This window comes from Dendrobium catenatum, unplaced genomic scaffold (assembly GCF_001605985.2).
Source record: "Dendrobium catenatum unplaced genomic scaffold, ASM160598v2 fragScaff_scaffold_847, whole genome shotgun sequence".
NCBI lineage: Eukaryota > Viridiplantae > Streptophyta > Magnoliopsida > Asparagales > Orchidaceae > Dendrobium > Dendrobium catenatum.
This window is the reverse complement of record NW_021319309.1, coordinates 657,148-715,440: the sequence shown is the minus strand read 5'-3', so window position 1 is coordinate 715,440 and position 58,293 is coordinate 657,148. Positions and strand designations below refer to the sequence as shown.

Below are 58,293 nucleotides of genomic sequence, written 5' to 3'. Positions count from 1 at the left end.
CCTGCGGCCTATCCTCATAGAAAAACGTTAACTGCAAAAATATAAACAATTAAATAGATATAATTTGAAATCCATGAATTAGTTGAAAGCTTGAGTTATTAGTTCAGATTAACCCTCCAAATAATTCATCATTCAATGAAATGTGAGTCAACAATATAATTTTTTTTTGTTGCGGACTTGCGAATCTAGAAATTGCCATACAAGGCGGCATTTTGTATTTTATACTTAGTATCTGTTTGATTAACCCTTCAAATGCCACCTGGTTGCAATAACTTATTTCCCACAATTGACTTCACAATAAGTTTAGAAGTGTACTCATCATCGCTACTCAACTTTTAATCATTTCTTACAATTTTTGAGGTGGCGTCTAAGATTACCGGTTCCATTTTTGCTATCACATAGATAAGTAGTACCACATTTCTTGCATTTACATTTTTGTTTTCCATCTTTCGTAATAGGTAACATCTCATAATGGCCCCAAACAACTGAGGTCATTCTTCGTCGTTTCTTAGTAACTGTCGCATCATTACATTGATCGTTAGAGGGCTCTACAGGTATTTCACAAGTCTGGGGTTCTTCATTTTCAGCAAAAGAAGAATTCCCATGAATGGTATTGGAATCCTCCATCTAACAAAAATTAGAAAATATTACAACTTTACAATGTTATTTGTTAAATTTCTTAAAAAAAAAAAAATACACATAACACATTGAGTCTTTATAACGGCCAACTAACTGCCCAAGCCAACCATCCTAAACTAAAAAGAAGTATGACTTCAATACTTAGAAAAAACAGCAGTAATTGAACAGAAAAAACAGCAGTAACTGGACAGAAATAATAGCAGAAACTGCACAGAAATAACAGCAGAAACTGCACACAGAACATAGAGCACGACCTAGCTCTTTTGCATAGAAATAATAGCAGAAACTGCACAGAAATTACACAGAAATAACAGTAGAAAGTGCCTAGAAATAACAGTAGTAGCTTCACAAAATTAACAGCAGAAACTGCACAGAAATAATAGTAGAACTGCACAGAAATAACAGTAGAAACAGGCTCAATAGCACATAAATACATGAGCATAGAGCTCGACCTGACTCATTTGCACAGAAATAACAGCAGAAACATGCTCAACAGCAGAGAAATACATGAACATAGAGCTCGGTCTGGCTCATTTGCACAGAAATAACAGCAGAAATAGCACAGAATGAGAGAAATACATGAACACAGAGCTCGACCTGCCTCATTTGCACAGAAATACCAGAACATAGAGCTCAACATGGCTCGATTGAACAGAAATATAGAAGTAAGTGAACAGAAGAAAAACTAGTCGGAACTGACAAAAAAAAAACCCAGAAAATCGAGCTCGACTTGGCTCGTTTGCACCAGAATATCAGAAAAACCCTAACCCCAAAAAACCAGAAAATCGAGCCGGAACTTCACAACACAGCAAGTCAAATCTCTCCCATGCTCATAATCTCATATATCATGCTTCTAAAAGGAGAAGAAAGGGAAAAAGATGAGAGATACAAACAGCGAGAGATGTAAGTATTCCTGTTGAGCCAAAGCAGATGTGCACGATGAACACCACGAAAGGACGAAACCACGGACCAAGAATATGCCAGAGAAGGAGAAAAGAGGAAACCAGAGACAGATTGAGGAGATCTGTAGAGACAGATCGAGGAGATCTGTAGAGAAGAGAACTCCGGAAACCCTAGACGAAGCAGCGAAGAAGAGGAGAGGCTGGAGAGCTACGACGCGTGAAATGAAAATGGTTCGCGTAAAACCCTAACACGCGACTTAAGTTATCTCCGCGTGAAATAATTTCCCGTGTCAAACGGGTCGGTAACGGGTTACCGGGTCAACCCGGACCCGACCCGAAATTCAATTCGTGTCATTTTTATGAACCCGAACCCGACCCGTTTTTCAAACGGGTCGGGTCCAACCCGAAAATTTCGGGTCGTGTTCGAGTCGGGTTTTTGGATCGTGTCAATTATTGACAGCCCTAATATCAAATGTTAAACGGGCTTTATCTGAATTTGCAATTCAACTAAAAATTCCTAACAATGTCTTAGGTTTCGTTTGGGATATCTTTATTCCTGTTTTCTAAATAACTTTTCAGAACAAAAATTTCTTGAATTTGAAAATTTTATACTAGAAAGTCATTTTAAGAAGCAATACAAAAACTGTCCCAAATGAAGCCTTAACCTCTTATGATCCATTTGGAACCACTGCAATTTTTTATAAAGATGATTGCATAGTTACTATAGAGAAAATAACATTTTTGAAAGATATTGTAGAAAACAGATTCCTAGTATAAATTTCTTTGAAATCAGTAAAAAAATAATGACCAAATAAAAATTATGATTTTGATCTAAAATGTAAACTAATAAGAAAGCTATTACAAATGAAACCAACTTAGTCGAATATTATTACAATCATATTTAAATCTTAATTGAAAAATCTTTTGAATAACAAAGATAAATGTTTGAAGATCATGAATCAAAATTTTATAGCATAAATAATCATTTTAAAATAATTATCATTATTTAAGTTTTTATATAATTTTTTTTTCATATAATTTAGATTTCACAACTCAATTATACACAAAGACTAAGCACGAATCCTTGGAATGTACACAAATATTCTTTGAGGCACTCATTCTCTCACCAAAATAATGGGGAGGTTGATATATCTTTATGTAACTTATATTAACTTCAAAATTGGGTGATCAACAACTTATGAAACTTATCAAAGAAAGTGCATCTCTTTCATTTGATGAATTGTTTTTCATCACACATTTTACATTAAAATTTAGGGTATTCTAAGGATCATTAATTTTCAATTATAAAGGTTAAGATTTTATTTGGGACAACTTTTTTATTGTTTTTTGAAACAATTTCTTAGTATAAAAATTAAAATTTTGGTACTAGAAAGCCGCATCAAGAAGCAGTAAAAGAGCCGATGATGCATTAGGCTTCATTTGGGACGACTTTCTTACTGTTTTCTAAAGTAGTTTTTTAGTGCAAAATATTTTTGAACTAGTAATTTACGTACTATAAAATTGATTTAAGAAGCAGTAAGAAAGTTGTTCAATGAGACGCTTTCTTACTACTTCTTAAAATAGCTCTCTAGTATAAAAAAAAATTAATTTTTTAAGAAATAATAAGAAAGCCGTCCCAAATAAAACTTTAATGGTCTTTTGTGATGATTGTAGTAAAGTTGATTGTAAATATTTTGGGGGAAAATAAAATTTTGAAAGTTGTTATAAAAAATGATTCATAGTACATAAATTTCTTGAAAAAATAGAAAAAATAGCAGTCTAATAGAAATTATTATTGTGGTCCTAAAAACAAAATAATAAGAAAATTGTTTTAATGGCAATAAGACATTATTTATAGATGTTATTAAAAGAAATGAAAGAGCAGAAAATTCTAAAAGACATTTTTCACAAAACCCACAAAGAGTTAGGCAGGTTTGGAATGGCTTTCTTATTGCTTTATGAAGTAATTTTTTAGTACAAAAATTTTTAGTTTAAAAATTTTTTATTAAAAAATTATTTTAGAACACAGTAAAAAAGTCATCCCAAACAAAATTTAAGTGATCAACTTTATTTTGTTATAGAATTTGAGGTAGAAATCTCATCACGAGAATAATAGAAATTTTTAAGTACTGCTGCGTTCCTCAAATAAATTTATATAATAATCATTCAGATTAATTTAAATTTTTGGTGAATCAATTAAAGTGATAAATATATTATATTATTCAGAAAAGTAATTTGTTTTAAGTGCCATTTGGCTTAATGCAAAGGAAAATAAAGTGTAATGTAAAATAAATACAATATTTTTAAAATATTTGAAATTATTTAAATAAGAGTAAAATAAATATAGATGATTTCTTTTTATTTGGCTTGAATTAAAAAGAATGCAACGTAAATCTCAAAAAATGATGATGCTGACAGCCTCTGGAAGTCCGAGGGCGATAGATTGATAATAATGATGATGGTAGTGAGTCAAGTGACAACAATGGTGTCCGCATGGTTTTTGGAAGCAAGTGGCAGTGGTTGGTTATGACTTATGACAACGATGATCGGTGGGTGACAACTGGTCCATGGAGGCGATTGGTGGCCAACAACAGCGGAGGTGGTGTCTAACATTGTCAGCAGTAGAGAATTTGCAATATTCTTCGATATCGACTAAATCTGACGATTTTCAAGTACATCAAAATTTAACAAGATAATGCATTCAAAATACTTCAAATTTTTACTCTACATTCATCTTACTTAAAGACTAAATATCAATATTTTAAAAACCCTAATATTTATAATACTTCACACCCTTTACTTCAAATGAAATAGCCCTTAATTAATCTAAAATATGGGTCAAACTAGCTGGCTTCCAAAATCTGCCGGCGTCCTGTTGTGTCTTCTGGCAACCAATCATGCGTGCAAAACGAAGCAAATGGAAGAGAGGCGAGCTAAGGCCCTCGTTATTTTAAATTGTCTAGCAGCAGCTCTACTTCGTATATATGAAAGTAGTTTCATTGAAATAGAAAATATTTGCAGGAAAATTGGCGTAATTTGATTGTTGTTTGCAAACTAAAACGTTTATAACAAACTAAACAATGATAAGTATATATAGTAATTATAAAACCTTCTAGCTGTTCGACTTATTGGTTCTTCTGCTAGGACCGGAGGGAGGAACAGTTTGTCCTCTGGGGAGAAGATTGAGGAGCAGGGGGCGATACCTGTCAGCAGCTTCAGGCTTCAGAGGCTCGTCGGAAACCGGAGTGCCGCTCGCCGGCGGGTCTTCTAAACTTCTTGGTGAAAGTATTATGTTAACAAAAGATTGGACTTTCTCGCCCCGGCCGTTCATTTGCCTGGCAGAGGATAGATGACTGCTCAAGCTGAATAGGAGGAAGAGGAAGACGAGGAAAAAGGCCCGAGCTTGGTGAAGAGAATGCATTGAAGAAGTTGAGAGAGAGAGAGAGAGAGAGAGTAGGGTTAAAAGAAGAATGTTTGCAGAGAGGGGAGGTAGAGGATGAAGGGCATGTGGAAGGTTATATTGCTTGGGAGTGCAAATATTAATATTTAAAAACAAGCTAGTCGTGGCGGAGGGAAAAGGGGGAGCTGGGGTGATTTGTAAGAAAAATGAGAGGGAAAAAATAAAAAAATGCATGAAGTGTTGTGAAAATTTTGAAGGAAGCTAGAGAGATCTTTTTTTGAAATCTACCTTGTCTAGCAACAGCAACTACCCTTCTCCTCCCACCAAACGTCACCTTGCAGCTGCACCTCACGGTAGCTTCCCTGCTTTCTTCCTGGACCGAAAGCCACACACTCTTGGCTGTTTCCACCGAGAGAGAGAGAGAGAGAGAGAGAGGGAGAAATAGCTCACACAGAACACAAATTTTTATTGATTTGGTCTCGAGAATACAAACCCCGGGGCCAGCCTACCTATGAACTATATAGAGACATAAGCAAGAGCAACTTAACCTATTTGTTAACAAATAACAGATAAGCCTAATCCTATTACAATGAAGAAAACTATTTAACTATTACAATGAAGAAAACTATTTAACTAAAATTGGATCAAATATTAACAATCTTCAACTTGGTCCAATTTTATAATGTATTAACAGAAAAATGCTGACCATCACAGGAGCATTGAATCTAGATTTATTAATCTCATGAATATGTTGTCGATGCAACCAACACATATGCTGAATCATATCCATCTGAATTTGGTGCCACTGCTAAGTTTGCATCTTCTTTGAGCCCAAACCCTTGCTATTTTTCTCTATCCGGATAGCTCCTTTTGACATGCCCATCTTTATGACAATGATAATACTTCTTGGATGTCTCCGACTTCAACTTAAATCATCTATGATGGCTTTTATTGGATCTTTGAGCTTCACTTCCTCTTACTAACAACAATAGCTTCCTCTTTCTTCTCTTTTTAATTTCTAATTTTCTTTAATTTCTTTTGACATTATAATTGATTTAACTTCAGTCATAGTAAGTATTTATTTGATCTTGAGAAAGAGTTCACTGAACACAAATTTTTATTGATTTGATCTTGAGAATAGAGACCACGAGGCCAACCTATCTACCTATGAACAATATGGAGATATAAGCAACTTGACACTGATATGGTGTCTTGCATAGCAACTTAGCCTATTTATTGACAAAAAATAGATAAACCTGATCCTATAATAATGAAGAAAGCTATTTAACTAAAATTGGATCAAATATTAATAATCTTAACATTGGCCCAATTTTATAATGTATTAATAGAAAAATGGCCAGATTTATTCATCTCCTGAATGTGTTGTTGATGCAACCAACACACCTGCTTAATCATATTTATATGAATTTGTTGCCACTGCTAAGTTTGCGTCTTCTTTGAGCCCAACTCCTTGACATTTTTCTCTATTCGGATCGGCAGTTCCTCTTGAAATGCCCCTCTTTATGACAATGATAATACTTCTTGGATGTCTCCGACTTAGACTTAAATCATCTATGATGGCTTTTATTGGATCTTTGATCTTCACTTCCTCTTGCTAACAACACTAGCTTCCTCTTTCTTCTCTTTTTAATTTCTAATTTTCTTTAATTTCTTTTGACATTATCATTGATTTAACTTCAGTCATATTAAGTGTTTATTTGATCTTTTAGAAAGAGCTCATAGAACACAAATTTTTATTGATTTGTTATTGAGAATATAGACCCTAGGGCCAGCCTATTTACCTATGAACTATATATAGACATAAGCAGCTTGACACTGATATGGTGTCTTGCAGAGTAACTAATATCTATCTGTTGACAAATAACAAACATACCTAATCCTATAACACTGAAGAAAACTATTTAACTAAAATTTGACCAAATACTAACAAAGAGCTTTAGGTTTGAAATCTTAATTTGACTATTTTTTTATTTAGGTCGACCTAAAAATTTAAAATTGACTTGATTTTCATTTGCGTTATGATTAAATAGGTCATATTTGGATTAGACAATATGTGAGTTAAATGGGTCATGTTGATATAAAAAATATATATATGATCCACATAATAAACTTGTTAAACTGATATCATTTAGTTATGCGGGTTTGGGTCGAATGGGTTTTGATTGAACATATTAGCCCATTTAAACAAAGGGTTGTTTTTGGGCTAAACGTATTCGTATTTGGCTACATCTAACGTATCAACCCAAATTGACACCCCTATTTAATAGTCTTAAAATTTGCAATGAGGATAGGGCTACACATGATATCCAAGGGTTGCACAAATCTCAACACAAATCTAAAAATTATTGAGCTCATCCTGAAGTAAATAACGTCAAGACATTCTTACATGAATTTTTTTTCCAGATAGATATCTGAGTGTAAAATAATATTTAAATAATAAAATAGATCATTAAAAAATTATATTATATTTACCTTAAAAATAATAATTTCTACTTATTATTTTGAAGTATAAATAATATCACATTCTTTTTTATTAATATTTTATATTCCATTTAATATCTTATCATTTAAATTAAATATTTCACCCTCCTTAAGTCCTCCACATAATTTCTAAAATTTCCATTGTCCTATGCATTATAAATGACAAAACAGCTCATCATCAAGTAGAATAATAGGACACAAATGGGAAATAGATTGGGGATAAAAATTCAATAAGAAATCTTCAATGTGGAAAGTCTCTTAAGAAAAATATCATATCTTATTGTTTTATATAAAGTTTTATTTTATATGTAAGAACTTATCTCTATTAAAGATTTTTAACTTATTAAATAAAAGTAAATCTTGTAAATTTGTTCATATTGATTTGTATAATCATCAGTATATTTATTTATTTATGATAAGAAATTATTCACATATTAGTTTTATATTTATTTTTGCGTTTTCTTTCTTAGAATCTCTTCTTAGAATACATGATGCTTTTTTTTTTACATGATGCTTTGTTATAGTAATATTTCAAACTATAAATTAGGGTAAAAGAGTTTAATTATAATTCATCAAATCATATAAAAATAAAAGAGCCGATTAGAGCGTCAAAAAGTGGAGTTTAGAAATGATCAAAATTAACCATAATCAAATTGGAGATGATAAAAAATTGGTTGCATAAATCAAGAAAGATCAAATTTATCTTTACTCATATTTAATAAATCCAAAGAAATTTTCCTAAATTAAGCAAAAATAGATATTATAGATTTATTTTATTGATACTAATGACTATTAATAAGGCTCTATTTATAAATTTCATTTATTAATTCATCCTTTATTTAATAAAACCATAATTAGTTCATGTAGATAAATCAGGGGATGTTTATGATGTAAAATTTGGTGGGAGATTGCATGCTCTTTAATTTTTTTTCTTTTATTTCTTGTTTTTTTTTGTATTTATTCTTTTCTTTTCTTTTAGCTCCTCTCCTCTTGAAATCAATATTGGATACAAGATCTTTTGGTTATCTTGATAAAATTATCAAAGAGAGAAAACAATAATCATTAACATAAAATCACTTTAAGGGAAGGAAGGAGAGAAAAAAATGTGAATAAACAACTTTAATTTGGAGTTGAAGTTTATAGTTTTTGGTGAGAGGGGTAAGACATGATCAAGAATGAATCAAATCACAGAAAAACACCAATAATTTGTACAACACTTTGCATGAATTAAAACATAAACCTAGATAGTAAATTCCTACTTGTTATTCTTCTTCTTGCAACCATCGATCTCTTCAATATCTTTATGCAACAAATTGTTCCTTTGGCCACATTCATCAACAATGTTCTCGAAGGCTACATAATTGGATAGCTTGTTATTATTATTATTGTTATTATTTCTAATAAGAAACTAATAAGGAAGGGCTTCAACCACTCAATGAAGGGCACATCATGAATGTAATTATTAAAATCCCAATTAAGCTTTTGGTTGCTATACTATACTTTTTTAAACCCTTCTCATATCTTATTGGGATTATCCTATGTTAGTTTGTTCTCCCTCTAATGCAGTCTTTCCTTTTACTATTTTTCCTCTTATATATCTTTTTTTTTTCTCTTAGACTAGCCACATTAAGGCATTTAACTTGCATATGTTGGCTGCAAAGGCCTTCCCTAACTAAAACACTTAGTCTCACAACCTCTCACACTAAAACACCATTTTTTCTTTTAAGCTCTCTTTATGTATAATTGATGTCAAGAGGGGAAGGTTTTAGTGTCATTTGAGGATAGAGGAAAGGGAGAATATCCAATTAGATTTTTAAGGTGAAGATATCATATATTAAGGAAACATAAAAAAAAGGGAAATACAAACAAGATTGAGTAAAAAATCATATTTAAGAGAAGTTAACTCTATCTTGGTAAATATTCTTTAATATGCTTGTATGATTTAGTTCCCCTCCCAAATCTTGGTATTAGAGCATAAGTCCTAATTAAATTATTGGCAATAAAGGGATAAATACTAAGTATGTGTTTGATCCCTTAGTCCATTTGAGACGGTTTGTTGAAAAGATGAGTTGACAAAAGTAATTTATTATTCAAGAATTTATGAATATAACTTTTAATAATCTTGAGGAGGGAAAATCCCCTTGATGTTGAAAGGCGATAATAAGAGTAATTAGTAGGACCCTAAAGAGCTAGCATAAGACTTAATAAGTATAACTTGGATAACTAGAAGAATATACATACTATAAGAGGAATGGAGGTTAAAAAGATTGAATTACAAGAAGAAGATCAACAAGAAGAAGAGATTTAGAAGCAATGAGATATCATAACAATTATAATCATGTTTGAAGTGAAAAAGACAAAATCAAGCACCATTCAAGAGCATAAAGATATAGTTTTTAATCCACTAATGAAAATATAATATTCCTTGGAAGACTTGGCTATATGGTCCAAGACGATCAATTCATAGAATCATTTTCAGCACCAAGGATTATTTATTATTTCTAAAATAAAACACTATCAATCGCAATATAAGACCCTTTTTATAGATTATAATTGAACTCTATCTTTTTTATCCTATTTGAGTTATTTTGTCTTCTTCAAATTCTAAAAGATGGGCGGCCATTTTTCTTTAAAATATGACTATTCTGACATATATCTATAAGTATTCTAGATAAGTTTTGCACTTATTTGAATAATAGTAGGGATTTCAAACAAAAAAAAGAGGATTTAAATTCACTAAGATTTGATTTCATTGACTTGGGTAAATTATATACCTTACAAAATTTTATAGCTCTTTCTCCAAATGTGCATTTATTAGGCTTCAAATGCATGTTATATTTTAGAATGTGTTGAAAATTTCTTATTACTTTACAAGAGGCTCATATTGAGAGTATTTTTGACTAAGAGCATGCCCGTATAAGCTCCATTGCCTCAAATCTCATTTTTTGAAAAAAATAAAACTGTTATCCATTTGCTTGATATGTATCAGTAGCATTCTTAAGCAAAATGCATTAGTGTGTGTGGCCGAGAAAAAGAATCAGGGCATGGTTTATTTTAGTTAAGGAATTGTATGCACATGAATCACTTTTATTTGACTTCTTTCTCATTATCTTATTAAATATCCATTCAAGACATTGTACCTTCTAAATGGATATGTAGTATCCATATTAGCTCTTTGCATCATTTAAATTCTTTTTATTCTTTCTTTTTTAGTAGTACCTCTTATTCTTACAAAATCATTTTGTTTTGGAGTTTATGTAGAGTTGAGCAATTATAATTTTAAGTATCATTAGCATTTCTCACTATAGGAAAGTCAACCTTTTGCGGCGGATTTCACGACAGAATGTTGTTTGTCAAAAATGTCGACGAATTTGAGATGAAAATTTCACTGAAAATTTTAGATAAAATTTGCGGCAGAAAGTCCACCACAAATTAAATTTATAGCGGTAATTTTTGCCGCAACGCCGCCACTAATCCGACACAAACTATTCTATCTAATCATGTGCATCTATATCATTTGCCCATTCATTTGACTTTGCTCCTCTGCCCTTTCATCCTTCTCTTTGCTCTTCAATTTCACCTCCGTCAGTACTGCTTGTCCTCATATATTCTCTGGCTATTCATTCTATTTAGGGTGTTTTTAAAGAGTCGCTAAATTACTTCCTCGCCTTCTTTGACGATGTTTCTTTTTATTGCATACAAAGTCACACCTCCTCGCCGTTCTTCTGGTTCGCATTCGAGGTCACATTTGAAGTCACACCTCCTCAACATTCTTTTGTCGCATTCAAAGTCACACCTCCTTGCCATTTTTTTGTTGCATCCGAAGTCTCAACACCTTCGCCCTCCGACGGAAGCTTAGTCGTTGCGAAGGTTTCCATCTTTCTTCCATTTGCGGTCTTCTTCATCCAAATCCATAAATCCATCTGTATGCTTTTTGTTGATGATATTCTTCTTGTTGATAAGACTAGAGATGGAGTTGAAGGTAAAATTGTATTATGGAGGTCAACCTAATAGAGTCTAAAGGTTTTCATTTGAGTAGATCTAAAACTTAATATATCAAATATAATTTTAATATTATTAGATCAAGTTGAGGGATTACTGACTTTGGGCAATCCAGCCATTAATAAGAGTACATGTTTTAGATATCTTGAATCTACTGTTCATAGTGATGGTGAAATAGATATGTATATTATTAGCAAAATTCAAGTTGGATGGTTAAAGTGGAGGAATGCATCGGGCATGTTGTATGATATAAAAGTTCTCCTCAAACTTAAGGGAAAATTCTATAACATGGTGGTGAGACCTGCAATGTTTATGGTGCATAATGTTGGCCATTAAAAGAGAAATATAATATTAAGTTTAGTGTTGTAGAGATGAGGATGCTTAGCTGGATGAGTGACTTTACTCTTAGAGACAATATACAAAATGAGCATATACGTGAAAAGGTTGGAGAAGCTCTAGTGGATGATAAGATTAGAGAGAGTTGCCTTAGATAGTTTGGTCACATATCATTATTGTATGGTTCAAGTGGAGGAATACATCAGGCTTATTGTGTGTTAGAAAAGTCCCCCTCAAACTTAAGGGAAAATTCTATAAGATTGTGGTGATACATGCAATGTTTTATTGTGCAAAATGTTAGCTATTAAAAGAGAAGCATAATATTAACTTAAGTATTGTAGAGATGAGGATGTTTAGATGGATGAGTGACTTTACTCATAGAAACAATACAAAATGAGTATATACATAAAAAGGTTGAAGTAGCTCCAGTGGAAGATAAGATTTCACTACAGGAAAAACGTCATTTTCCAGCAGCCATTTTCGCCTGTTAAATGGTCAAAACCCGTCGGGAATTAGCATTTCCGGCGGAAATATATTCGCCAGCAACACGCGCATCCGAAAAGGCCTTCCGACTCAAAATAATTTGCCGAAAACATCTCCGACGTCTTTCCGGCAAAACTTTCGCTGGAAAAATATTTTCAGTGGATTTTTTTTTGTGCCGGAAGATCAAGAAAAAAAAAATTAAACACAAATCCAAAAAGGCCACCCACCTGGCCCACCTAGCAAGCTCGCCTGCTACTCCCATTTTTGCCTCCGTGGATAGCCCAGCCCGCCCCAACCCGTGTGGACTACCTTCGATGGGGTTCAAACCCTGCTCCTATGCTGGCGCAAAGCATTCCGCGCCATCTACCATCTAGCCATTATACCAAAACTGATAAGTTTGATACTTTATTTTATTTAAGTTATAATTTCTAAATATTAAAAGTAATAATTATTTTAAAAGTATTTTTTTTAAAGATAAAAAATATATAATTATAATAATAATAATAATAATAATAATAATAATAATAATAATAATAAATGTTGAGAAACATGAAGCAACTTGCTTGCAATACATATTTACATACATTAGGATGACAGATGAGCGACCGCTCTAGTTTAGAGAGAGTGTATAGGCTAAGCTCAACAGTGCCTGCGGCAGTCTAAATTATACAAAAAGATAGTCCTCTTCTACATCCAGCTACTATGTAAATAGTCAGGAGAGTTGTATAGCCAATAGGTTGTTAACTTGATAGTAGAGTTATAACATGTCCGAAAATTACAAGTGGACATGTACATGCCGATATTGAATGAGTTTCAGAGATTAAGAGAGCATATTAATAAAAATGAGCCTATGCATGTATTGGCCGAGCAGGAGAGTGGGGATATGGATTCTACTTAGATTGTCTTTCTAGGTTTTTGATGCATTTACTTTTTTAATGTATAAAAACTATATTGACTTTAGCAGTATTGTATTAATTATAGAACATTTGAATTGTGATTATTTATTTTAGCAGTTGAATTGTGATTATAGTACATGTTGTTTCTTATGTTTATTTTAGCAGTGTTTACTAAAATATTAGCATTACTAACTACTATATTTAACATTAATAACTACTGCTTTTAAATTACTTGTATTGTGATTGTTGAAAAGCTGAATAACTGATATTAGGTACTATTTTTTTGTATTAATGTTACGTGTTTCCGACAAATATGTGGTTAAATTTTTGCCGTGAATAACAAAATGATGAAGTTATATCTTACATTACGGCGAAAAATTCCATTGCAAATTGTGGCAAAAATTTCACAGCAATTTGCGATGGAAATATCCATCATTAATTTTGTCGCAAATGGTGACGGACAAGCCGCGATAAGATCGCCACAAATTACGGTGATATTTTGCTACAAATCTTTCATAATTTGTCGTGGAATTAGCAATTGCTGGCTAAAATGACCCCATCATTTTTTACTTTAACTCCATTATAAATCTACCGTAAATTCATCCCAAAATATTTGCCATGAATAATTTTTGACGCAAATACTTTTCTGACACAACTTTTAGTTTCAGAATGTGTTCTACTACAAAGCTTAATATGTGATGGATTTTGCTAGTTTTGTGGTTGATTTTCCCGCTAGAAATGGCTTACTTTCTTATAGTTTTTAATGGTTCCCTTGTAAGAATATCTCAATTATTATGATATAATTAAATTACATTAATTTATAAATCACTTTTGCACTTTCACCTAATCTTAAAGGTTGTTGCTAAGTTGTCCTCTTCCTTGAGAGCTTCCTTCACATGCTAGTTGGTTCAATTATGGACTGCCTTTTAGCATCCTCAACATGGAGAGATAAGCTAATAATATATTTTCTTTTCACAGTGGTAATTCTTCATTAATAAAAGGTTTTGCCACATCCTAAATTCAAAGAGGCTAGTTTAAACATGGTAAGAAGTGACTATCAAAGAAGAAGCTAGCTTGCATAAGGAGCAACTTTTGGTATTCTTTTTAGATGGCATATATCTAAGAGGAAAAGGGTCTTGAAACAAATCTCATATTAAAAAAGAGTAAATATCATTATAGGTGTACTTCAAAAGAACCTAATAATTTCTTGGATGAGAGAAAAGTGGATAACAAAGGGCAACAAAGTCTAACATAGTTATGTGGCAATCAATTAGAGATATATTAAAATATATATCAAAGGGTAATTAAAGATGGTAATAAGTGATCATCAAGAAGGAATCTTGCATGACACTACAAGAAATCACTCATTACTGGCGGGTTTTTCTGGCGGTTAGTATAAGCTTTTCGACGATTTTGCAAAAAATCGGCGGCTTTGCGACGGTTAAAAAATTGCGGGTAAAAACCGCGTAGGAAACGATTTCCAACGGTTTTTTTCCGGCGGCTCTACGCACCGGCGGCGTTCTGGCAGTTTATACCGCCGATTTTTACTGTTTTTTCCAGCAGTCATAACGCCGGTGACTGCGGGTTATTTACCAGCGGCATAGCGGTTGTTCGACCGTCGGTTTGGCCGAATCATTCCGGCGACCAAACAGTCGGATTATCGTCGATTGACCATCGAGGATCGCCGGTAAACCGCCGGTAAATAACCGGCGGTTATAACCAAAGGAATTACCGACGGCTAAACTGCCAGCTTATCGTCGGAAAACCGCCGGCGATCACCAGCAAACCGCCGGTATGTTCCGGCGGCTTCAGTGAACTTCTGACAGCTATAATTAGGAGAAAGGGGGAGTTGAAACAAATCATATTAAAAATGAGTAAATATTTTTATATGTGTAGTTCAAAAGCGCCTAATAATTTCTTGGATTATAGTGGAGGCAGGTGGATAAAAAAAGTGCGACAAATTCTAACATAGTATTGCGTGAATAAATTAAAGATAGGTTAAAATATATATCATAGAGATTTTTTTTTTTGTGAAAAAATAAAGAAAATCAAAAACAATTTTTTTTTAAGCTCTAGTGAATTGAAGACTCCTATGGACAGAAGCCCCTTAGTTAATTATATCTTAAATGTGATTTCTAAAAATACCCTAAAATTAAGAATGTTAAACATAAGAATAAAATCATTCAACAAAATAAAGTAATAAAATAATAAATTAAATTTTCATTTAACTAAGCAATATTAAAATATTCTTGAGACTACAAACTAAAAGATTTTTTTAATATTGATGATTTTCAACATAGAGCATCAATGTTTAATAAGAAAATTACATCTTTGAATCATAGGATTTTAAAATTGACATCTAAATTTTTTTTACAGATATTAAATCATGTTAGATCAAATAAAAGTGGATGATTGATAGATTGTTCAAGGGGATATGAAAATTTTTAAATTTTGTATGACACAAGCATCCAAACTTTAGGATGTTAAATAGAAAATAAAATATATGCATTGATGACAACTATTAGAAGCATTAAATATTAATAATTATATGTTAGTTTAAGGCAATCAGAAGGAGATGATGAATTGGATATGCACTTTTTGTGCATTAAAATATATACAAAATAAATTTTATTCGATTTGACCCAATACCACCAACATCCATGACATTTGAACTGAAATTGAACAAGATGAAATCATCTTGTAAGAGTTGCGTTGTAGGTAGACCTGTCAATTTCGGGTCACGGGTCGGGTTCGGGTCGAATCCGGAACTGACCCGGCACTATTTGGGTTTGGGTCAACCCGACCCATTTTTGCAAACGGGTTGATTTTTCGGACCTGAACCCGATCCGCTTCGGGTATTCCGGGTCATTCCCGGGTTCCCGGGTCAACCTGAACCCGACCCGATTTTGAAAACGTGTCTATTTTCAGGACCCGAACCTGATCCGCTTTGGGTTCAGGTCAACCCAAACCCGAAATTTTCTGGTCGGGTTTTCGGGTTGGGTCCAATATTGACAGGTCTAGTTGTAGTCTGGAGAAGCTAATTGGCAAAAAGACATGCTAGTAAGCAAATGTAACTTGACAGGTAGAAGAAGACTAGTTAGAAGGTTGGTGTCATGAAGATGAATATAAAAAATAGGCTAACATTGGGTAGACAAGAAGGTTATTCAACAATCTAATACGAGACAAATGAATAGTGATTTGAAGTTGTTGATACTTAGACAAATATCAATCATGACATGTCATACATGGTCTTGATATTAAGACTAATTCGACAAGAAACTTCTTAAAGTTTTCTTGTACACCTAAATTGAAAATCAAGACTAATTTCATCAAGTCTTGATATTAACAACTAAACTTTCGAATAACATAGTTGGTATTATAGCTTTATTAATTGAGATATTTTACTTCATTTTATATCTAGAATTGGGTAGAGAAAGTTGTCATACTTATTCTTCTCAGTTACAATGAAGTCTATCTCATATCATCATTCATAGCTAATTATATAATTTTATATTATTTTATTTCACGCAAAAAAAATTTGAGAATCACTAGAAATGAACATTATTGATTGTTATAAATTAGCAGATGTTATGATTCTAATTGGTGCATCCCCGAACATTCTTGGCAGTAGAGAAATATAAAGTTTAACATCTTAGCTTTGTACAAAAATCCAACACACAATCAGATGAAAGAGAGGGGTGCAATGTTCATAGGAGACATTAGAGTTTTTACGTGGAAACTCCTAAGAAGGGGGCAAAAATCATGGGGCCTTGCCTTGTTTAAATGAATATACTAATGGTTTTAGTTAATTACAAATGAGGCCCTTACTTGGGGGAAGACCTTGGCTCGAAGTAGAAAAAACACATCATATAGAGTGAATTACATAGTGGGAGTGTGAGGAATTAGTGTTGACATGCTCCTTTCTCGGTAGGATCATAATTGATGAGCGATAAAGGTTGGAAGGATGGTAGTCAGGCGACAGTGGTCGGAAGGGCCATAGTTAGGTGACGAAGGTCGAAAGGATTGTATCCAGGAGATAGTGATTGAAAGGATCATAGTCGGATGACGGTGATCAGAAAGACAATAGTCAATAGGCGATGAAGGTCGTAAAAATTGTAGTTAGTAGGCAAAGGAGGTCAAGACTGTAGTCGATGACGGTGGTTGGAAGGACTCTAGTCAACGAGCGACAGAGATTAGAAAGATTGTAGTTAAGCAATAATGGTCAGAATGACCGTAGTCAAATAACGGTGGTCATAAGGACCATTTTTAACGTGTGATGGATGTTGAAAAAACTATAGTTATAATAGTAACGGTGGTCAAAAAGATTGTTGTCGCCACATAAGGAAGGTTGAAAAGAACATAGTGGGGCGATAGTGGTTGAAATGACCATAATCAATGGGTGATGGAAGTCTGAAAGATTATAGCCAGGTGATGATGGTTGAAATTAAAGGACCATAGTTAGTGGGTGACGGAGGCTGTAAAGATTGTAGTTGGGCAGTGGTGGTCGGAAGGACTGTTGTCAGGCAACGAACATTGGAAGGATCCTTGTAAGCAGGCGATGCCGGTGTCCAGGTAGAAGTTTAGTGACAGCCGGTGGTCGGGCGAAAGTATAATGATGGTCGGTAGCTGAGAAAAAGTTCATTGACAGTTGGTGGCCGGGCAGAAGTCCGACAATAATCGACAGTTGGGTGGTGGTCGAGGGAGCTTAGTGGTAGCAGAGATCTTGGAATTCTCTTCCTTTCATCTCTTGTTTCCACCTTGATTCATCCCACCCCCCTCCCAAGTGAAGAATAAGGGATCAATCTATTTACAATTTTATGGTAGTGACATGGCCAGTAAGTAGAGAGAAGATCAAAGACATGTTAGGAGTGTTCCGAATGGACGACCGATATCGACTCCTTTGATCATGGGTTATTTATAAAAATTTAAGTGCCTTAATGATGCTAGAATTTGGATATCTTAGACTTGTTGAATTTGTCTCGTTGAGCCGCTTAATTTTGAAAGTAAGCATGTTACATTTGGATATCATTTGGTCATCAAAGTTATGCTTTGAACCTTCTAAATGTCGTTCAGATCCTTGATTTAGACTCATTTGGGGTTTGATTGGGCTGAATTTTGTGTCCTTGGGTTCGTCTTTTATGACATTCAATTTGACTATAAGTTTATTGAAATTAGAGTTTTGATGGTTTAAGATTTAACTTTAGAAGTTTCTAATTCAAATTTGCCACGAGATTTATACCCAAACATAAACTTTATTAGATGATATATCAGTTGACATATATTTTTAGATGTTAAAGTATGCAAAGTCTAAAGTATTTGGGTCGGAGTTCTTCAAATTGATCCAATATACAATTGCAATTTATGGGTAATTTTGAGGCGCAATTTCTCCCTAAATGTCAATGTTGACATCCTCCCAAAGCCGTGAATAAAGTAAAATGCCCTTAATTATAGTTTTTTATTATTCTGAGGTCAGCATATTGATCGGGATGAAAATTATTAAAAAATTATGCTGCAAAATATTTGAAATTTCATAAAATTGATTTTAAAAGCTCCATTGAGCTTTTAAAGTGCCAAAGTTTAGTTTGAAAGGTCAAAAACTATCTAGGAGAACAAAAAAATGTTAGAATCAGACTATATGAGCTGAAAATCGGGCCCAGACAAGCATTTGTTGCACCGGTTGCCACCTGCCAGAGCTGGGCCCACGCTGTCATACGAGTGAACAGTTGCGCTCCTTTGCGGGTAAGGTTTGAGTAGTCGATTATAACATGCTTCAGTTGTAAATTTTTTGTTTTTTTTTTCAGGAGACTATAACGTCGCTCGCCTATTATTTATTTATATATAAATTTTTTTCTTTAAGAATAGATTTTTTAATAACATAAATTTTATTTAATAACAAAAATTTATTTTTAAAAATATTTTTAGGAATATTTAAGAATATTATCAAAATATTCTTATTTTATGAGAATATTCTTATTCTTTTGAAATATTCCCTAGGGTAGTGGAAGGTTGCTCCTTTATAACCAAGGCCCTCCACTATTTTGAATAGGCAACATCCCCTGGCAAGTCTAGTCCCCATCTTTGTATAAAAGAAAATGTCCTCTCTTTCCATTTTCTTTCCCATCATATTTCTTCTCATATTAGAGGCATTCCACTATTTTCATAGGCAATATCCCCTATCAAGCGTCAGTGCCCTCTTTTTATAGAATAAGTCATTTACCTTCTTTTCCCTTATACGCCTTTCTATATTAGAGACATTTTACTGTCTTAGATAGGCCGCATCCTTTATCAAGCTTTTATACCCCTCTTTTATGTAGAATAAGTAGCCCTTGCCTTTCTTCTTCTTGTTCTTCTCTTCTGAATTTCTTCCAACATTAAAGATATTCCACTGTTTGAGATAAGTGGCATCTCCTATCAAGCTTTAGTGTATTTATTTTATGCATAAGGAGTATCCCTTGCCTTTCTTCTTTTTTTCTTCTGAATTTCTTTCAGTTTTAGTGGCGCTCACTATTTGAGATAGGTGACATCTCATATCAAGCTTCAGTGCCACTCTTTCTATAAAAGGGGTTTGAAGAAAGATAATTTTTTTCCTTTATATTATACATGACAGAAGAAGATCACCCAACTCATGCATGAGAGGATGATCCAAAAAGATCTAGCGGTGATAGTGCTCAGGAGGATAATGAATGATTGTTAGCAGTGGAACAAATTTTTGATGATGATTGAGTAAAAGTCTGACGGCGATCGAGCGAAAGTCTGACGACGATCGGTGACCGAGCAATGAACTGAAGGCGATAATTGGAGTTTATGTTGCTATTAGTTGTTGAGCGATGTGCTTATGATGGTTGATATAAGGTGAAGCACCAACGATAGCTATCAGGCAAATGGCTAATGATAGTGATGATCGAGTTGCATTTTGTTGGACATAGTAAGCACTATGTTGATGGGAGGTTAATAATGGATAATTTAATGGAGGGAATGAACACTATATCTATCTCAACATTTTTGCAACATATTCATAGTGCCAATTAAGTGGATGCATGATGGAATGATGATAGTTTGCAAGAAGCTTTATTATGTGTTGATTTTTTTTTTTCATAAAGATCCAACAGGGATGTGTGTACTCCTCAATTGTATGAGAGAAAAATATCTTTCAGGATAGAGACCATATCATTGAAGGCTATAGAAGAGTTTAAGGGGTCTTCAACTTATCGTCAAGAATCCACAATCATATCCAAGTAGTTCATTACAAATTATATGATACTCCAAAGTCTTGAGGAAGGCTTTTCTTGTTGCTTCTTGAAAAGAGATCGATCGACACAACTTGGACTAAGGTTATAAATGACTTGCTAACTCCCAACCAGTCATCCAAAGATTGTCCTCCAAATTCGGGTGTTAGTAGTAATGAAAGGGAGTTGAAAAAGTATTTTCAAATGATAATGAGTATGTTATAATTTTTGTAGTATTATGAACTATCTAATTATATCTCTTTATTTATCTTAGAGAGTTGTATGATATTGATGTTTGCTTGAATTAATGAATAACTTTGAATTATGAACTCCCCCACCCCCTCTATTAGAGCAATTAAATTAGAAGAATTGTAATTATTTTACAACTTTTAAGTCTTTTGAGATTTTTAAATAATCAAATACATATATCTTCTAAGGCTTTTAATCTTTTGAGATTTTGATGTACCTGTGCCTTTTGAGGCTTTTAGTCTTTGAAAGTCTTTTGTATACCTGTATCTTTTGAGGCTTTTAATTTTCTAAGGTCATTTGTATATATGATAAGTGTGCCTTTTGAGGTTTTTAACCTTATAAGGTTTATAGATGTTCCTATGCTGTTTGAGGCTTTTAGCATTCTAAGGTCTTTTGCATTCTGATGCCTTTTGAGGCTTTTAGTCTTCTAAGGTTTTTGGTGTACCTATGCCTTTTGAAGCTTTTAACATTCAAAGTTCTTTAAGTGTACCTATGCCTTTTAAGAATTTTAACCTTTTAAGGTCTTCGAATAAGTGGTGACCCTAGAGCCTACTTAGCGAGGCCTTTATCTACTACCGACTTCCCTTCAAGGCTACCTCACAGGAAGAACTTCCTTAGATTATAAGTGGAGACCATGTCGGCCACATACCCTAATGGGGTCTTTCTAGCTAGTGAGGACATTATCCGCTACTAGCTTTAATTTGAAACTACCTTATAGACAAGTCTTCTTGGGGTTATTTGTTAGTGTATTACTCGATGAATTTAAGAGTTTGAGATAAATACAAAAAGGATGTTGACCTATCTGAGGTTGTTTGTCAGAGCATTGCTTAATGACATTAAGATGACTGGAAGAGGCTGGGTGAATCCACCAAGAATGTTTGACTTATCCAAGGTTATTTTTCATATCATTGTTTGTTGATGTTTAATTTTCCTATAAGAGGTTGGGGAAATTTGATAAGTAATGATGTTGACCTATCCGATGTTGTTTGTCAGATCATTGTTAGCTAACGTCAACCTATGTGAAAGAGGTCAAGAGAATCCACTAAGGATGTTTGACTTATCCAAGGTTATTTGTTAGAATGTTTTTTAATGACGTTAACTTATGTGGAAGAGGTCGAGAGAATCTACCAATGATGTTTGACCTATTTGAGATTATTTATTAGAGCATTACTCGATTGTGTTAACCTATGTGAAAGAGGTTGAGAGAATTCACTAGGGATGTTTGATCTATTTGATGTTGTTTGTTAGAGCATTGTTCGATGATATTAACCTATATGGAAGAGGTCAAGAGAATCCACCAAAAATGTTTGACCTATAAGAGATGTTTGTTAGAGCATAGCTTAATAATATTAACTTGTATAAAAAAAGTTGAATCGAATCCCCCTGGAATTATTTATGCCTTGAATGGGAGGGGGTGAATTCTGCATGTATCATGAATCAAAGGTGAAGAATGATATGAATTTATACAATTACAACTTTTTTAAGGTTGGTACTTTGACATTATTTAAGGGGCTTGCTAATCAAATCATATTTAAGATTACAGCCAAGGTTTCCCCCCAATCTAGATTTACTTCCCATGTAATTGATGCAGCAATAACTGATGTTGAGAGATAAAAAATAATTTATGTTTACTATTGCAATGAAGTTATCCTCAATATTAAAGGACTTCTTTCAAACCTGGTAATAGGTCATGGTAAAAAAGACTATATCACTTTAAGCATACCCAGAATGTTGAAGTGAAATGACCTCTTAAGATTGAAAGAAAAAATCTCCCCAAACTAGGAATCATATTCTCACAAATGTTGCCAAACTGTTGTATCCTGAATTTTTCGTGGCTGTAGAAAAATATAAAATTTTAACGTCTTAGCCTTGTACGAAGATCCTTCATACAATTAGATGAAAGAGAAGGGTGATGTATATGGAATCCCCTGGAAAGGGGGAAAAACAACGAGGCCTGACCTAGTTTAAATAAATCAATTAATTTTTGTAGTTGATTACAAATGAGGCCCTCTCTTGGGGGGAAGGCCTTGGCTTGATGTAATATATACACGTCATATAAGCTGCATTACATTGTGGGAGTTTGAAGAATTAGTGTTGACATGTTCATTTAGTCGGTAGGACCATAGTCGACGAGTGATGTTTGTTGGAAGACTGCAGTCGGTGACTGTGGTTGGAAAGATCATAGTTAGGCGGCAGAGGTTAGAAAGACCATAGTTTGCAGGCGACGTTGATGTCCATGAAGAAGTCCGACACCAGATGGTGGTTGGGAGAAAGTTCAATGATAGTCAGTGGCAGGGTAGAAGTCTGACAATAATTAGTGGTTGGGTGGTGGTCGAGGATGAGCTTAGTGGCAAGAGAGATCTCATATTTCTCTTTCTTTCTTCTCTTCGTTCCCCCTTGTGTTATCCTCCCTCTTCCTCAGTGATGAATGTGGGGCTATTTATAGTTTTCTAGGAGTGACATGTCTAGTAAATATAGAAAAAAACAAGGGCATGTTAAGAGTGTTTAGAATGGACGACCGATATTGTTTCCTTTTATTATGAACTATTTATCGAGTATTTAAGTGCCCTAATGATGCCAAAATTTGGTAATCTTGGGCTCGTTGGATTTGTTTCGCCGAGCCGCTCGATTCGACTATAAGCATGTCACATTTGGATTTCATTTAGTCATCTAATTTATGAGTTGATTCTTTTAAATGTGCTTCCGGCCCTTGATTTAGACTCATTTGGGCTCGAATTGGGTCGAATTTGGTGTCGTTGAGTTCATCTTTTAGAGACATTTAGTTTGACTCTAAGTTTACTGAAGTCGGAGTTCTCACAGTCCCATATTTAATGTAAAAATTTTCAATTCAAATTTTCTTTGAGATTCGTGCCTCATCATAAAAATTATTTGATGACACATCACTAGCATATGATAAAAGATAGACAAAATGATGAAAAAAACAAGCCACACATCAATCACCTAGAGTAAATTACACACTTATTAACATTATTTTTTTTAAATCAAATATTTTTATAAATGATTTTGTTGACAATATGTAGAAGGGTTTTTGGTATTGGGTGTGGAGACAAAATATCTGGAAAGATAATAAAACTTTTAGTTATCTTTGAATGCATACTTAAGATTTTGGAAGACCACTTCAGCTAAATTTTATATTTTTTTCCTATACAGTTAAGAAGATAATCTTCAAGCTACCAAATGGAGCTGATCTTTTTTTTTTTTTTTTTAACAGTTTTTTGAGGATGTCTGTACTAGAATTATGTGTTTTTTATGGTGATTTTTCCGTCACTAATTATTTATGTAATCGATTTGTTTAAACTAGAATGTTTAAAATAAAAAAATTGGGGGAATTAAATTGTAAAATTCATAAGAAAAAAAAATGGTAAAATTCATTACAATGAATAAGTAATACCAAATTCAAGACATTTTGATTAGCAGACTAAGCTTCCAACCAACAGACCAAGAAAGACTACATGGTCTATACTCTATAGTGTATGAATAAAACTTCATTTGAGATTGCTTTCTTATTGCTTTATAAAACAGCTTTTATAACAAAAATATCTAAAAATATAAAAAAAAATAATGCCTAAAGCTGTCACAAATGAAGCCTAAGTCAAATTTGAGTAAGTTCAAATATTGTTTGGCTTGACTCATTAAGCAAACAAGCTTTTCTTTTTTGTTCAGCTCATTAACTTATATGTTCTAAAATTAGTTGCTAATGAATGAATATATATATATATATATTTACATGGAAAACCCTGGAAAAGGGAAAAACTATAGGCTTAGCCGAGTTGAAACGATTATACTAGTGTTTGATTAGATTACATGTGGCCGATTCGTCCCTGAAATTAAGGACGAAATGATTACAATAATTAACTATCGTGTTGAAATCCAATTACGAGCAGAGATCGGAAATCCAATGACATTTAGTAGTCGAGCGGGAATCCAACTTTAATTGACGGTTTGGCAGAAGTCCAGCGTCAGTTGGTGGTCGGGTAGTAGTTCGATGATGGTTGGCTACCGTGTGGAAGTTCGACGTCAGTCGGTGGTCGAGCAGAAGTCTGGGGTCGGTTGGTTGTTAGGTGGAAGTCTGGCGGTGGTCGAGGAGTTTGGTGGTAAGAGAACTCAAGTTTCTCTTCTTCATTCTCTTTCTTTTCTTCATTCTCTTCCTTGCTTGGCCCCCTCTTATTAGAAATGAGGGGTATATTTATAGTTGTCTAAGAGTGGCATGACCAGTAAATAAGAGGAAGATTAAGGGTAAATTGGGAGTGGTTTGAAGGGACGAGCGATGTTGATTTCTTTGATCATTCAATGTTTACCGGACATTATAATGTTTTAATGATATTAGAGTTTGGCGATCTTGGGCTCGTTGGATTTGTTTCATCAAGCTGCTCGATTCGACTATAACCATGTCATGTTTGAAAACTGTTTGGTAATCTAAATTATGGTTTGAACATTCCAAATGTGCTTCAGGTCTTTGATTTGTACTCATTTAGGCTCGGATTGAGTTGAATTTGGTGACTTTGGGCTTGTATTTCCCAGACATTCAGTTCGACAATAAGTTTGCTAAAATCTAAGTTCAGGTGATCCTGAATTTAAATTTTGAAGTTTCTAACTTGATTCTGCTTTGAGATTAGTGCCCGATCAAGATAAATTTTTATGATAATAATTTGAATTTTTAAAATTAATTTTTTTTACTAAAAATTAATTTAAAAAGCTGTGCCAAACAGAGCCTAACTCGTTAAAGGTTAATCCAGACCTGTAAACCCGTACTTCCATCCTTCACTTCCAGATTCCGAACAATTAGCAGTCTTCTTCGATCGTAGTCGGCGTCTTCCTTCGACGACTCCCAGAGATAAGTCTTCCTTTCTTCCTTCTCTTTCAATCTCCAAGTCATCCGAAACAATTAGCAGAAACCTAGTTGTGCCGATTCTTCGTCTGCGCGAAGCCGATCTCGGGGGATTTGATTGGTGCCGGCGGGAAGCTGGTCCCGGGGGAATCCAGTTGCCCGATAATACTTTGGTCTAACGTTTGAAGATGTGGTTGTTGCTGAGCCATGTCGTCTTCAATTAACAAGCTGTTGAAGCCTTGATTCTCCAGTTTGTTCTGTAAGATCTGAAGAACATATATCATGGAAAATAATAGTAAGGTGTTTGCCATGGCTATGTTCTGCGTTTTGGCCATTGCGGTGGCGTCGAATGCTTCGTCTGAGATGAAGCACCGGGCTTTGGCGGGGGAAGATAAGGGAGATGGGAAACCTAATGAGGCTGAGAAGGTATGGAATCAAACTTGATATCTGGAGTAAGGTCTTAGACTTCATCATGGAAGTCATTATCATTGGGTTTGTTTACAGGTTGCTTCTTCTCCCCCTCCCACCTCGCCTCCGATCCAAAACGTTGGGCCGACGGACCGGGTTCATACCTCGCCGCCTCAACCTAGCCAATCGTTGCCAAATTCTAGCAATTCTGATTCCTCTAGCTCTGACAGTTCACCTTTGATGAATAGTTCCATCAAATCAGTGCCTCCTCCCGGACCAGAGAACTTGAACCCAGGGGCATCCGGAAAGGTTAATACGTCCACGAATCCTCCAACGAAGGAAGAGCATACGGATTCTGAAACTCCTAAAAAGGAAGGTGACAAGCCCGTGCAATCTCCAATAAAGGACGACCATAAGGCGCCGCAGGATCCAGAGAAGAGAGGAGACATGACTTCTCAAGGTCCAACAAATGATAATGAGCCCAAAGGTAGTCAAGGAATCGTAGAATCTGGGAGCTGTGACACGGCTAATGTTAGATGCCAAACTGGAGTATTGGCTGCTTGTCTTTGGCAACCTGGGATTGGTGAGTTGAGACTCATGACCTCTATATTTTATTATAGCTGATAAAACATAAGCTTTCTAGTATTATTAGGGGCTATGAAGAGTAGTTAATTTAATTGAAGCTAATATATGAATATTTGGTATTTGGTAATTACCTTTGCTTCTTTCAATAACAATCTGGGCAGTAAACAAGCCATAAAGTGCATATTTAGTCATAAGAAAGTTAGATTTTGAAGATGGGGGTATGGTAATAGTATATCTTAGTGAAATCTTATGGATAATAGGATCGAGGGAAAGATAGTGTAAGATACATAAAAAGAGTAAGCAAGGGGTGTAAGTTGTTGTAAAGATTTTGATGAGGATCAAAACCTGCAAGGAAGAAATTACAAGACAAATAATACCAAGAACTGTAGTTCTATATTGCAAGATGAAAAACTACCTCCTTCCTCTCTACAATTTGCTCATATACCTATCTCCTTCTTCTTTCGGTATTCCCAAAACAGGGGTTGCAAGCAAAAAGTGTAAAGTGTACTATATAACTAACTAAAGTATTAAAACTAGTGGCCACATGCTTTACTAGTGCTAACAGCAACTAAAGAGAAACAAGCTGGTAGATAAAATACTCCTCAGGTGCACCGTAGTATAGATGCACCGCATCAGATTTGACTTAGTTTTATTTATAATATAGCTCTCCACCTAAATATGAAAAAATGATTTGAGTAGGATTTGAACCATAATAGTTTAGATAAGAATGAGATGATGCTAATAAAGGTACTGATGATGAGTGGTTGTAAGGTCTGTTTATGGAGTCTTCATAAATACTTGAGTGCCATTGTTCTGTTAATGATCTTTAACTGCTTTTATTCTTTAATTCTATGTTTGTTTTAACAAATACGTTGGAGTAGGAATTTAAATTCAACTGAAACATAAGCCTGCACTATACATGAATCACAAATTACTATAGAAATGAAAGAAACAGGATTAGAAAGTGCAATGACGGAGAGGGTAATACCCAATGCATATATTAAAATATTTTTTTTCTTGTGAAAGAATAATGCAATTATCATAGTAATTGGTTGTTTTTGTGTGTATGGTGAAATTTATAAAACTGGTAGCTTGCTATCTTTTATAGACTTCTCAGAACTATTAATCAAGTGTACAAAAGAAGCATTGTGCAAGATGCAAAAAGATTTAATTTTTCAACAATATAACAAGCTTTTGGTATATCATTCCTGATTTTGCGAAAGAAATGATGTGTTAATTAAAGTTTCATTGGAAATGTTACCATTTGTTTTTACTTATATTTGTCCATTAGTTCAAGCATATCCCCAGTAACATTTTGAATTTGTAACTTTTGACTTTTAAACTGTAATTCAAATGCTAATTATCATTTAGTTGTCTTTACTTCTTGGCTTTTGCTTGTAGATGCAAGTATATTGTTTTGAAAAGCAGTTAAAGGCTAATTTATTGTTGGAATGATGCATTCGGTGATGATGTAAATGGGGAAGAAATTCAAGTCAATGTGGCAGCACATCTATGTTAGAGTATCTTCAAGTCAATGTGGCAGTCTAGGATGCACGGACACGGACACGGCGACACGGACACGACACGACACGGACACGGGACACGGCATTTTTTAAAAATATAGGACACGGGTGCGGCGTGGACACGGCATAATAATTTTAAATATAATATATATAAATTAAGGTAATATTATATTAAAAATTCTTATGTTTTTTTTTTTTTTTTAATTTAAAATGTGAAATAGCCGGACACGCGTGTCGGACACGCGTGTCCGGCTTAATTTTTTTCAAAACAGTTCTGGACACGGTCAAAACGTGTCGGACACGTGTCCCCGCTGTGTCGGGCACGTGTCCGTGTCCGACACGTGTCCAACACTGCACTGCCTCTTAAAACGGAGTGTCGGTGCATCATAGGTGGCAGTACATCTATATTAGAGTATATTGACAAATCAGATTATTTGCAAGGTTTGCTAACTCGAGCTTGACTCGTCAGCCAAATCAAGAGCTTGAACTCGAGTTAAGCTCGAGCTTGGCTCATGGGAAAAAAAAAGAACTCCCGAGTAGCTCCTGAGATCACGTGGGTCTTCATTGCCGGAGACGAAGAATGCTTGCGTTAGAGAGGAGAGTGTCTGTTGCGTGCAAAGGAAAAGTCGCGTGCAAAGGAAAAGTCTAATTTTTTTGGAAAGTAGAGAAAGTTATTTGCTTTTTATTTTTTTTAAGAGAAAAAATATAGCATGTTTAAAAAACTAATATCTGACATATTATTACAAGCCGGGATCGCGAGTTCACGAGCTGTGCCTCATCAAGCTCGAACTCAAGCTCGCGGTTTGAGAAGCTTGGCTCATAAGCTCGTTATCGAGTCAAGCTCGAGCCGGCTTGGCTCACATACACCCTTAGTTCAAGTGTATCCTCAGTAACATTTTGAATTTGCAACTTTTTGCTTGTAAATTGTAATTCAAATGCTAATTATCATCTAATTTGTTTCTGATAAGAAATACTTGAATATTTCAAGTAAATCCTAACAAGATTGATAAAACCAGTGGAAAAAAATTCAACAATTCCAATGAAACAATAAAAAATAGTAGATTTTATTGTAGGAATCAAATCAAGTGAAGAAAACAAAGCAAAGATACAATTGATCTTCAATTCGAGAGGAAGATCATTCTCTCCCAATCTCTAGATGAATCTAAAGCCAAAGACACCAAGAAGAAACTTCAAGAGAGCACAATAATCCAGCATAACCCTAACCCTAAACATCTATTCTTTTTTAATACTCGAATTCAAAACTCCTCAATCAAAAATTCCCTCCAACTCTATCTGCCCCTCAGTTTTCTTCATAGTGGACCCCACTAGGATTTACGACAATAAGGGGGCGGACAAACCGCCTCTTGTATACAAGAGCCGGTCCTCTTTGGGCCGGCTGAGCCAGTTCAGTGAGAACTGGCCTATCAATACCACATTCCCAAAGAATCGCATTGTCCTCAAGGTGAAAGCAAAGAAACTCATGCATGTCACCCTCTCATATGGCTCCCATGTGGCATCCGGGAGGCTCTTCCACTTGATCAGTACTTCTTTAGCTCCATCTTCTCTTTGATGAACCCCCGTCAACTCCAAGGGTTCTAAAATCACCTCTAAATCCTCAGTTAGTGTCACCGGTAACTCAGAGCTTGCTGCATAATCTCCAATTGCCCTACTCAGCTGAGATACATGGAACAACAGGTGTATAGTCGCCATTGGTGGTTGTTTCAGCCGATAAGCCACAGCTCCAATCCTCTCCAATACCTTATATGACCCAAAGTATCTTGGTGCAAGTTTCTCTTTCCTCCTGTTGGCGACTGACATTTACCTGTTAGGTTGGAGCTTCAAGAACACCCTTTCCCCTACCTTAAATTTGATGTCCTTCTTATGCTCATCTATTTGTTTCTTTCTATTGAGCTCTCAGTAGATGCCTCTTCAACTCTTTCAATATCCTGTCCCTCTCCTCAAACTACTCATCCACTGAAGAAATTGGAGTGTTTTGTGTCAAAGTGCACCAAGTGAGGTGGATCCCTTCCGTTCAACATCTTGAATGTGGTCATCTAAGAAGTAAAATGATAAGAGATGTTGTACCAATACTCGGCCCATGCTAGCCATTTGGCCCATGACTTGGGTGTCTCCTGTGAGACCTCGTTCCCTTACTGTTCCTCTCTGAATTGGATTTTCCTCCCAGGATCGTCCAGGACGATGTTGAGATCGTCCAGGCCGATCAGTGCATTGAAAACAGCTGATTTCTGGAGTGTTTATGGAATGATTTATGGACTGGATCGTCCAGGACGATTTTGGATCGTCCTGGGACGATCAGTGTATGGCAAAATCCCGAGAGCAAGGGGTTTTGGCAAATTAATTATCGTCCTGTATCGTCCTGCAAAATCGTCAAGTACGATTGGAAATTGGTCACATCGCCCTGGACGATGTCGCGATCGGCCAGGACGATCAGACTAAGGTTATAAGGAAATCAGCTCGTTTTGAGGAGAGAGAAATCATTTTTATAAATTCAGAAATATCTGAGGAGAGAGAAAGAGAAGAAAAGTAAAGGAAATCTTGGGTTTCGGAGGCCGCGGAGCGCTTTTCGTCTGACGCCGCTGTTGGAGAAAGTGTAGATCTCGTGGTAAGGACTCCGAATCCTATTTCTGTTTTCAGAGATATTGTGTTTTGATCGTGTTGTGATCTGTTTTGTGTTTTCGTAGTCGAATTTTGGACCTGATTTGGTATTGACACAACTTTCACCGCACAACTTTTAGAATGTTATAGATATGAATATTGTACACGATTTGAGTATTTTCTACGATAATTTTACCGGTCGGAATTGATTCTACTCGATTTTAATTGAATAGAAAAATATCAGGATGTTATTTGATATGGATTCAGTAGAAGAATAGTCTTATATTGTTGTCGTGAACATTCTGTTGTAATTTGGTGAATTATGATTTTGTAGGATTTTTGTGTAAATTTGATAGACTGCCGTTACTCTGCCCGATTTTCGTACGATTTCTGATTTGTCTGAAATTGATAGATTGCATTGCTATGTATATAAATATTGATATGATTGCTTTAATATTGATTATTGAATTGATTATTGAATTGAATATTGATTGACTATTGAATACTGGAACACAAGTGGAACCTAGTTGAACGTTGGTTGGAGATTGATTGACCTGTACAGGATGGTGGGCCGACGGGCTTTCCTTTAAACATCGATTATGGATGTATGGATGTGAGTCATAAGGAGTTCTTATAGAAATGCCGACGGGCGGCTGACGGGCAATAGAGTGACGACTCTTTTTATTGAAACCAACGTATGGATATCTACAACAGCAATATGTATTCTACAACAGCAACATAGCCAGTTGATTGTACTTGTTCAGTATTATTGTATTGAAGGCATGTTTACTGTATTGATATACGGATTTATAGATTTATTGCTTTACCGATTTTTGCTTTATTGATTGGATTGGATTGACATATTTTCTTTTACTGTACGGATTTCATTGATAGATTCAGAGCATTGATTAATCATTGAGCATAGATATTGATATGGATGGATATAAATATCGTATTGATTCATTGATGATATGGATATGAATATTATAGATTTATTGATATTGCTTATAGACTCATTGATACTATTGTTTCTGTACCGTATTACCTGCTGCATTTGATTCATTGCTAGTATAGATTGAGATTTATCGTATTGCTTTTCTGATAGATTTTATTGACTAGATAGTATTGATTTGATCGATTGATTCGATACGATTGATTTGACTGATCGACGGATTCTCCTGAGATTTGATATACTGATTGATTGAGTTTGATTTATATGTTCTTTTATCGCTGTATCGATGATTAATAGTGATTGATTTGACGGATTGATTGATTTTCAACTCTGTACGGATTTCTTCGAGATTGACGTGTATTGATTGAGTTTGGTTTATTGATTTGCCCGCTGCTGCATTGATAGACTTGATTTCATTGACTATGGATTTCCGTATTGCATAGACTCATTGACCATTGACTGATATGGATTAGATTGACTGACATGCATATTGATAGCATGGCCGTGCTTTGATTTCAGTTATAGGTATTAGGTGACCTGCTGGGCTTTGTAAAGCTCAATATATGTGATTGATACTTTTCAGGTCAGGGCTCGGGAGCAGGGGGATAGAAGTTGATCAGGATCTACAGGTTTTTAGTTCTTTTGATGATTTTGATTCTTTTGTACTCAGGACAGGATATATTTCAGTATCTGTGGTTTTAGCATAGTTCCTGAGTATTGTATATGATGTTTTGAGATATGAATCGACTTGTATATGGATGTTTTTAATATTATAGATTTTTGTTAGACTGTGTGATTGAAGGCTATAGATGACTCTGGTAAATGGCTGGGTTGATCGACATTCTTTCCAAGTTAGATCTTGGGGCGTGACATCTCCAACCCAAAGCATCTTAAGTTTCAAAGCTCCTGTTGATCACTTATGTTTGACCATTCATCTGTGAGTGGTAGGCGGTACTCCTTTTCAATACTGTCCCATGTAGTCTGAACAACTATCTCTAGAGGAACACCTTATCCCTATCGGATATTATAGCTTCCGATACTCCATGCAGTCTGGCCATCTCTCTGATGAAAGTTGATGTCACTGTCACTGCGGTGTTTGAATGTCATAGGGAATGAAATGGGCATACTTGCTCAATTAATCTACCACCGCCAGGATCACTATGAACCCTTCTGATTGGGATAGCCCATCTATGAAATCCATGGATATCTCCTCCCATACACGGCCCATAAAAGTTAACGACTGTAGTAATCTTCATGGAGATATGGCCATGTACTTGTTCCTCTGATAGATCTCACACCTGATGACTATCTCCTCGACATCTGTATGCATTCCCTTTCAGTACAGCTCTGAATTTAGTCTCATGTAAGTCTTTTGCACTCCTGAGTGACCCCCAACAGTAGTCCTATGAAACTCTTAGAGCAAGTGTAGAATGTGGACTGATTTCCTAGGCATCACAAACCTTCCTTGGTACAGAAGTCTCTCCCCTCCAAGGAATACCCGAGATGGCTACTCCCTACCCTCAGTAAATCAACCCTAATCTTTCCCGACTCCTCATCCCCAGCACTCTCCTCCTTGATGGCCTCCTAATCTAACATCAATGGGATCAACACTATTGTTTCTTGCAACTCTCTCATACATCTGGACAAGACATGTACCGCCTTGATCTCCACTTCTGGCCTATATTTGATTTCAAAATCACATCCCAGCAACTTGGACAACCACCTTTGTTGCTCATCTATCACCATCCACTGCTCCAACAAGTACTTCAAGCTCCGCGGGTTCGTTTTGACAATGAAATGCCTACCTAATAGGTAGGGTTTCCACTTCTGGATGGCTAATACAATGGCTATCAACTATCGCTTATAAACTGATTTCAGTCTGGCCCTAACTGTCAACATCTGGCTGAATTAGGCAATGGGTTGATGATTCTGCATGAGTTATGCACCCAATTCATATCCTGAAGCATCTGTCTCTACTATAAACCCTTGAGTGAAGTCCGGTAGTGCTAAGATTGGTACAGTCATCATAACCTTCTTCAAGCTCTCAAAAGCTACTGTTGCTGTCTCCCCCTATAGGAAACCATTCTTCTTCAACTATTCTGTTAGTGTCCATGCTATGGTGCAATATCCCTTCACGAACCTCTTATAGTATCCTGTCAGTCATAGGAATCCCCTCAGCTCCTTTAGGTTCTTAGGTATTGGCCATCTCAACATAGCCTCAATCTTTGATTGGTCTGCGACCACCCCCTCTTTAGACATAATATGAACCAAATATTCCACACTAGTTTCAGGTTGGTCCTCAGCTGATGCTCCTGCAACACCTCTAGCACCCTCCTCAAGTGCCCAATGCTCCTCCTTTGTCCTGATGTAAACTAGGATATCGTCAAAAAACACCAAAACAGATTGCCTGAGATGGGGTCTGAAGACCTTGTTCATCAGTGATTAAAACGTGGCTGGAGCATTAGTGAGGCCAAAAGGGATCACTAGGAACTTGTAATGCCCCTCATGAGTTCTGTAAGCAGTCTTGGGCACATCTTCCTTCTTCATTTTGATCTGGTGAATCCTGATTTCAGATCTATTTTGGTGAAGATCACTGCCCCACTCAACTTATCTAACTGCTCATCTATCACTGGTATAGAAAATGTTTCTGGCACAGTCTTCTTATTTATTGCCCTATGGTCCACACAAAACCTCCAGCTACCATCTTTTTCTTAACCAGTAAAATTGGGCTAGAAAAAGGACTAACACTAAGCCTGATAATTCCTGCCTCCAGCATTTCTTTAATCAATTTCTCAATCTCATCCTTCTGAAATTGAGGATAGCGGTAGGGCCTTACATTAATGGGTGATACACCTCTCAAGGTGATAACATGCTCTTGCTCCCTGGGTGGTGGCAATCACTGAGGTGGCTGAAAAATTTCATCGAATTGTTGAATCAACGGCTGTACTGAGAGAGATATATCCCCTCCCTCCTCCAAACTAACCCCCTCCAGTCTGTGCAGCTCCACCAGAAAGCCATCTCCCATCTCATGTATACTTCTCACCATGTTTTTGGGAGATACCATGGCTTTGGATAGCGTTGCATCCCCTCTGATCACTACCTTTCTTCCATCCACTATTAACTCCATCATGAGTGCTCCTCAATTAACCTTGGTCTCTCCTAAGGTCTGCAGTCACTTCATCCCTAGGATGATATCAGTATTTCCTTACTCCAGTGGGAGAAAATCCTCCCTCACCTGAATCCCCTAAATGGTCAACACCACTCTACAAAACTCCTGGCCTTTATCCACCTTCCATGTACTCATTATCAACCCATAATAACCTGTTTACCAATTTCACTCCGTGTTGGTCGATGACCTGAGTGGAGACGAAATTGTGGGTAACCCCATTGTCAATCAATATCACCACCTCCCTGTCGTCTATCTCTCCCTTAACCTTTATGGTATGATTCGTAGTGAATCCTACCCCCGAGTTTAGGGAAACCCTGCCAGATCTAGATGCATATTCTACTCCATCTCTCCCTCTACCTCTCTCTAACCTCCCTCAATTTTCTCGTCATCACAGATGGTGAGATCCTAAAGAGTTCGGTCCCAATACCTACGCCTTGGAGTATACTTCTCATCACACCGGAAGCATAATCCCTTCACTCTCTTCTCCTGCATCTCCCTCTCCATCAACCTCTTGAACTTTCCTCCATTCCCTCGTACAAATGGCTTCTCTCGGGTAGTCTCCCGAAAACCACCTGCTGTAGGACCCTTGGGTGCTAGAAGAGTGGTAGTCATCCTGTAAGAGCCACCTGAACTGCTCTCCTCTTGGTAGTCATCACACCGGAAGCATAATCTATATCCCTTCACCCTCTTCTCCTGCATCTCCCTCTCCATCAATCTCTTGAAATTTCCTCCATTCCCTCGTACTAATGGCTTCTCCCGGGTAGTCTCCCGAAAACCACATGTTGTAGGACCCTTGGGTGCTAGAAGGGTGGTAGTCATCCTGGAAGAGCCACCTGAACCGCTCCTCTTGGCTCTCCTCTTTAGATACCTCTGATCTTCTACCAATTGTCCCAACTCCATGACCTCTCCCAAGTCACAAGGTCTCTCACCGTAGCTCTAATCTCGTATTTTTGCCCCTTCATGAAGTTGTCCTCCAACATCGTCTTTGATAGTCGCTCCACCTGACTAGCTAGATGCTCAAGCCTCTCATAGTAGTCTGCTTCTGATTCGTCTTGTATTTATGTGAAAAACTGCTCATAGAAGTCTCCTCCCTTGCCGGTTTGAAAACGTTCTTGTAAGCACTCCTTGAACTCTCTCTAGTCCTATATGAGCCTCCTCTGGTCCCTCCACTAATACCACGATAGTGCCTTCCCCTCCAAACATAGACCTGTTGCTGTCAATTTCTCCTCCGTCAGACCATTGACAGCGAAATACCTCTCCACTGTTTAGATCCACCTATGTGTATCATACCCTTCAAAAAATGGGCATCTTTAGCTTCATGACCTTCTGATATCTCCTGTTTCCCCTTATTCTTCCATAGTTTTTCCTTTCCCAAGTGCTTGGCCCTCCCCAAGTCTCCCGATCTACCTTCCTATGTTCATACATAAACCTGTCTTCGCTTTTTCCCCTCTTTTCTTCAAAATCAGCACTCTTTCTTCCATATTCCCTTTCTTTTCTTCCCCAACCAGCACTCTTTGATTCACATTCCTCATACCCATGCATCCCGCCATACCTTCCACCTCTTTCCTCCATGATTTCTACCTCATCATCCCTTTGCCTCCGATGCCGTCGTTTGAATTTGATTTTTCCATAACTTCTTCACCATCACATGAAGATCGAAAATTTTGTCTTCTATGGATGAAACCTTGTCTTCTACGGAGGAGATTCGATCTTTCACCGTGGCTTTTATTTGCTCATCTCCCTTTCAAAGCGTTCCTCCAAAGCATCTACGTTTTTGGCCACCATAAAAAAATTCTGGATATTGACTCAAAATTCAGCAAGAAACCATCCACTGAACACAAAAACAGCCGCTGAAATTTCAGAAAATCAGCCCACAATGGTCCTAAAATCTGCTCTGATACCAATTTGATAGAAAATACTTGAATATTTCAAGTAAACCCTAACAAGATTGATAAAATCAGCGGAAAAAACTCAACAATTCCAATGAAACAATAAAAAACAGTAGATTTTATTGTAGGAATCAAATTAACTGAAGAAAAGAAAGCAAAGATACTATTGATCATCAATTCGATAGGAGGATCGTTCTCTCCCATTCTCTAGATGAATCTAGAGCCCAAGACACCAAGAAGAAACTCCAAGAGAACACAATAATCAAGCATAACCCTAACCCTAAACATCTATTCTTTTTTAATACTTGAATTTAGAACTCATTCAAAAATTCCCTCCAACTCTAGCACTTGATATCTGGAGTAAGCTCTTAGACTTCATCATGGAAGTCATGATCATTGGGTTTGTTTACAGGTTGCTTCTTCTCCCCCTCCCACCTCGCCTCCGATCCAAAACGCTGGGCCGACGGACCGGGTTCATACCTCGCCGCCTCAACCTAGCCAATCGTTGCCAAATTCTAGCAATTCTGATTCCTCTAGCTCTGACAGTTCACCTTTGATGAATAGTTCCATCAAATCAGTGCCTCCTCCCGGACCAGAGAACTTGAACCCAGGGGCATCCGGAAAGGTTAATACGTCCACGAATCCTCCTACGAAGGAAGAGCATAAGGATTCTGAAACTGCTAAAAAGGAAGGTGACAAGCCCGTGCAATCTCCAATAAAGGACGACCATAAGGCGCCGCAGGATCCAGAGAAGAGAGGAGACATGACTTCTCAAGGTCCAACAAAGGATAATGTGCCCAAAGGGAGTCAAGGAATCGTAGAATCTGGGAGTTCGGGTGATGTAAGTGAAAAAGGGAGCTGTGACACGGCTAATGTTAGATGCCAAACTGGAGTGTTGGCTGCTTGTCTTTGGCAACCTGGGATTGGTGAGCCCATGAACTCTATATTTTATTGTAGCTGATAAAACATAAGCTTTCTAGTATTTTTACGAGTTGAGATCTATTTTCTTGGATCAGGGGCTATGAAAAGTAGTTAGTTTAATTGAAGCTAATATATGGATATTTGGTATTTGGTAATTACTTTTTCTTCTTTCAATAACAACCTGGGTAGTAAACAAGCCATAAAGTGCAATTTTAGTCATAAGAAAGTTAGATTTTCAAGATGGAGGGCAATAGTATATCTTAGTTAAATATGGATACTAGGATCGAGGGAAAGATAATGCAAGATACAAGGAAAGAAAAAGACCAAGCAAGGGGTGTAAGTTGTTGTAAAGATTTGACTTAGTTTTAGTTATAATATAGCTCTCCTCCTAAATATGAAAAAATGATTTGAAGTAGGATTTGAACCATAATAGTTTAGATAAGACTGAGATGATGCTAATAAAGGTACTGATGATGAGTGGTTGTAGTGTCTGTTTAGGGAGTCTTCATAAATACTTGAGTGCTTTTGTTCTGTTAATGTTTTAACTGCTTTTATTCCTTAATTCTATGTTTGTTTTAACAACTACGTTGGAGTAGGAATTTAAATTCAACTGAAATATAAGCCTGCACTTTACATGAATCACAAATTACTATAGAAATGAAAGAAACAGGATTAGAAAGTGCAATGACGGAGAGGGTAATAACCCAATGTATATATTAAAATATTTTTTCCTTGTGAAAGAATAATGCAATTTGCATAGTAATTGTATGTTTTTGTGTGTATGGTGAAATTTGTAAAACTGGTAGCTTGCTATCTTTTATAGACTTTCTTAGAACTATTAATCAAGTGTACAAAAGCAGCATTGTGCAAGATGCAAAAAGATTCATTTTTTCAATAATATAACAAGCTTTTGGTATATCATTCCTGATTTTGCGAAAGAAATGATATGTGTTAATTAAAGTTTCATTGGAAATGTTACCATTTGTTTTTAATTATATTTGTCCATTAGTTCAAGCATATCCCCAGTAACATTTTGAATTTGCAACTTTTGACTTGTAAACTGTAATTCAAATGCTAATTATCATTTAGTTGTCTTTACTTCTTGGCTCTTGCTTGTAGATGCAAGTATATTGTTTTGAAAAGCAGTTAAAGGCTAATTTATTGTTGGAATGATGCATCCGGTGATGATGTAAATGGGTTAGAAATTCAAGTTAATGTGGCAGCACATCTATGTTAGAGTATCTTCAAGTCAATGTGGTAGCACATCTATATTAGATTATATTGACAAATCAGATTATTTGCAAGGTTTGCTAACTCGAGCTTGACTCGTCAGCTAAATCATGAGCTTGAACTCGAGTTGAGCTCGAGCTTGGCTCGTGGGGAAAAAAAGAACTCCCGAGTAGCTCCTGAGGTCATGTGGGTCTTCACTGCCGGAGACGAAGAACACTTGCGCCAGAGAGGAGAGTGTCTATTGCGTGCAAATGGAAAGTCTTTTTTTGGAAAATAGAGAAAGTTATTTGCTCTTTACTTTTTTTGGGTAACCGGTGACACCGGAGTGTATTTTGTTTTTGATTAGTTGAGCTGTCATTGTTGCTCAATTAACTCATTGTATTGCCGCAACAGGAAACATTTTCCCCTGTAACGAGACAGAGGCTATATAAGCCGTAATAAAACTAAAGGCGGGATGGAGAATTTTGAATTGAACCATTTTTGACTCTTTTATTTGAGTTTTTCTGTATCCTGTATTGTTTGTAGGTGGTGACGAGAACTCCGACGAGAAGACGATCGTCTTCCGGTGGAGATCTTCCGAGAAGGTGATTTAATCCACCTTCTGCTATGTTTTGAGAACACCAGGTTTTACCTCTCGGCCGGCGTCAAATTGGTATCAGAGCCGACGAAGATGCCGCCTCGAAGGAACCCACAGAGATTGACGAGAGACGTGATCGTTGAAGATTTGCAGAGAGAAATTCAACAGCTCCAGCAAAGGTTAGCAAGGTTCGAGCAGAGAGAACCTGATTAAGAAGTTCAAGAAGAGGAAGAAGAGGTGAATCCATTTCATCAAGATTCTCACAGTGAAGAGGAGGAAAGAAGAACTGTGCCTAGTCGTGTGAGGCATCACAGAGATGATGCCAGGGTAAAGATAGATCTGCCTGACTTTGACGGTCGGCTAGATCTCGATGAATTCGTTAACTGGCTGTACACAGTAGAACGAATCATTGATTTTAAAGAAATACCGCAAGATCGGGTTGTCAAGATCGTCGCCATTAAGTTGAAGAAAAGTGCTTCCCTATGGTGGGAAAATTTAAAACGCAGTCGAAACCGTGAGGGATGCAGCAAGATCACGACCTGGATTAAAATGAAGAAGGAGCTTCAATGCAAATATTTACCAGAGATATATCGCCAAGAATTGTTCTTGAAACTCCATCGATTGCAGCAGAATCAGCTCTCGGTTGAAGAATATATTGCTGAGTTCGAACAGTTATCTCTCCAATGTGATTTGTCTAAACCTGAGGAGAACACCATTGCGTGATTCTTGGAGGGATTGCAGGTCTCCATTGCTAATGTGGTACAATCACAACCATATTGGATGTTGCAGGATGTATTTAATCTATCCATCAAAGTAGAAAAACAACAACGCCCTAATAGATGGAATCGCGGGAAAACCGTTGTTCTTGAAGATGGAGGGATAAGAATCATTCCAAGAAAACAGAGGGAAAAATTGTAGGAATGGCACCTGGAAGCAAAGAATCTAATAGATCATTCGGGGTAGCACAGAAGTTACCTGGGACTAATGGAGTGGCTCCAAGAAAATGCTTCAAGTGCCAAGGTTATGGTCATATTGCTTCGGGTTGTCCAAATCGTAGAATCATTACGCTTATGGAAGAAGTTGAGTCCGATCAAGATATGGTGTGTGAAGCTGAAGCACCGAACCCTTCCCAAGCGCTGGACACTGAGACGACAATCATAACAGCAGACGAAGGAAGTTTACTTGTTCTCCGCAGATTGCTCAGCTCCCAGAAGGAAGAAACATGCCAACGCCATAGTATCTTTCAAACCAGATGCACTGTTGGAGGGAAAATCTGTCAAATGATCATTCACAGTGGGAGTTGTGAGAACGTGGTATTGACCACCATGGTTGAAAAGTTGGCATTGCCCACCGAGAATCATCCCAAGCCATATTCGCTTTCTTGGATTCAGAAGGAGAATGAAGTTCGGGTAACCAAGCGATGTCTTGTAAGTTTTTCCATTAGAAACTTTGAGGAACAAGTATGATGTGATGTAGTGCCTATGGATGCTTGTCATCTATTACTCGGCCGTCCCTGGCAGTTTGACAGGAAGACCATTCACGATGGAGAAACCAATATGTACTCCTTTAAGCATCAAAACAAAAAGATTGTATTGGTTCCACTTCAAGGCACTCAGTCCACGGAACACAGACCACAATTGCTGACAAGATCATTGTTTTTGAAGGCTCTCAGAGAGGCGAAAGCAGGGCTTTTGCTAGTAGTAATGTGTGCTAATGAAATTATGGCTGATGGCTCCACCGTGGTGCAAGATATTCTGGACAGATATCCCGATATTCTTACTGATGTTCTTCCCACCAGGTTGCCACCTGAACGACAAATTCAACATTCTATTGAATTTGTGCCGGGAGCTGTCATTCCCAATCGTCCTGTTTATAGGCTCCGACCGGATGAACAAGCTGAACTCAAACGACAAGTTCATGAGTTGTTGGACAAAGGATTCGTGCAGCATAGCGCTAACCCTTGTGCCGTCTCGGCATTACTAGTCCCAAAAAAGGATGGGTCTTACCGAATGTGTATAGACAGCAAGGCTATCAACAAAATTACTGTAAAATACCGATTTCCCATTCCTAGAATCGACGACATGTTTGATCAACTCCAAGGGGCTGCAATCTTCTCAAAGATCGATTTGCACAGTGGTTATCATCAAATAAGGATGAAGATGGGGGATGAATGGAAAACTGCCTTTAAGACACATGAAGGCTTATATGAGTGGTTAGTTATGCCATTCGGCTTGACCAACGCACCTAGCACGTTTATGCGTCTAATGAACTATATTTTACAGTCTTTTCTCTCTAAATTTGTGCTAACTTACTTTGATGATGTTCTTGTTTACAGCCCCAACCTTCAGGAACACCGTCTGCATCTTCAATGTGTCCTGGAAGTCTTCCGAGAACAGCAACTCTTCGTGAATAAGGAGAAGTGTCAGTTTGCTGTTCCAGAAATCTCTTTTCTGGGATATAAGATATCAGCTAAAGGATTACAGGTGGACTTAGATAAAATTGAGGCAATCCACAGTTGGCCAATTCTCAGTCCTTTACCGATGTTAGGAAGTTCCACGGGCTAGCCTCTTTCTACCAAAGATTCATTAAGAACTTCAGCTCCATTGTTGCGCGGATGATAGAACTCTTGAAAGCTGAACGGTTTGAATGGAATAATGATGCTCAGGTAAGTTTTGACGCTTTGAAGATACATTTGTCATCAACTCCTACACTGGCATTACCTGATTTCAATCAAGCATTTGAAGTGGAATGTGATGCCTCCAATCTGGGCATTGGGGCAGTGCTTACGCAAGGAGGTTATCCTGTGGCGTATTTCAGTGAGAAGCTAAGTGATCCTCGACGGAAGTATTCAACATATGACAAAGAATTTTATGCTATTGTGAGGGCTCTAGAACATTGGAATCATTACTTGCTTGCCAACGAATTCGTGCTTTATTCTGATCATGAAGCTCTTCGGTTTTTGAATCATCAAAAGAAATTAAAAGCAAGACACGCTCAGTGGTCAGAGTTTCTATCTGCATTTCATTATGTGCTTAAACATAAAGCTGGACATAATAATCAGGTTGCCGACGCCCTCAACAGACGCCACCTCCTGTTACAGACCTTACAAACTCAGGTTGTGGGGTTTGAAACAATCAAGGAGTTATATGCCAGTGATACAGACTTCAAAGATATTTGGCAACAATGTCAGAATATGCCGTTCAAACTCTTCCACCTGAAAGATGGCTATCTTTTCTATAAACAACGAATCTGTATACCCAATTGTTCCCTTAGACTAGCTCTCATAGCTGAAAGTCATGATGGGGGATTATTTGGACATTTTGGAAGGGATAAAACTCTCAGTTTATTATCTCAGAATTTCTTTTGGCCGTCACTTAAGAAACACGTCGGAAGGTATGTACAAAGCTGCTCTATCTATTAGAGAGCCAAGACGACAAATTCCAATGCTGGACTTTATACACCATTGCCGGTACCTGTATTGATATTAGTCTAGATTTTGTGGTTGGTTTGCCTCGCACTCAGAGAAACAAGGATTCGATCATGGTGGTAGTAGATCGTTTTTCGAAAATGGTTCATTTCATGCTATGTACAAAAATGTTGGATGCTACACATACAGCAGATTTATTCTTCCGTGAGATTGTCCGCCTCCACGGCATTCCAAAGACGATTACCTCTGATCGAGATGTAAAGTTCTTGAGCCACTTCTGGAGAACTCTGTGGGGAAAATTAGGCACCCGTCTCCAGTTCAGTTCAGCAGCACACCCTCAGACGAACGGTCAAACCGAAACTATTAATCACAGTTTGGGTAATTTGTTACGCTGTTTCGTAGGGAAAAATATACGACAATGGGACCTTACGTTAGCTCAGGTGGAGTTTGCCTTCAACAGGTCTGTTAATCAAGCAACCAAACGAAGTCCTTTTGAAGTTGCATATGGGTACAATCCAATCACTCCTCTTGATCTTGTTCCGATTGTACCTCCCACTGTTTTGAGTGTTGATGGGGAACAACGCAGTAGGGAAATACAACAGTTACATAAACAGGTCCAAGAAGCCATCGCAAAGCGTAACACCAAATGCCAGAAACAAGCTAATAAGTCTCGACAGAAGGTCGAATTCAAGGAAGGAGTCTTGTCTGGATTCAACTACGAAAGGAGCGTTTTCCTCGTGGAGCTTTTGCTAAGCTAAAACCGAAGGCTGATGGGCCTTTTCGCATTATCAAAAAGCTTAATGACAATGCATACCAAATTGATCTTCCTGGAGACTACAACTTATCGGCTACGTTCAATGTTGCTGACCTGACGCCTCATTATGACGTCGACGTCCCTCTCGCCCTGGGAGAATGACACCAGAGTGTATTTTGTTTTTGATTAGATGAGCTGTCATTGTTGCTCAAATAACTCATTGTATTGCCGCAACAGGAAACATTTTCCCCTGTAACGAGACAGTGGCTATATAAGCCGTAATAAAACTAAAAGCGGGACGGAGAATTTTGAATTGAACCATTTATATATATATATATATATAACTAGCAGCTTTTGTTAAGAGAAAAAATATAGCATGTTTAAAAAACTAATATCTGCCATATTATTACACGCCGGGCTCGCGAGCTCACGAGTTGAGCCTCATCAAGCTCGTGGCTTGATAAGCTTGGCTCATGAGCTCGTTATTGAGTTAAGCTCGAGCCGGCTTGACTCACATACACCTCTAGTTCAAGTGTATACTCAGTAACATTTTGAATTTGCAACTTTTTGCTTGTAAATTGTAATTCAAATGCTAATTATCATTTAGTTTTCTTTACTTCTGATAGGAAATACTTGGATATTTCAAGTAAATCATAACAAGATTGATAAAATCAACGGAAAAAAACTCAACAATTCCAATGATACAATAAAAAATAGTATTTTTTTATTGTAGGAATCAAATCAACTGAAGGAAACAAAGCAAATATACAATTTATCCTCAATTCGAGAGGAGGATCATTCTCTCCCAATCTCTAGATGAATCTAGAGCCTAAGACACCAAGAAGAAACTTCAAGAGAACACAATAATCAAGCATATCCCTAACCCTAAACACCTCTTCTTTTTTAATACTTGAATTCAAAACTCCTCATTCAAAAATTCCCTCCAACTCTAGCCACCCCCTCCTTCTTACTTAATTTTCTTCAGAGTGGACCCCACTAGGATTTGCGGCAATAAGGGGGCGGACAATCCGCCTCTTGTATACAAGAGCCGACCCTCTTTGGGCCGGCTGAGCAGTTCAGTGAGAACGGGCCTATCAATATCGTCTTCCCAAAGAATCACCTTGTCCTCAAGGTGAAAGCAAAAAAACTGATGCTTCTCCCTCTCATATGGCTCCCATGTGGCATTGTGGTCCGGAAGGCTCTTCCACTTGATCATCAATTCTTTAGCTCCATCTTCTCTCTAATGAACCCCCATCAACTCCAAAGGATTCTAAAATCACCTCTAAATCCTCCATTAGTGTCACTGGTAACTCAGAGCTTGCTGCATAATCTCTAATTGCCCTCCTCAGCTGAGATACATGGAACACCGGGTGTATAGCGCCATTGGTGATAGTTTCAATCGATAAGCCACAGCTCCAATCCTATCCAATACCTCATGTGGCCCAAAGTATCTTGGGGCAAGTTTATCATTCCTCCTATTGGCGACTGATCTTTGCCTGTAAGTTTGGAGCTTCAAGAACATTCTTTCCCCTTCCTTAAATTTGATGTCCTTCCTATGTACATCTGCCTGTTTCTTCATAATCTGTTGAGCTCTCATTAGATGCCTCTTCAGCTCTTTCAATATCATTCCCCTCTCCTCCAAATACTCATCCATTGAAGAAACTGGAGTGCTATTGTGCCCAAAGTGCATCAAGTGAGGTGGATCCCTTTCGTTCAACACATTGAACGGGGTCATCTTAGAAGCAAAATGATAAGAGATGTTATATCAATACTCGACCTATGCTAGTCATTTGGCCCATGACTTGGGTGTCTTCAACACAAAGCATCTTAAGTTTCAAAGCTTATGTTGACCACTTTTGTTTGACCATCTATCTGTGGGTGGTAGGCGGTGCTCCTTTTCAATGCTGTCTCATGCAGTCTGAACAACTATTTCTAGAAAAGGCTGAGGAGCACTATATCCCTATTAGATATTATAGCCTTTGGTATTCTATGCAGTCTGACCACCTCTCTGATAAAAGTTGATGCCACTGTCACTGCGGTGTATGAATGTCATAGGGGAATGAAATGAGCATAGTTGCTCAATTAATCTACCACCATCAGGATCACTGTGAACCCTTCTAATCGGGATAGTCCATCTATTAAATCCATGGATACCTCATTCCATACCCGACCAAGTAAAGTTAACGGCTGTAGTAATCCTCATGGAGACATGGCCATGCACTTGTTCCTCTAAAAGATCTCACACCTGATGACTATCTCCTTGACATCTGTACGCATCCCCTTCCAGTACAGCTCTGAAGTTTGTCTCCTGTAAGTCTTTTGCACTCCTGAGTGACCCCCAACAGCAGTCCCATAAAACTCCTAGAGCAAGTGTGGAATGTGAACTGATGTACTAGGAATCACAAACCTTCCATGGTACAGAAGTCTCTCCCCATCCAAGGAATACCTCGATGGCTACTCTCTACCCTCAGTAAATCAGCCGTAATATTTCTTAACTCCTCTATCCTGGGCACTCTCCTCCTTGATGACCTCCCAATCTAACATCAATGGGATCAACACTATTGTTGCCTGCAACTCTCTCATACATTTGGACAAGGCATCTGCCGCCTTGATCTCCACTCCTAGCTTGTATTGAATTTCAAAATCAAATCCTAGCAACTTGTACAATCACCTTTGATGCTCTTCTATCACCATCCACTGCTCCAACAAATACTTCAAGCTCTAGTGGTCCATTTTGACAATGAAATGCCTACCTAATAGGTAGGGTTGCTACTTCTGGATGGCTAATACAATGGCTATCAACTCTAGCTCATAAATTGATTTCAGCCTGGCCCTAGTTGTTTGCATCTGGCTGAATTAGGCAATGGGCCGATGATTTTGCATAAGTACTGCCCCCAATTCATATCCTGAAGCATTGTCTCTACTATGAACACTTGAGTGAAGTCCGATAGTACTAAGATTAGTATAGTCATCATAGCCTTCTTCAAGCTCTCAAAAGCTACTATGTCTGTCTCCCCCATAGGAAACCATCATTCTTCAACTGTTCTGTTAGTGGCCATGCTATGGTGCAGTATCCCTTCACGAACCTCCTATAGTATCCTGTCAGTCCTAGGAATCCCCTAAGCTCCTTCATGTTCTTATGTACTGGCCATCTCAACATAGCCTCAATCTTTGATTGGTCTGCGACCACCCCTCTTTAAACACAATATGACCCAAATATTTCACACTGGTTTCAGGTTGGCCCTCACCTGATGCTTCTGCAACACCTCTAGCACCCTCCTCATGTGCCCAGTGCTCCTCTGTCCTACTGTAAACTAGTATATCCTCAAAAAAATTGCCTGAGATGAGGTCTGAAGACCTTGTTCATGAGTGACTGAAACTTAGCTGGAGCATTAGTGAGGTCAAAAGGCATCACTAGAAACTCTTAATGCCCCTCATAAGTTTTGAAAGCAGTCTTGGGAACATCTTCCTTCTTCATTCTGATATGGTGATATCCTGATTTCAGATCTATTTTGGTGAAGATTACTGCCCAACTCAACTCATCTAACTGCTCATCTATCATTGGTATAAGAAATTTTTTTGGCACAGTCTCCTTATTTACTGCCCTGTGGTCCACACAAAACCTCCAGCTACCATCTTTTTTTTTTTAACCAGTAAAATTGGGCTAGAAAAAGGACTAACATTGGGCCTGATAATTCTTGTCTACAACATTTCCTTAATCAACTTCTCAATCTCATCTTTCTGAAATTGAGGATAGCCTTACGCTGATGGGTGATACACCTTCCCTCAAGATGATAGCATGCTCTTGCTCCCTGGGTGGTGGCAATCCCTGAGGTGGCTGAAAAATCTCATGAAATTGTTGAATCTACAGTTATACTTAGAGAGGTATATCCCCTCCCTCCTCCAAACTAACCCCCTCCAGTCTGTACAGCTCCACTAGAAAGCCCTCTCCCATCTCTTGTATACTTCTCACCATGTTTTTGGGAGATATCATGGTTTTGGATAGCACTTCATTCCCTCTGATCACTAACTTTCTTCCATCCACCATCAACTCCATCATGAGTGCTCCCCAATTGACCTTGGTGCCTCCTAAGGTCTGCAACCACTTCATCCCTAGGATGACATCAGTACTTCCTAACTCCAATGGGAGAAAATCTTCCCTCACTTAAATCCTCTGAATAGTCATTTGAATTAACCTAATTCAACCCAATTCGAGCTAACTCGGGTTCGCCTCGACTCGACCCAAAATTAATTCTATAAAATCAGATAAAATAAATCAAACTCAAAGTAATGTCGATTCGAATCGAATCAAACCTGACGAGACCCTATCAACTCGATCAAACATAGTCGAGGGCAAATCAGGACAAAAACGAGGTCAACACTCTACAAATCCCCTGGCATATCTCCATCTTCCTTGTACCCATTATCACCCCATAATAACCTGTGTCTACCAATTTCACTCCGAGTTGGTCGACGACCTGAGTGGAAATGAAATTGTGGATAGCCCCACTGTCAATCAGTACCATCACCTCCATGTCCTCTATCTCCCCCTTCACCTTCATGGTATGATTCGTAGTGAATCCTACCACCGAGTTCAGGGAAACCTCTGCCATATCCAAATGCATCTTCTCCTCCATCTCTCCCTCTGCCTCTCCCTCACCTCCCTCATCAGTTTCCTCGTCATCACAGATAGTGGGAATTTGAAGAGTTCGGTCCCAACACATATGCCCTGGAGTATACTTCTCATCACACCGGAAGCATAATCACTTCTCCCTCTTCTCCCGCATCTCCCTCTCCGTCAGCCTCTTGAAATTTCCTCCACTCCCTCCTACTAATGATTTCTCTCGGGTAGTCTCCCGAAAACCACCTGTTGCAGGACCCTTGGGTGCTAAAAGAGTGGTAGTCATCTTGTAAGAGCCACCTGAACTGCTGCTCTTGGCTCTCCTCTCTAAATACCTCTGATCTTCTACCAACTGTCCCAACTCCATGACCTCTCCCAAGTCACGAGGCCTCATGACCCTCACCGTAGCTCTAATCTCGGATTTCCTCCCCTTCATGAAATTGTCCTCCAACACCGTCTCTGATAGTCGCTCCACCTTACTGGCCAGATGCTCAAGCCTCTCACGATAGTCTGCTACTGATCCGTCTTGTATTTATACGAAGAATTGCTCATAGAAGTCTCCTCCCATGCCGGTTCGAAAACATTCTTGTAAGCACTCCTTGAACTCTCTCCAGTCCCATATGAGCCTCCTCTGGTCCCTCCAGTAATACCACGATAGTGCCTTCCCCTCCAAACATGGGTCTGCTGTTGTCAATTTCTCCTCCTCCGTCAGACCATTGACAGCAAAATACCTCTCCACTTTGTAGATCCACCTATGTGCATCATCCCCTTCAAAAAATAGGCATCTTCAGCTTCCTCATCTTCTTATATCCCCCGTTTCTCCTTATTCTTCTATAGTTTTCCCTTTCCCAAGTGCTTGACCCTCCCCAAGTCTCCCGATCTTCCCTCCTACGTTCATACATAAACCCTTCTTCGATTTCTCCCCTCTTTTCTTTAAAATCAGCACAATTTCTTCCATATTCCCTTAATTTTCTTCCCCAAACAGCACTCCTTGGATCCTTTCCCCTCATACCCATGCATCCCTCCATACCTTCCACCTCTTTCCTCCATGATTTTCACCTCATCATCCCTCCTATGAAAATCAGAATTTGTAGTTCTTCCCATGGGTCCCTTTGCCTCCGATGCCGCCATTTGAATTTGATTTTCCAATGACTTCTTCACCATCACATGAATATCGGAAATTGTCTTCCACGAACAAAACCTTGTCTTCTACAAAGGAGATTCTATCTTTCACTGTGGCTTTATTTGACTCATCTCCCCTTTAAAGCATTCCTCCAAAGCATCTATCTTCTTGGGCGCTATAAAAAATATATATATATTGATTCAAAATTCAGCAAGAAACTGTCCTCTGAACACAAAAACCGCCGCTGAAATTTCAGAAAACCAGCCCACGATGGTCCCAAAATCTGCTCTGGGACCAATTTGATAGACAATACTTTAATATTTCAAGTAAACCCTAACAAGATTGATAAAATCAGTGGGAAAAAAAAACTCAACAATTTCAACGAAACAATAAAAAAACAGTAGATTTTATTGTAGGAATCAAATCAACTGAAGAAAAAAAAGCAAAAATATTATTGATCCTCAATTCGAGAGGAGGATCGTTCTCTCCCAATCTTTAGTTGAATCTAGAACCCAAGACACCAAGAAAAAACTCCAAGAGAACACAATATCAAGCATAACCCTAACCCTAAACATCTCTTCTTTTTTAATACTTGAATTCAAAACTCCTTATTCAAAAATTCCCTCCAGGCTCCTACTCTAGCCGCCCCCCTCTTCTTCCTTAATTAGTTTCTTAGCGGACTCCACTAGGATTTGCGGTAATAAGGGGGCGGACAAACCACCTCCTGTATACAAGAGCCGACCCTCTTTGGGCCGGTTGAGTGAGAACCGGTCTATCAACTTCTTGGCTCTTGCTTGTAGATACAAATATATTGTTTTGAAAAGTTGTTAAAAGCTAATTTTTTATTGGAATGATGCATTCAGTAATGATGCAAATTGGGAAGAAATTCAAGTCAATGTGGCAGCACATCTATGTTAGAGTAACTTCAAGTCAATGTGGTGGTAGTACATCTATATTAGAGTATATTGACAAATCAGATTATTTGCAAGGTTTGCTAAGCACCTGGCATATTTAACATTCAGGATATAAATGCCATTGTCCGTTTTAAAAAAGCCGAACAAGCCAACTTCTTGATGGTGTAAGGCCTACCTCGGCATTGCTCTTCTGCTGTTTTGCTTTTGCACAGCCTAAGAAATCATATATTTCTTTTTTGTGCGGAAAATGTGCTGGGATAGTGTTATAGAATTTGCTCTTTCTATGAATTCATAACAATGGGAATAAATTTAAAAGCGACATGCCCATCTTTATAGGAGTAGTGGTGACTATATTTCATTTCAAATAACATTGTGACCATATCTTTTTCAATCAAAGGTTATAAATAGTAATGTTTTTCTTCACATGCTATTGGAATTGGAATCAACTTGTACCTTGCAATTTCAAAATTATTTGTGTTTCTACAAAATTAAGAGTGTCAAGTAAGAACATAGAAAAAATAATTTATTTCTTAAAAAGTAGGGTAGAAAGAGAAAATATATGGTTGAGACCAGAAAAGCTAAATAATTGCACAAGTCGAGGTGGCAAGCAACGCTTCTGGTTTATAACCAATGAGCAGTGTAGGATTCAACTTGCCTAAGGAATTGTAACAAGATTCTATGCATAAAATAAAAGTGCTCTAGTGCACAAGATATTGATCCCTTGCCCTTGCAGCGAGGGCGATTGACATTTTTAAATTATGCAGAAATTATTTTAGTGATGTTTGAATTTTTAACTCACTTGAACTCAATGATCATTGACTATGATATAAAATGTTGAGGATGCGAAAGTTGGAATTCTTTTTCATGCAAAAAGGGCTTGATTCTTGATGTTTAATGAATTTTTGGATTCCGTGCATTCTCGTTGCTTATAGTAGAGAGGGAAAGATCCTTATAGAGTCTGCACATAGAGAAAGAGAGAGAGAAGATCCTCCTCATAAAGTAGTTTATTATATATTTATTGCATAACCAATCCAAATCAAGTAATTAAATACACTAACTCTAACATATATGTGTGTATAGCATGAAGAATTTTTTTATTTTATTTTCATGCGGTCAGCTTGTTTTTATCGAATCATTAGCTCCATAAAAGTTATTCTAAACCTGTTAACCTCTTAACAAACAGTACCTGAACTTGCACCCCTGCTTCTCGATTCTAATTTGAAAAGACTAAAGTTTTATTAGTTGGAGGTCATTATCTTCCCTCTTCTGGGACAAGTCTTCCTTCTTTCTCAGGCATCTAGTTACGAAGCAAGTTGATTCATTACCAATATGAAGCCTTTTTTGCAAGATTTGATTGGTGCCAAGATTTGATTCTTATCAATTGCTAAGGTTTTATTCTAGTGTTTTAGAAAATAATCACCATAGAGCCATCTCTCCTACGATTAACAAGCTATCAAAGCCTAGATCCTCCAATTTGTTCTGTAAGATTAGAAGAACATCTAGCATGTAAAATAATAGTAAGGTGCTTGCCATGGTTATGCTATGCATTTTTGCCATAGATGTGGCATCAAAGGTCTCATATGGGGTGAATCATTAAGTTTAGATTGGAAATATGAGGGCTGTGGAAGGCCTAATGAGCTTCAAAAAGGTATGGGATCAAACTTGTGAGTAGAGTAAGTTTCTAGAGTCCATAATGGAAGTTATTTTTATTAGATTTGTTTATAGGTTGCTTCTTTTCCCACTCCCATCTCTAGTCCAATTCAAATCATTACTGCAATGGTCATGGGATTTAACTTGCCACGCATCCTTGCTATTTGCCTCCAAACTTTTAAAATTCTAATTTTATTGACTATAAAAGTGATTTTGACCAAAGTAGTGCTTCCTGAACTAGAAAACTTGAACAGGTGGATGCTTAGATTGGGGAAGGATGAATTTCTAGAATCCTCCTACAAGGGATGAGACGTAGCTTCCCAAGATGCTAAGAAAGAAGATGGTAAGCCTATGCAATCTCCCAAAAAGGAGATTATAAGGCACTACTAGATTCAAAGGAGGCAACTCCCTAAGCTTCACTGGAGGATAATATACACAAAGAGAGTAAAGGAGCCTTAAAATCTAGGAGACTTGATGATTATAGTAAATTTGAGAGTTGTGACACTACTCATGCTGTAAAGTTAATATGATATACATGAGTGTTGGTTGCTTGTTTTTTGTAGTTTACGAATGGCTGAGTTGAAGCCCATATCCTCTATGTTTTATTATACTTGATAAATCCTAAAATTTCTAGTTTGTTTATTTGTAATGTTTTTTAAAAGAGTGTTATAATGGTCCTTGAGATTTATTTCTTGGATGAGGGTTTATGCAATTAGTTAATTTAATTAAAACTAATATATGTGACATGGTATCTAATTTTGATTATTTAACAATGACCGCTAAGGTACCAAAGAAGCCATAAAGGGTCAATTTATAAGGAAATTAGAATTTCAAGATGGAGGATTGTAAGCCGAGCAAAGTTTATAGTTAATGTAAGAGCAAAGAGGTCTAGAGATTTTGATAATGTTAGAAGTGATATATCATGGATCAAGATAAAATAGTAATGTGGAGATAACTATAAAGAAGATGCATAAGTATAAATTTTTATGTCCATATGAGATTTTAGTAAGATTTTGAGAGTTATATGTGACATTTTAGGGATCTGGTCAACAAATCTTTTTATTAAAATTTGGTAGGCTAAGAGGGTGCCAAATGATTGTAGAAGAAGCACATTGGTATCGATATTTAAGAATAAAGGAGATTTGTTTTCTTTTAATATTGTGAAGATTCACCTTGTAATTGTTTTTTGTGTCAGGACAATTAATGAATAAGTATAGAGATTAGAGAAAGGATCACTATATGATTTTTATTGATCTTGGGAAGAGATATAATTGATTACTATAAGATTTAATATGTTATGCATTAAGGAAAAAAGATGGCGTCAAATGTATGTTGAATTTATTAAATATATGTGATGGAGCTTTGATTAGAATTAGTTTTAGACTAACAAAAGAGTTTCTCATTAGCATATGATTACAACGGAGATCAACATTGAATATATATATATATCTTTTTATACTATTGTGATTAAAGATCACAAAGCATTTTATAGTGAAATGTCTGTGTATATTTTTTTGCAACCGATATAGTCCTAATTAGGAAGACATCTATTGAAATAAATTAAAATATAAAAAAGTGAAAATATTTTGAAAATAAGTCTTCGAAATAGCAGAATAAAAGCTAAGTATATGTTATGTAACTTATTGAATGTGATATTAACAATCATCAATCAATATTATTAGAAGATAAGGTGATACTTATAGGCTTTATTATCTTGAATCTATAATGAAAAATGATTGAGATATAGATGAGTGCATAGCTTCTAGAATTATGATTAGGTGGCTAGAAGGAGAATTACCTCGAGTATTATACAATGATAGGATATTGTGGAGATTTGAAAGTAAATTGTACAAATTGTACTTAAGCTAGCTATATTTTATGTATCCAAGTATTGTGAAGTACAAAGTTATTAGCTAAGTTGAGTGTGATGAAAATGATAACGTTAAGTTGGATCTAGGATGAAACTAGGAAGGATAAATTAAGAAATGGTTCTATTAGATGAACACTTAGAGTAATATCTTTTGAAGATATGGTCTTTGAAAATAAATGTATATGATTTGTGCATGTACAATAAAGGTAGAAGTTGCACCTATTAGATGAGCAGATAAAGTTATTGTTAAAGGATTATGAAAGAAAGTTGATAGATCTCAAATAAAATGGACAAAAGTTATTCCAAAGATTAGTGAAAAATAGTTTTAACAAGTATATTAATATTTAGCAAGAAAGAATGGAACTGATGAAATCTAACACCAAATAGTTGGTACAAGTTTAATTATAATGATAATAATGATGATGATTGGGAAGTTATAGGGTTTGTATAATTGTTTTTCTTAACACAAGCTACTTAATGTTTCTTGGCATGATTTGAAGGTGACCTTATAATCAACAAATATAAGATGCATGATTATAAAGCAACATAAAATTTAGTAACGCTTATTCTCCAATTAGGCTATATTTGATTGTTTAGCCCAGCTAAAGAGGATGTAAATAAATGTAGGATTTGTGATGCTAAACTTGTTAGAAAAGTTCTGTATTAAAAATATCTAATTTCTTAACGTAACATTCCAACCTTTGTTATTGTTTTCATGAGGTTCTCCATGGATATAGGCTATAGTGCCAATAAAATGGTGCCTATTCCCTTGACATTACTTTTACTTGATGTTCTTTTTTCGTCTTTATAGTTTATTGAATGATGTATCTTGCCTTTTTTATGTTCAGAAATTGTAAATCTTTACCAGTGATTGCTCTTTATTACATGATTTCATCATCTTTTTGCCTTTTTTCTACAGAATCCACGGAATTTTTTCTTCTAGTACAGAATACGGGGACAGATGATCTGAATGTGAATCTTGAAAGCCCTAGCAATATTAAAATTGATTCCAAATCGTTAAATCTAACGAAACACAGCAACAAAAAGGTTTCTTTTCTAAATCTTTTTCTTTTTGTGTTAACAGTTGCATTCATCTTAATGAGCAATTGCTATCTTTCTACAAAACTAATACATCAAGCTTCTTTAATAGTGTTATCATTGCACCTCAGAACATGTTGAAGGTAAATATTTATCAGTAATATTAAATAAGATTTTAATCTTTTTGCTTGGAAAATGCTATTTTCTTCTATTTCTTATGCCTTGCTGCCTTAGCTGTGTTCTGTAAGATGAGCATGTGCATGTCCACCTACCTATTTGCTGACCTCTATGATAGTTGTCAGTCCACGATCGTTTTATTCTGGTATAGAAATGTCCATTTGCATATTTTTTATTCTGGTATAGAAATGTCCATTTGCATATTTTTTGATGCAACATATTTTAAATTTTCTTGCTTACGCTCTATCTTAAAAATCAGCCCAGCTAACTCTTCTACTTGGAAGGATCCTTCGTTATACCCCTTCTTTTCAATTCATTCTCATTGATAGATTAGAAGCAGTGCATATCTTTTACTTAATTTCAGTTGCTTAGACTGACTTTCATTTATTCTTAGCATGCCATTCTATGTACTCTGTCTTGATAAAAATGGAGCATTCAGTACCAGGGTAGTAGAATACTTATTGAGAATCCCTTTCATGTAGGTTGGAGTCAAAATACGACGCTTAAATTATGTCTTGCAAATCTTTCACCCTCCATTAAAAATATTGAATGGCTAAATATATAATATAGCTAAAATATAGCTTTTAGCTACTTTCAAATATTTTTTATAAAGGGTGAAAGCGTGCAAGGAGAATGAACTTTGTGTAGAGCATAGGCACACCAAAGGAAGGGGTGTGGGGGATGTGTGACTTGGGTGTACATCAATATTTGAATTTTTTAATACTTTTTTCAATTCTAGCTCGGACAATAAATATAATGAAATACAATTTTAAACAATCAAATGCATATATATATATATATACACACACGCACTAATTAAAGTGATGCTAATAAGTGAGTGATTAGCTTAATATTAATGATCGTACTCAACTATACTTGCACAATAACTTGAACACGTATGATCCAACCTACAAGTGCAAATAAGATATTGATGACATACAAAAATACAATGCTAAGGATGAAAAAGAATGCTGAGTGGAAAGATAAACACAACCATAACAACACATATAAGCATTCAACACATAAATCATTAGTTGAAAATAGGTTAATACAGGTTAAGAAAATAATAATGCAATAAAATAAATCCAACTATAAATCGATGGTCGCTTTGACACCAACTGTCCCACATCCACACCTATGCTTCCTCATTTATGATTTCAATCTCAATACTTATTTTCTTGAATCCCTACAAGAGTACTCCCATCCTGTTAATCAAGGGCTAGGACGACTTGCTATAATATTACAAATAAGAACACCTCTTCAAAACCTTCCTAATATTTGGTAATATGTAAGTTAAAACACATAAAACTTGTAACATTCAATCTATTATACAAAGATTGTAAATAAACAAATAAATAACAAACAAAGCTAAATAGATTAAGACAGAGCACTCAGGAATTTCAGTAAGTTCTCTTTTATGACCACAATCAGCCTTTAAATGATTCAAACTGTTTGCACTTTTGCACATGTTTTCACTTGGTTTCACATAGGGCTGTCAAAATCGGGTCACGGGTCGGGTTGGGGTCCAACCTGAAACTGACCTGGTACTGTTCTACCCGACCCACAAACGGGTCAGTCTTTCGGACTCGAACCCGTCCTGCTTCGAGTTCGGGTCAACCCGTACCCGACCCGCCAATTAAGTCCCCTTCGTCGCTGTTTGACTTCGTTGGTTCGCTCAGCTCCTTGGACGACGTTCTCTTCTCCTCATATTAGAAGTTACAACATCTTGATCGGAAGCGTCGAAGCAACGACGGGAGTTCACCGCTGCCTCGCCGAGCTGTTGGGTATAGCAGTTTCTAAGAAGAATTTGATCGAAATCCAGCCAAACAATTTTCTTACTATTTGATACAACAGTTTTCTAGTAAAAAATTTTATGAAAGAAGGCAAAGAACAACGGATAAAAAACAATTCCAAACGAAATCTAAATCCTACAAAATGATAACTCTCTTTGCAGACTTTGCTTCTCTGTTTTGCCTTGAATCCCGAATTTAGAAAATCCAAAAGTTCGGCTGATTTATGGTATTTAGGAGAAGAAGCGCGCCAAAAGAGCAAGATTGTTGCCTTCCTTCAACCCTTCCTATTCGACATCGTTGGAGAAGGTGAAGAAGCATTGGTATATCTTTAAAATGCTAGGTCACGAAAACAACACAACGACGAAGACAAGTTCACAAGGAAAAGCAAACCCTAACCAGACCAAAGGCTATGGGAAAATCATAGAGAAAAAATAAAGAGGATAAATTATAGAAACATACAGGTAATTAGTAATGCCCTTTTCCGCCCCGAGGTCCTCTGTTTCGTGTGCTTCTTTGGCCAAATCCTGTATATACGCTGATCCGGGTTAAAACCGGGTCATGCTCGGCTTTCCGGGTCAACCCGAACCCGACCTGGAATTTGAAAAGGGTCGAAAATCAAGACCAAAACCCGAAATTTTCATGTCGGGTTTGAGTCGGGTTTTCGGGTCGTGTCCAATATTGACACCCCTAGTTTTACATGTCTAAAGTTTTTTGAATCATTTAATATTTATAACAAAAAAGAGTGTTTAAAGCATATGCTACAAATCCTTTCTTGGATGCCTCATAAGCCAAAGACCCATTACCCACCAAATTAGTGGTCCATGGGGTTCAATGGAGACATCAATTGGGGTCTGTCAACTTAGCAGAAGCCTAGTAATGGACGACAACAAATATGAAACCTTAGCTACATATTATGATTCTAATTACTTTTTAATCATGTAATACATAATGGAATTAGTTTCTTTACACAAAAAATGCTCGATTTCGTTCAAGTAGTGTAAATCATCCTTGGAGTTTTATGTTAATCAATTACTCAATCTCACAATGATGATCATCTTGTTGACCCTTCTCTGTATAAACAAAAAAAAATCAAATAAAAAAATCGTACCTGCCTGCACGTCGTCGCCGCCCAAATCGCGAACATCCCGCGACCCAGACATCCCACGCACGTCGTTGGCACTCATCCCACGATCGTTCGCACGACTCACCTCGCGTCGTTAAAAGCCAACGAAAAGGAGGCCTTCGGCCTCCTCTCGCCAACCCAAGCGCTCGATCTCTCTGTTTCTCGCTCCCAACTTCGACTCTTTCACTGACTCTAGCTCTCGCTCTGCCCTCTCTCCCTCCGACCCCCTCTGCTCTATCCGACTGTGCTCGTTCGACGACTTTCCCTTCCCTTTGGTTCGGAAGCAACAACAGTTTGATCGGACGAAACGACGAAAGCTCGTCGCTCCTCTGCTCTTGCGTGCTGTTCGACTTCGCGCCTTCAACGCCTTTCCTTCCCAACTGGATCGGAAGTCACAGCATCTTGATCGGAAGTAACAATCGGGAGCCCGCTTGCGGGGATCATAACTT

At 36.9% G+C, this 58,293-nt stretch overlaps 1 protein-coding gene across 1 annotated transcript; it reads left to right on the top strand.

The window, feature by feature from the left end:
• Positions 1-25,397: 25,397 nt before the first annotated feature.
• LOC110104033 lies at positions 25,398-54,892 on the top strand. Its single transcript, XM_028696868.1, has 3 exons — positions 25,398-25,910; positions 25,989-26,475; positions 54,633-54,892. The coding sequence occupies exons 1-3, from the start codon at positions 25,767-25,769 to the stop codon at positions 54,890-54,892; spliced, it is 891 nt and encodes a 296-aa protein (XP_028552701.1). The 5' UTR covers positions 25,398-25,766.
• Positions 54,893-58,293: the final 3,401 nt, after the last annotated feature.

Bases quoted from the DNA above. Each gene is read 5' to 3' on its own strand.
- LOC110104033 (XM_028696868.1), top strand. From the start codon at position 25,767: ATGGAAAATAATAGTAAGGTGTTTGCCATGGCTATGTTCTGCGTTTTG. The intron at 25,911-25,988 runs GTATGGAATCAA...GTTTGTTTACAG, and splicing joins AACCTAATGAGGCTGAGAAG to GTTGCTTCTTCTCCCCCTCC. The intron at 26,476-54,632 runs GTGAGTTGAGAC...TTTTTTCTACAG, and splicing joins TCTTTGGCAACCTGGGATTG to AATCCACGGAATTTTTTCTT.